The sequence below is a fragment of the Salmo salar genome, chromosome 18, assembly GCF_965601325.2.
Source record: "Salmo salar chromosome 18, fSalSal1, whole genome shotgun sequence".
In the NCBI taxonomy this organism is placed as follows: domain Eukaryota; kingdom Metazoa; phylum Chordata; class Actinopteri; order Salmoniformes; family Salmonidae; genus Salmo; species Salmo salar.
The window spans coordinates 99,505,532-99,577,620 of record NC_138308.1 but is presented as its reverse complement, the minus strand read 5'-3'; the positions used below and the strand labels follow the sequence as shown (position 1 = coordinate 99,577,620).

General features: G+C 41.2%; 1 protein-coding gene across 2 annotated transcripts; it reads left to right on the top strand.

Annotated features, from left to right (window-relative positions):
• The first annotated feature begins 25,776 nt into the window (after positions 1–25,776).
• On the top strand, positions 25,777–59,093 carry LOC123732553 (Fc receptor-like protein 5). Of its 2 annotated transcripts, none has more exons than XM_082965411.1 (5): positions 25,777–25,923; positions 27,411–27,455; positions 54,007–54,282; positions 54,781–55,023; positions 58,762–59,093. In XM_082965411.1, exons 1-5 carry the CDS (start codon positions 25,899–25,901, stop codon positions 59,076–59,078), a joined length of 906 nt encoding a protein of 301 aa, XP_082821537.1. In that variant the 5' UTR covers positions 25,777–25,898; the 3' UTR covers positions 59,079–59,093. The 2 variants fall into 2 exon arrangements, with proteins under 2 accessions (XP_082821537.1, XP_082821538.1); XM_082965412.1 differs by having other exon boundaries at positions 25,779–25,923; positions 58,777–59,093.
• The last annotated feature ends 12,996 nt before the right edge of the window (positions 59,094–72,089 follow it).

Below are 72,089 nucleotides of genomic sequence, written 5' to 3'. Positions count from 1 at the left end.
CTATTATAGAACAGGTGGAGATCCATTATGGAACCTTCTTTACTAAGAGAATAAGGACTGGAGACTGACATGAAGTCACAATGAATGAAGAGACCAGGAAGACATGTTACTATAATAGAACAGGTGATGAATACAGAGAAATGTTACTATTATAGAACAGGTGATGAATATAGAGAAATGTTACTATTATAGAACAGGTGATGAATATAGATAAATGTTACTATTATAGAACAGGTGATGAATATAGAGAAATGTTACTATTATAGAACAGGTGATGAATATAGAGAAATGTTACTTTTATAGAACAGGTGATGAATATAGATAAATGTACTCACCTCCACCTTGTCCGAGGCTACAGTATACCAGTGTACTGAACAGCACTGAAACACACAGAGAGAACTATCACTATGGTACATGATGTAAACACTGAAACACACAGAGAGAACTATCACTATGGTACATGATGTAAACACTGAGCTGGACCACAGATATTCATTTCATTAATAGTCTGTTGACACAATTGTGCATCAGTCTAATTAACATAATACAAACATCCCCATCAAAGTCCTTCAGTTGAAGAGAGATCTGTTTTTAAATGGGCTGCGTCTCAATACACCACATCTCCTATGCCGGACTTCCGCATCTGCTGTGGAAAGTATGTTTTGCTCTACGATTCTCAAGGGATTCATCTGAAGTCAGTATCGCAACTTCTATCTGTACCGTCTGAACTGTTTGGGCTACAAACTGATATGACCCCAATGTGGAAAGGGGAGACTCTCAGCTACAAACAAATATGACCCCGCTATGGAAAGAGGAGTGTAACGCCCTGGCCATAGAGAGGATTTTTTGTTCTCTATTTTTGGTTAGGCCAGGGTGTGACATGGGTGGGCGTTCTATGTTCCGTTTTCTATGTTGTGTATTTCTTTGTTTCGGCCGTGTATGGCTCTCAATCAGGAACAGCTGTAGTTCGTTGTTGCTGATTGAGAGTCATACATAGGCAGCCTGTTTTTCCTTTGGGGTTTGTGGGTGAATATTTTCCTGTTTAGTTTTGTATCGTATCCTGACAGAACTGTTGCTGGTCGTTTTTTGGTTTATTTTTGTATAGTGTTCATTCGATCCATTAAATGAATTTAACATGAACACATCCTCCGCTGCACCTTGGTCTCATTTTGACGACGGCTGTTACAAGGAGACTCTCAGCTACAAATTCTCACGAATACGATGGTGCTCTACAAACTCCAAAAGTCTCAAGGGACTCGACTGAAGTTAACACATACAAATGAATGGAAGTATGGAGATATATATATATATATATAGATATTAACCTGTTATGGCTAGGGGGCAGTATTTTCACAGCCGGATAAAAAACGTACCCGATTTAATCGGATTATTACTCCTGCCCAGAAACTAGAATATGCATATAATTATTAGCTTTGGATAGAAAACACTCCAAAGTTTCTAAAACTGTTTGAATGGTGTCTGTGAGTATAACAGAACTCATTTGGCAGGCCAAAACCTGAGAAGATTCCATGCAGGAAGTGCCCTGTCTGACAATTTCTTGCCCTTCTTGATTATCTCTATCCATTACAGAGGATCTCTGCTGTTACGTGACACTTCCTACGGCTCCCATGGGCTCTCAGAAGGTGGCAAAAAGCTGAATCGTGGCTTTGCAGGCTCTGGCTGAAAAAAAGTAGCGCATTTGGGTAGTGGCTGGTCACAGTACTGTGAGACTCAGGCTCGTGCCCGCGTCGACCCCATGCTTTGTTTTCTTTTGTCTGTTTACCTAAACACAGATTCCCGGTCGGAATATTATCGCTTTTTTACGAGAAAAATTGCATAAAAATTGATTTTAAACAGCGGTTGACATGCTTCGAAGTACGTTAATGGAATATTTAGAAATCTTTTGTCTCGAATTGCGCCATGCTCGTGACCCTTATTTACACTTCGGATAGTGTCTTGAACGCACAAACAAAATGCTGCTATTTGGATATAACGATGGATTATTGTGGACCAAACCAACATTTGTTATTGAAGTAGAAGTCCTGGGAGTGCATTCTGACGAATACAGCAAAGGTAATAACATTTTTCTAATAATAAATCTGACTTTGGTGAAGGCTAAACTTGCTGGGTGTCTAAATAGCTAGCCCTGTGATGCCGGGCTATGTACTCAAAATATTGCAAAATGTGCTTTCAAAGAAAAGCTATTTTAAAATCGGACACCGCAATTGCATAAAGGAGTTCTGTATCTATAATTCTTAAAATAATTGTTATGTTTTTTGTGAACGTTTATCGTGAGTAATTTAGTAAATTCACCGGAAGTTTGCGGTGGGTATGCTAGTTCTGAACGTCACATGCTAATGTAAAAAGCTGGTTTTTGATATAAATATGAACTTGATTGAACAAAACATGCATGTATTGTATAACATAATGTCCTAGGAGTGTCATCTGATGAAGATCATCAAAGGTTAGTGCTGCATTTAGCTGTGGTTTTGTTTTTTGTGACATTATATGCTAGCTTGAAAAATGGGTGTCTGATTATTTCTGGCTGGGTACTCTGCTGACATAATCTAATGTTTTTGCTTTCGCTGTAAAGCCTTTTTGAAATCGGACAGTGTGGTTAGATAAAGGAGAGTCTTGTCTTTAAAATGCTGTGAAATAGTCATATGTTTGAAAAATTGAAGTTTTCGGATTTTAGAGGAGTTTGTATTTCGCGCCATGCCCATCATTGGATATTGGAGCAGGTGTTCCGCTAGTGGAACGTCTAGATGTAAGAGGTTAAAACTACATCTTTATTTTTTATTTTCTTATTTCACCTTTATTTAACCAGGTAAGCTAGTTGAGAACAAGTTCTCATTTACAACTGTGACCTGGCCAAGATAAAGCAAAGCAGTGCGACACAAACAACAACACAGAGTTACACATGGAATAAGCAAATGTACAGTCAACGTACAGTCAATAACTCAATAGAAAAAAGTATATATACAGTGTGTGCAATTGAGGTAAGATAAGGAGGTAAGGCAATAAATAGGCCATAGTGGTGAAATAATTACAATTTAGCAATTAAACACTGGAGTGACAGAGACTGGAGTGATAGATGTGCAGAACATGAATATGCAAGTAGATATACTGGGGTGCAAAGGAGCAAAAAAATAAAAAATAACAGTATGGGGATGAGGTAGTTGGACGGGCTATTTACAGATGGGCTATGTGCAGTGATCTGTGAGCTGCTCTGACAGCTGGTGCTTAACCTCTCTAGGGTAGGGGGCAGTATTTGCACGGCCGGATAAAAACGTACCCGATTTAATCTGGTTATTACTACTGCCCAGAAACTAGAATATGCATATCATTATTGGCTTTGGATAGAAAACACCCTAACGTTTCTAAAACTGTTTGAATGGTGTCTGTGAGTATAACAGAACTCATATGGCAGGCAAAAACCTGAGAAGATTCCTTACAGGAAGTGCCCTCTCTGACCATTTCATGGGCTTCTACACTCTCTGTATTGAAAACTGAGGATCTCTGCTGTAATGTGACACTTCCTACGGCTCCCATAGGCTCTCAGAAGGCGGCAAAACGTTGAATTATGCCTTTGCAGGCCCTGGCTGAAAAACAGTAGGGCTTTTGGTAAGTGGTCGATCAGAGAACAATGAGACTGGGGCGCGCGTGCACAAGCCGACTCCATGTTTACATTTTCACTCTTTGAATGAAAACAACGACTCCCGGTCGGAATATTATCGCTTTTTTACGAGAAAAATCGCATAAAAATTGATTTTAAACAGCGGTTGACATGCTTCGAAGTACGGTAATGGAATATTTAAAAAGAATTCTGTCACGAAATGCGTCGGGCGCGTCACCCTTCGTCACCCTTCGTGTAGTGTCTTGAACATGTCCTAGGTGTGTCATCTGATGAAGATCATCAAAGGTTAGTGCTGCATTTAGCTGTGGTTTGGGTTTATGTGACATTATATGCTAGCTTGAAAAATGGGTGTCTGATTATTTCTGGCTGGGTACTCTGCTGACATAATCTAATGTTTTGCTTTCGTTGTAAAGCCTTTTTGAAATCGGACAGTGTGGTTAGATTAACGAGAGTCTTGTCTTTAAAATGGTGTAAAATAGTCATATGTTTGAGAAACTGAAGTAATAGCATTTCTAAGGTATTTGAATATCGCGCCACGGGATTCCACTGGCTGTTGAGTAGGTGGGACGATTTCGTCCCACATACCCTAGAGAGGTTAATAAAGTTAGCGAGGGAGATATGAGTCTCCAGCTTCAGTGATTTTTGCAATTCATTCCAGTCATTGGCAGCAGAGAACTGGAAGGAAAGGCGGCCAAAGGAGGAATTGGCCTTGGGGGTGACCAGTGAAATATATCTGCTGGAGCGCGTGTTACGTGTGGGTGCTGCTATGGTGACCAGTGAGCTGAGATAAGTCGGGGCTTTACCTAGCAAAGACTTATAGATGACCAGAAGCCAGTGGGGTTGGCGACGAATATGAATCGAGGGCCAGCCAACGAGAGCGTACAGGTCACAGTGGTGGGTAGTATATGGGGCTTTGGTGACAAAACAGATGGCACTGTGATAGACTGCATCCAATTTGTTGAGTAGAGTGTTGGAGGCTATTTTGTAAATGACATCACCGAAGTCAAGAATCGGTAGGATAGTCAGTTTTACGAGCTATGTTTGCCAGCATGAGTGAAGGATGCTTTGTTGTGAAAAAACAAGTCTATTCTAGATTTAATTTCAGATTGGAGATGCTTAATGTGAGTCTGGAAGGAGAGTTTACAGTCTAACCAGACACCTAGGTATTTGTAAATGTCCACATATTCTAAGTCAGAACCGCCCAGAGTAGTGATGCTGGGCGGGCGGGCAGGTGCTGGTAGCGATTGGTTGAAGAGCATGCATTTAGTTTTACTTGCATTTAAGTGCAGTTGGAGGCCACGGAAGGAGAGTTGTATGGCACTGAAGCTCATCTGGAGGTTAGCTAACACAGTGTCCAAAGAAGGGCCAGATGTATACAGAATGGTATCGTCTCCGTAGAGGTGGATCAGAGACTCACCAGCAGCAAGAGCGACATCATTGATGTATACAGAGAAAAGAGTCGGCCCAAGAATTTGACCCTGTGGCACCCCCATAGAGACTGCCAGAGGTTCGGACAACAGGCCCTCTGATTTGACACACTGAACTCTGTCTGAGAAGAAGTTGGTGAACCAGGCGAGGCAGTCATTTGAGAAACCAAGGCTGTTGAGTATAAGAATGTGGTAATTGACAGAGTCGAAAGCCTTGGCCAGGTTGATGAATACAGTTCCATCTTATCGATGGAGGTTATGATATCGTTTAGTTCCTTGAGTGTGGCTGAGGTGCGCCCATGACCAGCTCGGAAACCAGATTGTATAGCAGAGAAGGTAAGGTGGGATTTGAAATGGTCGGTGATCTGTTTGTTAACTTGGCTAGAAATAGATATATAGATATAGGTCTTTAGCAGTTTGTGTCTAGAGTGTCTCCCCCTTTGAAGAGGGGGATGAACACGGCAGCTTTCCAATCTTTGGGAATCTCAGACGATACGAAAGAGAGGTTGAAAAAGCTAGTAATAGGGGTTGCAAAAATTTCGGCTGATAATTTTAGAAAGAGAGGGTCCAGATTGTCTTCTCCTGCTCATTTGTAGGGGTCCAGATTTTGCAGCTCTTTCAAAACATCAGCTATCTGGATTTGGGTGAAGGAGAATAGGGGGAGGCTTGGGCGAGTTGCTGTGGGGGGTGTAGGGCTGTTGACAAGGATTGGGGTGGCCAGGTGGAAAGCATGGCCAGCCGTAGAAAAATGCTTATTGAAGTTCTCAATTATCATTGATTTATCAGTGGTAACAGTGTTTCCTAGCCTCAGTGCAGTGGGCAGCTGTGAGGAGGTGCTCTTATTCTCTGTGGACTTTACAGTGTCCAGAACATTTTGGAGTTTGTGCTGCAGAATGCAAATTTCTGTTTGAAAAAGCTAGCCTTTGCTTTCCTAACTGCCTGTGTAAATTGGTTCCTAACTTCCCTGAAAAGTTGCATATCACAGGGGCTATTCGATTCTAATGCAGAATACCACATGATGTTTTTGTGCTGGTCAAGGGCAGTCAAGTCTGGAGTGAACCACGGGCCCTATCTGTTCCTGGTTCTACACTTTTTCAGTGGGGCATGCTTATTTAAGATTGTGAGGAAAGCACTTTTAAAGAATAACCAGGCATCTTCTACTGATGGAATGAGGTCTGAAGGTAACACATGGTAACCCATACAAATGAATGGTAGTATAGAGATATATATAGATATTAAACCTTCATCTGAAGGTAACCCATACAAATGAAGTGAATATACAAATATATTTCATTATCTTTCTTATATCTCATAGATACGAGACACTATCCAAAACCTTATTCCTTAAACCTTAAATGAAAAAAAAGGACTGTCTTTCTTGCCATTTCTGAATGTGTTTAATGTTTAATGTGATTAAATGCACAGGCGTACTAGTAGTAGTACAAGTCATATTAAATATTTTATCAAATTCTATATATTTAAAAAAAGTATACATACTGTTTGACCATAATGACCATCGTTATGTTTGGAGGAAAAAGGGGGAGGCTTGCAAGCCGAATAACACCATCCCAACCGTGAAGCACGGGGGGTGGCAGCATCATGTTGTGGGGGTGCTTTGCTGCACCAGTGTGCACTTCACAAAATAGATGGCATCATGAGGAATGAAAAATGATGTGGATATATTGAAGCAACATCTCAAGACATCAGTCAGGAAGTTAAAGCTTGGTTGCAAAAGGCTTTTCCAAATGGACAATGACCCCAAGCATACTTCCAAAGTTGTGGCAAAATAGCTTAAGGACAACAAAGTCAAGGTATTGGGGTGGCCATTACCAAGCCCTGACCTCAATCCTATAGAAAATGTCTGGGTAGAATTAAAAAGTGTGTACGAGCAAGGAGGCCTACAACCCTGACTCAGTTACAACAGCTCTGTCAGGAGGAATGGGCCAAAATTCACCCAACTTATTGTGGGAAGCTTGTGGAAGGCTACCCGCAATGTTTGACTACCAAATACTAATTGAGTTTATATAAACTTCTGACCCACTGGAAATGTGATGAAAGAAATAAAAGCTGAAATAAATCATTCTCTCTACGATTATTCTGACATTTCACATTCCTAAAATGAAGTCGTGATCCTAACTGACCTAAGACAGAGAATTTTTACTAGGATTAAATGTCAGGAGTAGAGAAAAACTGAGTTTATATGTATTTGACTAAGGTGTATGTAAACTTCCGACTTATTGATAATAGACAAAATAGATATTAAACCATATTGATATTAAACTATATAGATATTTAACTATATAGATATTTAACTATACAGGTATTAAACTATACAGGTATTAAACTAAATAGATATTAAATATTTAGATATTAAACTATTTAGATATTAAACTATTTAGATATTTAACTATATAGATATTAAACTATATAGATATTAAACTAAACAGATATTAAACTATTTAGATATTAAACTGTTTAGATATTAACATTTACAGATATTAAACTATACAGATATTTACATATACAGATATTAACATATACAGATATTAAACTATACAGATATTAACATATACATATATTAAACTATACATATATTAAACTATATAGATCTGAAACTATATAGATATGAAACTATATAGATATTAAACCATACAGATATGAATCTATATAGACATTAAACTATATAGAATTTAAACTATATAAATAAAAAACTAGACAGATATAAAACTATACAGATATTATACCAAATAGATATTAAACTACATAGATATTAAACATTTACATTATCATATACATTTAAGTCATTTAGCAGACGCTCTTATCCAGAGCGACTTACAAATTGGTGCATTCACCTTATGATATCCAGTGGAACAACCACTTTACAATAGTGCATCTAAATCTTTTAAGGGGGGGGGGGGGGTTAGAAGGATTACTTTATCCTATCCTAGGTATTCCTTAAAGAGGTGGGGTTTCAGGTGTCTCTGGAAGGTGGTGATTGACTCCGCTGTCCTGGCGTCGTGAGGGAGCTTGTTCCACCATTGGGGTGCCAGAGCAGCGAACAGTTTTGACTCGGCTGAGCGGGAACTGTGCTTCCTCAGAGGTAGGGGGGCCAGCAGGCCAGAGGTGGATGAACGCAGTGCCCTTGTTTGGGTGTAGGGCCTGATCAGAGCCTGAAGGTATGGAGGTGCCGTTCCCTTCACAGCTCCGTAGGCAATCACCATGGTCTTGTAGCGGATGCGAGCATCAACTGGAAGCCAGTGGAGAGAGCGGAGGAGCGGGGTGACGTGAGAGAACTTGGGAAGGTTGAACACCAGACGGGCTGCGGCGTTCTGGATGAGTTGTAGGGGTTTAATAGCACAGGCAGGGAGCCCAGCCAACAGCGAGTTGCAGTAATCCAGGCGGGAGATGACAAGTGCCTGGATTAGGACCTGCGCCGCTTCCTGTGTGAGGCAGGGTCGTACTCTGCGAATGTTGTAGAGCATGAACCTACAGGATCGGGTCACCGCCTTGATGTTAGTGGAGAACGACAGGGTGTTGTCCAGGATCACGCCAAGGTTCTTAGCACTCTGGGAGGAGGACACAAGGGAGTTGTCAACCGTGAGGGCGAGATCATGGAACGGGCAGTCCTTCCCCGGGAGGAAGAGCAGCTCCGTCTTGCCGAGGTTCAGCTTGAGGTGGTGATCCGTCATCCACACTGATATGTCTGACAGACATGCAGAGATGCGATTCGCCGCCTGGTTATCAGAAGGGGGAAAGGAGAAGATTAATTGTGTGTCGTCTGCATAGCAATGATAGGAGAGACCATGTGAGGATATGACAGAGCCAAGTGACTTGGTGTATAGCGAGAATAGGAGAGGGCCTAGAACAGAGCCCTGGGGGACACCAGTGGTGAGAGCGCATGGTGCGGAGACAGATTCTCGCCACGCCACCTGGTAGGAGCGACCTGTCAGGTAGGACGCAATCCAAGCGTGGGCCGCGCCGGAGATGCCCAACTCGGAGAGGGTGGAGAGGAGGATCTGATGGTTCACAGTATCAAAGGCAGCAGATAGGTCTAGAAGGATGAGAGCAGAGGAGAGAGAGTTAGCTTTAGCAGTGCGGAGAGCCTCCGTGACACAGAGAAGAGCAGTCTCAGTTGAATGCCCAGTCTTGAAACCTGACTGATTAGGATCAAGAAGGTCATTCTGAGAGCGATAGCAGGAGAGCTGGCCAAGGACAGCACGTTCAAGAGTTTTGGAGAGAAAAGAAAGAAGGGATACTGGTCTGTAGTTGTTGACATCGGAGGGATCGAGTGTAGGTTTTTTCAGAAGGGGTGCAACTCTCGCTCTCTTGAAGACGGAAGGGACGTAGCCAGCGGTCAAGGATGAGTTGATGAGCGAGGTGAGGTAGGGGAGAAGGTCTCCGGAAATGGTCTGGAGAAGAGAGGAGGGGATAGGGTCAAGTGGGCAGGTTGTTGGGCGGCCGGCCGTCACAAGACGCGAGATTTCATCTGGAGAGAGAGGGGAGAAAGAGGTCAAAGCACAGGGTAGGGCAGTGTGAGCAGGACCAGCGGTGTCGTTTGACTTAGCAAACGAGGATCGGATATCGTCAACCTTCTTTTCAAAATGGTTGACGAAGTCATCCGCAGAGAGGGAGGGGGGGGAGGATTCAGGAGGGAGGAGAAGGTAGCAAAGAGCTTCCTAGGGTTAGAGGCAGATGCTTGCAATTTAGAGTGGTAGAAAGTGGCTTTAGCAGCAGAGACAGAAGAGGAGAATGTAGAGAGGAGGGAGTGAAAGGATGCCAGGTCCGCAGGGAGGCGAGTTTTCCTCCATTTCCGCTCGGCTGCACGGAGCCCTGTTCTGTGAGCTCGTAGTGAGTCGTCGAGCCACGGAGCAGGAGGGGAGGACCGAGCCGGCCTGGAGGATAGGGGACAAACAGATAAAACAGATATTAAACCATACAGATATTAAACTATACAGATATTAAACTATATTCATATTTAAACCACACAGATATTAAAACATATATATATTAAACCACACAGAAATTGAACCATACAGATATTAAACTAAATTCATATTAAACCACGCAGATATTAAAACATATAGATATTAAACCACACAGATATTAAACCATACTGTCACGTCCTGACCAGTAATAGGGGTTATTTGTTATTATAGTTTGGTCAGGACGTGGCAGGGGGGTTGTTTGTTTCATGGGGTTTGGGCTATGTTTTTAGGTAGAGGGGTGTTTGGTTTATGTGGTTCGGGGTTTGTTAGTCTATGTTCTATGTTAGTGTATTTCTATGTTCTGTCTGGTCTATTGTAGTTCTATGTTTAGTTAATTGGGGTTGGACCTTCAATTGGAGGCAGCTGGTTATCGTTGCCTCTGATTGAAGGGCCTATAATTAGGAGTTTGTTTGTTTTGGGGGATTGTGGGAGATTGTTTTTTTTTTCACTGCTGTGTATAGCTTGCGAAACTGTCGTTCTTTGTTTATTGTTTTTCGTGTTCACCTATAAATAAAATAATGATGAGCAACCCGCTGCGCCTTGGTCTCTAACCTACGACAACCGTGACACATACAGATATTAAAATATATAGATATTGAACTATACAGATATTAAACAATATAGATATTAAACCATGTATATATTAAACTACATCGATATTAAACAATGCAGAAATTGAACCAAATAGATATTAAACCATATAGATATTAAACTATATAGATATTAAACTACATAGATATTCAACCATACATATATGAAACTATACAGATATTATCCACACAGATTTTAACCTATACAGATATTAAACCACATAGATATGAAACCATATAGATATTAAACCACACAAATATTTAACCATGCAGATAATAAATTAAACAGATATTAAACTATACAGATATTAATGTTCTCATTTACAACTGCGACCTGGCCAAGATAAAGCAAAGCAGTGCGACATAAACAACAATACAGAATTACACATGTAGAAGAGTAGGGAGGTAGGCAACAAATAGGCCATAGAGGAGAAATAATTACAATTTAGCATTAACACTGGAGTGATAGATGTGCAAATGATGATGTTCAAGTAAACCATATAGATATTTAACCATATAGATATTAAACCATACAGATATTAAACTATATAGATATTAAACTATACAGATATTAATCTATACAGATATTAAACTATATAGATATCAAACTATATAGATATTAAACTATATAGATATTAAACTATATAGATACTAAACTATACAGATATTAAAATTCATAGATATTAAACTATACAGATTTAAAATACATAGATTTTAAACTATACAGATATTAAACCACATAGATATTACGCCATACAGATAATTACAGATATGTTCTATCTCTCCTGCTGCGACACGCAAACACACAGAGAGAAAGAGAGAGTACTTACAGAGTAGCCAGCAGAATGGTGTGAGTTCCATCCTGTCTTGATGTTGAGTGAGACTCTGTGATCTCCAGTTATAGACTTATAGACCCTCCTCCTCCTCCTCCTTCCTGTTCTGAAGAACACACACAAGGCCCTGCTGACGACGTGATGAAACAGTGGAAGAGACAGTAGACTGTCTTGTCTATACTACCTCTACCACTGTATATTTATATAGATCTGAGAGCATTGACTAGATTAAAAATAAAAATAAATTAAATAAAAATACAGGACAAAACACACATCACGACAAGAGAGACAACACTACATAAAGAGAGACCTAAGACAACAACATAACAAGGCAGAAAACCATAGCAATACAACATGACAACAACATGGTAGCAACACAACAAACATGGTACAAACAATTATTGGGCATAGCACAAAGGGCAAGAAGGTAGAGGCAACAATATATCATGCAAAACAGCCACAAATGTCAGTAAAACTGCCCATGATTGAGTCTTTGAATGAAGAATCAGTCACTACCTTAGACCTGAGAGGTTTGAAATTTAACCCCTACTATCACTCACTACTGTAGATCTGAGAGGATTGACCTCTTAACCCTACTATCAGTCACTACTGTAGATCTGAGAGGATTGACCTCAAACCCCTACTATCAGCCACTACTGTAGATCTGAGAGGATTGACCTCTTAACCCTACTAAACTCAGCAAAAAAAGAAACTTCATTTTTTTCAAGACCCAGTCTTTCAAAGATAATTCATATAAACCCAAATGACTTCACAGATCTTCATTGTAAAGGGTTTTAACACTGTTTCCCATGCTTGTTCAATGAACCATAAACAATTATTGAACATGCACCTGTGGACCAGTTGTTAAGACACTAACAGCTTACAGACGGTAGGCAATTAAGGTCACAGTTCTGAAAACTTAGGACACTAAAGAGGCCTTTCTACTGACTCTGAGAAACACCAAAATAATGTTGCCCAGGGTCCCTGGTCATCTGTGTGAACGTGCCTTAGGCATGCTGCAAGGAGGCATGAGGACTGCAGATGTGGCCAGGGCGATAAATTGCAATGTCCGTACTGTGACACGCCTAAAACAGTGCTACAGGGAGACAGGAAGAACAGCTGATCGTCCTCGCAGTAGCAGACCACATGTAACAACACCTGCACAGGATCGGTACATCCGAACATCACACCTGCGGGACAGGTACAGGATGGCAACAACAACTGCCAGAGTTACACCAGGAACGCACAATCCCTCCATCAGTGCTCAGACTGTCCGCAATAGGCTGAGAGAGGCTGGACTGAGGGCTTGTAGGCCTGTTGTAAGGCAGGTCCTCACCAGACATCACAGTCAACAACATCGCCTATGGGCACAAACCCACTGTCGCTGGACCAGACGGGACTGGCCAAATGTGCTCTTCACTGACGAGTCGCAGTTGTCTTTCACCAGGGGTGATGGTCGGATTTGCATTTATCGTCGAAGGAATGAGCGTTACACCAAGGCCTCTACTCTGGAGCGGGATCGATTTGGAGGTGGAGGGTCCGTCATGGTCTGGGGCGGTGTGTCAAAGCTCATCCTGACATGACCCTCCAGCATGACAATGCCACCAGCCATACTGTTCGTTCTGTGCGTGATTTCCTGCAAGACAGGAATGTCAGTGTTCTGCCATGGCCAGCGAGGAGCACGGATCTCAAACCCATTGAGCACGTCTGGGACCTGTTGGATCGGAGGTTGAGGGCTAGGGCCATTCCCCCCAGAAATGTTCGGGAACTTGCAGGTGCCTTGGTGGAAGAGTGGGGTAACATATTTTTTTATACATTTTTTTATTTCACCTTTATTTAACCGGGTAGGCCAGTTGAGAACAAGTTCTCATTTACAACTGCGACATGGCCAAGATAAAGTAAAGCAGTGCGACACAAACAACAATACAGAGTTGCACATGGAATAAACAAGCGTACAGTCAATAACACAATAGAAAAAAATAAAGTCTGTATACAGTGTGTGCAAATGGCGTGAGGAGGTAAGGCGAAAAATAGGCCGTAGTAGTGAAGTAATTACAATTTTGCAAATTAACACTGGAGTGATAGATGAGCAGATGATGCAAGTAGAAATACTGTGGTGCAAAACAGCAGAAAAGTAAATAAAAACAATATGGGGATGAGGATTGGGTGGGCTATTTACAAATGGGCTATGTACAGCTGCAGCGATCGGTTAGCTGCTCAGATAGCTGATGTTTAAAGTTAGTGAGGGAAATATAAGTCTCCAGCTTCAGGGATTTTTGCAATTCGTTCCAGTCATTGGCACCAGAGAACTGGAAGGAAAGGCAGCCAAAGGAGGTATTTGCTTTGGGGATGACCAGTGAGATATACCTGCTGGAGCGCGTGCTACAGGTGGGTGTTGTTATCGTGACCAGTGAGCTGAGATAAGGCGGAGCTTTACCTAGCAAAGACTTATAGTTGACCTGGAGCAAGTGGGTCTGGCGACGAATATGTAGCGAGGGCCAGCCGACTAGAGCATACAGGTCGCAGTGGTGGGTGGTGTAAGGGGCTTAGGTGACAAAACGGATGGCACTGTGACAGACAGCTTCCAATACTCTACTCAGCAAACTTGATCTATTTTTGTAAATGACATCGCCGAAGTCGAGTTTTGGTAGGATAGTCAGTTTTACGAGGGTATGTTTGGCGGCGTGAGTGAAGGAGGCTTTGTTGCGAAGTAGGAAGCCGATTCTAGATTTAATTTTGGATTGGAGATATTTAATATGAGTCTGGAAGGAGAGTTTACATTCTAGCCAGATACCTAGGTATTTGTAGTTGTCCACATATTCTATGTCAGAACCATCCAGAGTAGTGATGCTAGTCGGGGGGGTAGGTGCGGGCAGCAAACGTTTGAAAAGCATGCATTTGGTTTTACTAGCATTTAAGAGCAGTTGGAGGCCATGGAAGGAGTGTTGTATGGCATTGAAGCTCGTTTGGAGATTAGTTAACACAGTGTCCAAAGAAGGGCCAGAAGTATACAGAATGGTGTCGTCTGCGTAGAGGTGGATCAAAGAATCACCAGCAGCAAGAGCGACATCGTTGATATATAGAGAGAAAAGAGTTGGCCCAAGAATTGAACCCTGTGGTACCCCCATAGAGACTGCCAGAGGTCCGGACAACAGGCCCTCCGATTTGACAAACTGAACTCTATCTGAGAAGTAGTTGGTGAACCAGGCGAGGCAGTCATTTGAGAAACCAAGGCTGTTGAGTCTGCTGATAAAAATACGGTGATTGACAGAGTTGAAAGCCTTGGCCAGGTCGATGAAGACGGCTGCCCAGTACTGTCTTTTATCGATGGCGGTTATGATATCGTTTAGTACCTTGATCGTGGCTGAGGTGCACCCGTGACCAGCTCGGAAACCGGATTGCACCGTTCTTTTTGTCCAGGTCGGGAAGGGCAGTGTTGAGTGCGATTGAGATTGCGTCATCTGTGGATCTGTTGGGGCGGTATGCAAATTGGAGTGGGTCTAGGTTTTCTGGGATAATGGTGTTGATGTGAGCCATTACCAGCCTTTCAAAGCACTTCATGGCTACGGACGTGAGTGCTACGGGTCTGTAGTCATTTTGGCAGGATACCTTCGCTTCCTTGGGCACAGGGGCTATGGTGGTCTGCTTGAAACATGTAGATATTACAGACTCGGTCAGGGAGAGGTTGAATATGTCAGTGAATACGCTTGCCAGTTGGTCCGTGCATGCTTTGAGTACACGTCCTGGTAATCCGTCTGGCCCTGCGGCTTTGTGTATGTTGACCGGTTTAAAGGTCTTGCTCACATCGGCTACCAAGAGAGTTATCACACAGTCATCCAGAACAGCTGGTGCTCTTGTGTATGCTTCAGTGTTGCTTGCCTCCAAAGCGAGCATAAAAGGTATTAGGCTCGCATCACTGGGCAGCTCACATCTGGGTTTCCCTTTGTAGTCCGTAATAGTTTTCAAGCCCTGCCACATCCAATGAGCGTCTCAGCCAATGTAGTAGGATTCAACCTTATCCTGTATTGACGCTTTGCTTATTTGATATTTCGTCTGAGGGCATAACGGGATATCTTATAAGTGTCCGGATTAGTGTCCCGCTCCTTGAAAGCGGCAGCTCTAGCCTTTAGCTCGATGCTGCCTGTAATCAATGGCTTCTGGTAGGGATATGTACATATTGTCACTGTGGGGACGACGTTGTCGGTGCACTTATTGATGAAGCCGATGACTGAGGTGGTATACTCCTCAATACCACTGGATGAATCTGTGCTAGCAAAACAGTCCTGTAGCATAGCATCTGCGTCATTTGCCCACTTCCGTATTGAGCGAATCACTGGTAGTTCCTGCTTTAGTTTTCATATGTAAGCAGGAATCAGGAGGTTAGAATTATTGTCAGATTTGCCTAATGGAGAGCGGGGGAGAGCTTTGTCTGCATCTCTGTGTGTGGAGTAAATGTGGTATAGAGTTTTTTTTCCATCTGTTTGCACTGTGTCATGGATCCCTCCGGTACTGCTGCTCATTCCATGCACCAGCTCCGGAGGTCTACGTCACCGGCCTCTAGGTGTCCCTGTCTCATTACCTGGTTCCCATTCCCCTGATTAGTGTAAGACAGTCAATGTTGGAATCCAGGGTTTTACCTTGGCTGTGAGACAATCCATGTTGGAATCCAGGGTTTTACCTTGGCTGTGAGACAGAGCGCTATCCTCTACCTCAACTCTACTACATCGTCTGTGTCTGTAGATGAATCTGTCTTTGTTTTTTGTCGGGTTATAGTTATTTTGTGAGGTAGATGGACCTTTCCACGATGGAGTTGTTGTTCCTCCACAGCATAAAGTTGTTGGTACGTGTCAATTTCCCTCAGGATTTCCTTGGTATCCAGGTAGGCTCAGAACTGCAAGAAGTTATTGAAACGTAATGAAACATTTTTTGGGGGGGCTAATCCTGTTTTTGTTGGATTGGTTATTTTCATCAGAAGAAAATAGTTCCAGCATCTACTGACATTACTAGACTACCCCTTGATGTAGCTGTAATACCACAGTAAACCACAGGGGGTGTTGATATCTCCCCTGACATTAATAGACTTCCCCTTGATGTAGCTGTAATACCACAGTAAACCACAGGGGGTGTTGATATCTCACCTGACATTAATAGACTTCCCCTTGATGTAGCTGTAGTACCACAGTAAACCACAGGGGGTGTTGATATCTCTCCTGACATTAATAGACTACCCCTTGATGTAGCTGTAATAGCACAATAAACCACAGGGGGTGTTGATATCTCCGCTGACATTATTATTAGACTATTTAGACCCTCTCTCTCTCTCCTCCCTCGCTCTCTCCCTCCCTCTCTCTCTCTCTCTCTCTAATTTAAACATATGTTTACATTGCCAAAGCAAGTGAAATAGATAACAAACAATAAAAAATGAACAGTAAACATTACACTCAAAAGTTTCAAAATAAAAATACATTTCAAATGTCATATTATGTCTATATACAGTGTTTTAATGATATACAAATGGATAAGGTACAAAAGGGAAAATAAATAAGCATAAATATGGGTTGTATTTACAATGGTGTTAGTTCTTCACTGGTTTCCCTTTTCTTGTGGCAACAGGTCACACATCTTGCTGCTGTGATGGCACACTGTGGTATTTCACCCAGTAGATATGGGAGTTTATCAAAACTGGATTTGTTTTTGTATTCTTTGTGGGTCTGTGTAATCTGAGGGAAATATATGTCTCTAATATGGTCACACATTTGGCAGGAGGCTAAGAATTGCAGCTCAGTTTCCACCTCATTTTGTGGGCAGTGTGCACATAGCCTGACTTCTCTTGAGAGCCAGGTCTGCCTACGGTGGCCTTTCTCAATAGCAAGGCTATGCTCACTGATTGGTTGGTGAGCAGACCCCAGACCTCACAGTCAGTTCTATAACTGATTCAAGTATTTTTAGCCAGATCCTAATTGGTATGTTGAATTTTATGTTCCTTTTGATGGCATAGAAGCCCCTTCTTGCCTTGTCTCTCAGATCAGTCACAGCTTTGTGGAAGTTAAAATCAAATCAAATTGTATTGGTCACATACATTGGTTAGCAGATGCTATTGCGAGTGTAGCGAAATACTTATGCTTCTAGATCCGACAGTGCAGCAATATCTAACAGGTAATATCTAACAATTTCACAACAAAACCTAATATCTAACAATTTCCACAACAAAACCTAATACACAAGACAGCCTGAACCGTGGAATGGGATGAGAATATATAAATATGAAATATAGTGTCAGAGCGGCTAAGATGCAATAGATAGTATACAATAGATAGTGTAGGATGCAGTATACAGTCTATGTAGGAGATGAGTAATGCGAGATATTTAAACATTCTAAAGTGGCATTATTAGTGGCTAGTGTTCCATTTATTAAAGTGGTATCAAGTCTGCAGGCAGTCGCCTTTCTGTGCTAGTGGTGGCTGTTTAAAAAGAATGGTACCGACACATCCCCGAGAGAAACTTCTCCCAACCATCCAGGAACAGTTTGGTGATGAACAATGCCTTTTCCAGCATGATGGAGCACCGTGCCATAAGGCAAAAGTGATAACTAAGTGGCTCGGTGAACAAAACATTGATATGTTGGATCCATGGCCAGGAAACTCCCTAGACCTTAATCCCATTGAGAATTGAGAACTTGTGGTCAATCCTCAAGAGGCGGGTGGACAAACAAAACCCCACAAATTCTGACAAACTCCAAGCATTGATTATGCAAGAAAGGGCTGCCATCAGTCAGGATGTGCTCCAGAAGTTAATTGACAGCATGCAAGGGCGGATTGCAGAGGTCTTGAAAAAGAAGGTCAACACTGCAAATATTGACTCTTTGCATCAACTTTATGTAATTGTCAATAAAAGCCTTTGACACTAATGAAATGCTTGTAATTATACTTCAGTATTCCATAGTATTATTTGACAAAAATATCTAAAGACACTGAAGCAGCAAACTTTGGGATAATTAATATTTGTGTCATTCTCAAAACTTTTGGCCACGACTGTAGTACAATTCAATCTTAGCCCTGTATTGACGCTTTGCCTGTTTGACGGTTCATCGCAGGGCATAGCGGGATTTCTTGTAACCTTCCGGGTTAGAGTCCCGCACCTTGAAAGCTGCAGCTCTACCCTTTAGCTCAGTGCGAATGTTGCCTGTAATCCATGGCTTCTGGATGGGGTATGTACGTACAGTCACTGTGGGGACGACGTCCTCGATGCACTTATTGATAAGCCAGTGACTGATGTGGTGTACTCCTCAATGCCATCAGAAGAATCCCAGAACATGTTCCAGTCTGTGTTAGCAAAACAGTCCTCTAGAATTTCTTTCCCTCTGGTTGCACATTTAACATGTTGATAGAAATTTGGTGGAACTAATTTAAGTTTCCCTGCATTAAAGTCTCCGGCCACTAGGAGCGGGTGAGTGGTTTCCGGGGTGAGTGGTTTCCTGTTTGCTTATTTCCTTATACAGCTGACTGAGTGCGGTCTTAGTGCCAGCATCCGTCTGTGGTGGTAAATAAACAGCCACGAAAAGTATAGCTAAAAACTCTCTAGGCAAGTAGTGTGGCCTGCAATTTATCACAAGATACTCTACTTCAGGCGAGCAAAATCTAGAGACTTCCTTAGATTTCATGCACCAGCTGTTGTTTACAAATATGCACAGACCGCCATCCCTCTCTTTTTACCGGAGTGTGCTGTTCTATCTTGCCGGTGCAGCGTGTATCCCGCTAGCTGAATATCCATGTCATCATTCAGCCACGATTCCGTGAAACGTAGGATATTACAGTTTTTGATGTCCCGTTGGTAGGATATTCGTGATCGTACCTCGTCTAATTTATTGTCCAATGATTGCACGTTGGCGAGTAATTTTGACGGTAACGGCAGCTTTCCCACTCGCCTTCTCTGGATCCTCACGAGGCATCCCGCTCTGTGTCCTCTGTACCTGCATCTCTTCCTCTTGCAAATAACTGGGATGTTGGCCTTGTCGGGTGTTTGGAGAATGTCCTGTGCATCCTGCTTGTTGAAGAAAATATCTTGTCTAATCCGAGGTGAGTGATCACTGTCCTGATATCCAGAAGCTCTTTTTTGCTGTAAGATACGTTTGCAGAAACATTATGTACAAAATAAGTTACAAATAACGTGAGAAAAAACACATAATAACACAATTGGTTAAAACTGCTGCCATTTCTTCCGGTGCCATTTTCAACCATGTATTGCACTTGCTTCTGATGAGCACTGCGGTACTGGACCGATGCCGATCTCTGATTGCAATACATCAGGGCTAAAGTAAAGAGCCTTTACAATGCCTGCGCCCGATGGTTGATTTTGGGGAGCATTTTGCTGTTTTTCCTCTAATGGCATAGTTAGGGTTTGTATCGCTGCTGAGGTCAGTGGTCGTTATTTTATGGGTTCACTAATTAGCGGGGGACTGGGAACCCCTCTGATAGCTTGCACATTCTTTAAAAAAACGATTTTAATCTATTTAAAGACGTTAATGAACCATCAGATCAGTAATGTGGGAGTTGGACGTGAATGAACTTGCAAAAGCTAAATTTAATTGATTAATCAATGTTAATAATTAATCATTCCTGTATATATCACATCCTGACCAGTTAAAGGTGTTGTTTGTTATTGTAGTTTGGTCAGGGTGTGTTTGTTCCGTGTGTAGCTTTGTGCCTCACAGGACTGTTTCTCGTCGTTGTTACTGTTTAAGTGTTTATTTTGGTTTTCTTCTAAATAAAGAAGATGAGCATCACATTCCCATTGCGTTTTGGTCCACTCCTTACGACGAACGTGACAGTCAATGTTAATAATTAATCATACCTGTATAGGCTATTTGGGAATTAAACTTTAATTAACCACAAAGCAATATTGTGACTAGGTTAATGCGGAAAAGTTTAAATTGTCTCATTTGTTGTAACCAATCAATTTGGATATTATTCAAAAAGATCCACCTAAAAAGGGAAGTCTGACAATTTTAACTTCTTAGTTAACTTCTCAGGGCTACGTGGGACGCTAGCGTCCCATCTGCGGGACACAGCCAGTGAAATATCAGGGCGGCAAATTCAAAAACAACAAAATGTCATAATGCAACTTTCTCAAACATACAACTATTTTACACCATTTTAAAGAAACACTTCTCCTTGATGTAACCACATTATCCGATTTCAAAAAGGCTTTACAGCGAAAGCAAAACATTCGATTATGTTAGGAGAGTACATAGACAAAAATAATCAAACAGCCATTTTCCAAGCAAGGACAAAACACAGCTAAATGAAGCACTAACCTTTGACGATCTTCATCAGATGACACTCCTAGGACATTATGTCACACAATACATGTATGTTTTGTTCGATAAAGTTCATATTTATATCCAAAAACAGCATTTTACATTGGCGCGTGATGTTCAGAAAATGTATTCCCACCAAAACTTCCGGTGAATGTGCACATCAATTTACAAAAATACTCATCATAAACGTTGACAAACTATATAACAATTATTTAAAGAATTATAGATAGACTACTCCTGGATGCAACCGCTGTGTCAGATTTTAAAATAGCTTTACGGAGAAAGCACATTTTTCAATATTCTGAGTACATAGCTCAGCCATCACAGCAAGCTATACAGACACCCGCCAAGTTCGGGGCCACCTAAACTCAGAATTAGTATTAGAAATATTCTCTTACCTTTGCTGATCTTCATCAGAATGCACTCCCAGGACTGCTACTTCCACAAGAAATGTTGTTTTTGTTCGAAATAATCCATATTTATGTCCAAATACCTCCGTTTTGTTTGTGCGTTCAGAGCACTAGCCAAAGGCATAACGCGCGAGCGCGGTACCAGAGACGAAAAGTCAAAATGTTCCATTACCGTACTTAGAAGCATGTCAAACGCTGTTTAAAATCAATCTTTAAGGTATATTTTACATAAAATTGCGATGATATTCCGATAATATTCCAAACAGACAATAGCGTATTCATTCAAGGAGAAAAAGAAGGAACCGCACGCTCGCGGGACCGCGCATATCCAATCCCTTTGTTGCCAGGCAGTCCACTCAGTAACTGAACTCCTATTATCTGCCCAGTGACAGGAGAATGCTGAAACAACTTTCTGAAGGCTTTTGACAGCCAATGGAAGCCTTAGGAAGTGCAACGTAACCCCACAGATACTGTAGTTTCGAAAAGGACTAGAAAGAAGAAGTACAATTCTCAGATCCTCCACTTCCTGGTTGACTTTTTCTCCGTTTTTTGCCTGCCATATGAGTCGTGTTATACTCATAGACACCATTCAAACAGTTTTAGAAACTTCAGAGTGTTTTCTATCCACATCTATGAATAATGTGCATATTCTAGTTTCTGGGCAAGAGTAGTAAACTGTTTAAATTGGTTACGTTTTTCATCCGGCCGTGAAAATACTGCCCCCTACACCCCAACAGGTTAAAGTATATGATACCACGATATCCAATCAGGTTAGAAATTGTTGGATATGATACAAGTAATCACTTGTTATATTGGGTGTCACATGCTATAGAAATAATTATGTTTAAAAAATGGACTGACGATTCTTTATGAACAATTCCTTGTGAACAAAGGAAAAATGGCTGCTCTCCCTTTGTTAGCTTTAGCATCTTGTGCTAATCCTACTTTTTACCAAACTTCTGACTTCTGAGTAAGCTAGGATCCCCAACAAGGGAACGGTTTTACTAATAACGTCTTACGTTCAAACCCTTTCGGCGAAATTTTTCATAATGTTTTACCGTGTGATTATTTAGTTAGTTAGTAAATAATTAAGCCAATTTGTGTATCGCTGAATCGTCATGGAAACTAGAGTTCGTGCAGATTGTCACGGTTGTCGTCTGTGAAGGAGGACCAAAACGCAGCAGGTAAGTGCAGGCTCATCTTGACGTTTATTAATTTTCAAAATGAATACCAAAATAACAAAACACTAAAACGAACGAACAACAACAAACAGTCTGGCAAAGCATAGGCTCAACACAGAACAATCTCCCACAAAATACAAGACAAACACACCCAACTAATATAGGACTTCCAATCAAAGGCAACACCAAACAGCTGCCTTCAATTGGAAGTCCAACCCCATTTAACTCTACATAGAAACACACTTACTAGACTACACATAGAAATACATAAACATAGACCATAAACCAAAAACCCGGAAATACTAAATCAAACACCCTTTTACCAAAACACCACCCCGGACCACATAAAACAAATACCCTCTGCCACGTCCTGACCAAACTACAATACTAATTAACCCTTATTACTGGCCAGGACGTGACACAGATTTATAGGATATTACGACGTTCAGAATGAGACTGAGATAATTAACTAGATGATAAAGATATTTTCTGATAATGATGATTAATATTGATTACTTCATTTGGGAACTGGTAACTCATTAAACAAACTTTTTTTTGTGGTGCCCCAAGATTGCTAGTGAGTTAATTGTTACATAATTGTTACATTTAACCATCGTAATAATTAAACATAGTTAATTGATTTGATAAAATAATAATTTGATAAAATAATCATCATCGCATTAATGGTACCAACGTCATATGCGTGCGAGGAATCTAAGATAGAACGATGCCTTAATGTTGAATTCAGCCATATGAAATTGTAAAGCAGATTACATTATGCACCCAGATTATGTAAAACACCATATGAGTTGTAAACAGGAATTGTTGGTTGTGTTTTGAACAATACATAGAGGTTGCCTCCGTGTTGTTTCTCTGATATAGTCTGATATGTTGTTTCTCTGATATATGTAGGGTACTGAATGCTACAAGCCAGGCATAGGGGCCGGCCGGTTTAGGAATAGAAGCTTCGGGCCAAATATAATATTTCTTCTGTCTCTCACACCTCAGGGGTGAATAGACAAGGTCATTATTAATTTCTTGAGCAGGCCGATTGAAATTTGAGTGGATATTAGCTTGATTAATTATCTCTCGCTCCAGTAGCGCAAAATCTGTGTATTTACATGTTTCCACGTCTATCCAAATCTACTAATAATATGCATATTCAAGTTTCTGGGACAGAGTAGTAACATGTTTAAATTGGGTACGTTTTTCATCCGTCCGTGAAAATACTGCCCCCTATACCACAACAGGTTAAAACCTCTCTGGGATCGTTCGGGACGCTAGCGTCCCACCTCGCCAACAGCCAGTGAAATTGCAGGGCGCCAAATTCAAACAACAGAAATCTCATAATTAAAATTCCTCAAACATACAAGAATTATACACCATTTTAAAGATAAACTTCTTGTTAATCCAGCCACAGTGTCCGATTTCAAAAAGGCTTTATGGCGAAAGCACACCATGCGATTATGTTCGGTCAGCGCCTAGTCACAGAAAACCATAAAGCCATTTTCCAACCAAGGAGAGGTGTCACAAAAGTCAGAAATAGTGTTAAAATGAATCACTTACCTTTGATGATCTTCATCTGATGGCACTTCCAGGTCTCCATGTTAGACAATAAATGTTTTTTTTGTTCGATAAAGTTCATCTTCATGTCCAAATACCTCTTTTTTGTTCGCTCGTTTAGTCCAGTAATCCAAATGCACAAAGCACGGGCACAAAGTCCAGACCAAAAGTCAAAAAAAGTTCCATTAAAGTTCGTAGAAACATGTCAAACAATGTTTCTAATCATTCTTTAGGATGTTTTTATCATAAATTTTCAATAATATTCCAATTCCGTTGTCATTAGAAAGGAAAGAGAACGGCCGTCGCGGTCACGGCCACGTGCGAGACTAAACTAAAGGCTTTCAGCCTGACCACTTGTTGAAACAGCTCTTATCCTCTCCTTTCATAATAGAAGCCTGAAACAACTTCTAAAGACTGTTAACATCTACTGGAAGCCTTAGGAAGTGCAATCTGACCCCATAGACACAGGATATTGGATAGGCAATCACTTAAAAAAAACTACAAACCTCAGATTTCCCACTTCCTGGTTGGATTTTTCTCCGTTTTTTGCCTGCCATATGAGTTCTGTTATACTCACAGACATTTTTTTAACAGTTTTGGAAACTTTAGAGTGTTTTCTATCCAAATCTACTTTATTATTGCATATTAATTATATGCATATTCTAGCTTCTGGGCCTGAGTAACAGGCAGTTTACTCTGGGCATGCTTTTCATCCAAACTTCCCAAACGTCCCAATGCTGCTCCCTATCCCAATGAAGTTAAGCCCTCCCGACCAATTCCCACATTCTTTGCGTTGGGAATATTGTCTCAATGTCCAACCTTTTGATGTTGCAGTACTGCAAAATCTCTCTCTGTTGTAATGAAGGGATTTTTAACTTCATTTTCTGCAGAGTGGGAGAGAGAGTTCCTGCAAGGTATTTACGACCGTCATAAAACTGGCCAACTTCACCCCTCTTCCCCTCTGCAGGAGAGAGAGGGCGCTGTAGAGCTGACACACTGTAACCTGATCCTTCGGTCTGACACGCTCGGGGTGGCCGTAACTTCTCAAGAGAGAGCTTATCCTGCTGATTATGTGAAAGTTCAGCTGAAACTGTTTGGGGTTGTCCTGTAACATTACTGTTCCTGACTTATACAGATTGACATTGGTTGACTCAGAGTCCTTGTTGTCTAATATCCTGACTTTCCACCCATCGCTAACACCCCCTCTTAACAGAGGGCTAGTGTGTTAATATAGCATTGCGCCATGCCAGGGGATGGTCTGCGTGGAAGATTAACTTGCCTATGTTCCCATTTTTATAATAGTCAGAAAAAAGTGTTTTGATTTACATAAGGAACTTGTTCTTGTACTCTTATCTTCTCATTATTTACATCCATTACTGTATTGTAATGATCTCTGCACAGAGGGAGGGAGCTTCAAAGGCCTCTGCATTTGGGTGGATATTTTTGGGCTCAAGGGCCTTGACACCTCTCACTTCACACCTTTTCTATATCTATTTATCTATCTATCTATCTCTGTCTTTCTCTCTCTTTCTCTCTATTTCTCTCTCTCTCTCTGTATCTATCTATCTAGGTTATATTGTGGAGGGTAGTATCCTGCCTGTCTGTCTGTCTGTCTGTCTGTCTGTCTGTCTGTCTGTCTGTCTGTCTGTCTGTCTGTCTGTCTGTCTGTCTGTCTGTCTGTCTGTCTGTCTGTCTCTCTCTCTCTTTTCTCCCTCTCTCTCTCTGTCTCTCTGTCTCTCTCTCTCTCTCTTCTCTCTCTGTCTCTCCGCTCGCTGTGTCTCTCTTCTCTCTGTGCCTCTCTTCTCTCTCGAACCACTTCTCTGTCACACACATCTTTCACACCTCTCAGTCCTTCTCAAGAGGAAGTATAGATGGGTAGAGAGGAAAGGTGGGTGGGGGGATGGACAGGCTACAAGTCACTAGAGTTTAGATACAGTTAGTGATCGACACGTTGAGATGGAACGCACCTGTCTTCTACTCTGTGAGTTGAATATTATCTAAATTATCTAATATATATACGGTTCAATGTCTAGATATAATTGTAATATCTGTATGCTTTATATATATGTATCTGTACATTTACATTTTAGTCATTTAGCAGACGCTCTTATCCAGAGCGACTTACAGTAGTGAATGCATTTTTTTTTTCTCCCCGTACTGGTCCCCCATGGGAAGCAAACCCACAACCCTGGCATTGCAAACACCATGCTCTACCAACTGAGCCACACGGGACCATTGTATTGTGTAATAGCTATATACAGTAGTTTAAAATTTGTATGGTTTAAAAATATATAGTTTAATATCGATATGGTTTAATATGTGTATAGTTTAATACCTATATAGTTTAATATCTATATGATTTAAAATCTATACAGTTTAATATCTATATCGTTTAATATATATGTTGTTTAATATCTATATAGTTTAATATCTATATAGTTTAATATCTCCTCTAAAAAGGGGGTTCTACTATACATATAGAATTGTTTTAGATTAAGCTATTTCATTTTTTCATTTTGTATTTCAGGACCCCTGTCTTTTAAAAAATATCTTTATATTTCATTAAAAAAAATATTTCATAAAGTATTTAATTTGGCCTGTACTACTACTACTACTACTACTACTACACCTGTGCATTGAATAACACATTCAGAAATGGCAAAAAAGATGGATGGATCATGAGGAATACGATTTTGAAGAGTTTCTCCTATATCTACGAGATATTAGAAAGTTCAGGAAATATATATTTTAGTTTTTTGGACACATATTTAACCCCTTATTTGTTTTGGCACAAAACTACCTCCATACTTCCATTCATTTGTATGGGTTACCATGGGTTACCTTCAGACGAGTGCCGTCACACTTGTGGGGTTCGTAGAGCACCGTCGTGTTTCTGAGTCTCCCCTTTCCATAGTGGGGTCATATTAGTTTGTAGCTGAGAGTCTCCTCTTTCCATAGTGGGGTCATATTAGTTTGTAGCTGAGTCTCCTCTTTCCATAGTGGGGTCATATTAGTTTGTATCTGAGAGTCTCCTCTTTCCATAGTGGGGTCATATTAGTTTGTATCTGAGAGTCTCCCCTTTCCATAGCGGGGTCATATTAGTTTGTAGCTGAGTCTCCTCTTTCCATAGTGGGGTCATATTAGTTTGTAGCTGAGAGTCTCCCCTTTCCATAGTGGGGTCATATTAGTTTGTATCTGAGAGTCTCCTCTTTCCATAGTGGGGTCATATTAGTTTGTAGCTGAGAGTCTCCTCTTTCCATAGTGGGGTCTATTAGTTTGTAGCCCAAACGGTTCAACAGAAGTTGGCACATCAGCTGTACTGACTTCAGATGAGTCCTTGAGACTTGTGGGGGTCGTGGAGTCTCCCCTTTCCGTAGAGCAAAAGGCACTTTCCACCGCAGATGCAGAACGCCAACATAGACATGCTGTGGATTGAGACGGAGTGATAGTTCTCTCTGTGTGTTTCAGTGCTGTTGAGTACACTGGTATACTCTACCCTCGGACAAAGTGGAGGTGAGTACATTTCTCTATATTCATCACCTGTTCTATAATAGTAACATTTCTCTTTATTTCTTAATTAATTAATTATAGCTACGAAATTGAGGACATTGTAATTAATATGATGAATGAACTAACAGTTATTCGCTCTAGATAAGAGTGTCTGCTAAATAACTAAAATGTCAAATGTATAAATATGTGTCTGTGTTGTGTGTTTCCGTGGCTTGTGGTTTGGCAGGCCGGATGGTTTACTGCTTTGGCTTTCTGCAGTCTCTAGCTCTGTATGCCATTACTGGCTGGCTGGATGGTTTACTGTGACCCTGCAGTCTCTAGCTCTGTATGCCACTACTGGCTGGCTGGATGGTTTTCTGTGACCCTGCAGTCTCTAGCTCTGTATGCCACTACTGGATGGCTGGATGGTTTACTGTGACCCTGCAGTCTCTAGCTCTGTATGCCACTACTGGATGGCTGGATGGTTTACTGTGACCCTGCAGTCTCTAGCTCTGTATCCCACTACTGGCTGGATGGTTTTCTGTGACCCTGCAGTCTCTATCTCTGTATCCCACTACTGGCTGGATGGTTTACTGTGACCCTGCAGTCTCTAGCTCTGTATCCCACTACTGGCTGGATGGTTTACTGTGACCCTGCAGTCTCTAGCTCTGTATCCCACTACTGGCTGGATGGATGGTTTACTGTGACCCTGCAGTCTCTATCTCTGTATCCCACTACTGGCTGGATGGTTTACTGTGACCCTGCAGTCTCTATCTCTGTATCCCACTGCTGGCTGGCCGGATGGTTTTCTGTGACCCTGCAGTCTCTATCTCTGTATCCCACTACTGGCTGGATGGTTTTCTGTGACCCTGCAGTCTCTAGCTCTGTATGCCACTACTGGTGGCTGGATGGTTTACTGTGACCCTGCAGTCTCTAGCTCTGTATCCCACTACTGGCTGGATGGTTTACTGTGACCCTGCAGTCTCTAGCTCTGTATCCCACTACTGGCTGGATGGTTTACTGTGACCCTGCAGTCTCTAGCTCTGTATCCCACTACTGGCTGGATGGTTTTCTGTGACCCTGCAGTCTCTAGCTCTGTATGCCACTACTGGCTGGATGGTTTACTGTGACCCTGCAGTCTCTAGCTCTGTATCCCACTACTGGCTGGATGGTTTACTGTGACCCTGCAGTCTCTAGCTCTGTATGCCACTACTGGCTGGATGGTTTTCTGTGACCCTGCAGTCTCTAGCTCTGTATCCCACTACTGGCTGGCTGGATGGTTTAGGAGCGGCGGCTCTTTAACTTTAACTTTCTTTGCTTTGGTTCCGTCCAGCCCCTTTCCCCCAAAATTACCGTGTGAAGGAATAAATTCCCTGTAAACGGTGCTAATCTCTGCCTCTGTCATCCTTACCCACACCTACAATGCCATACCCCTTTAACTCCACCGGAAGTTGAGATGTAGCCGGGTGTTGCGTTCCCTCTTCCAAGAGGCGTGCGTAACAGTATTACAGGATGCAAATTTTGGTTTGAAAAAGCTAGCCTTTGCTTTTCTAACTGACTGTGTATATTGGTTCCTAACTTCCATGAAAAGTTGCATATCGCGGGGTCTATTCGATGCTAATGCAGTACGCCACAGGATGTTTTTGTTGTGGTCAAGGGCAGTCAAGTCGAGTGAACCAAGGGCTATATCTGTTCTTAGTTCTACATTTTGTGAATGGGTAATGCTTATTTAAGATGGTGAGGTGATGGTGATTGCTGAAATCCTGGTTGAAGACAGCAGAGGTGTATTTAGAGGGCAAGTTGGTAAGGATGATATCTATGAGGGTGCCCATGTTTACGGATTTAGGGTTGTACCTGGTAGGTTCCTTGACCTAGTGGCATCATCAGTTATATTACTGTATTCATCAGTTATATTACTGTATTCATCACTACTGTTCTATTTTTACCCAGTTGCATCATCAGTTATATTACTGTATTCATCAGCTACTGCTCTACTGTATTCACCCAGTGCTATCATCAGTTATATTACTGTATTCATCAGTTATATTACTGTATTCATCAGTTATATTACTGTATTCATCAGTTATATTACTGTATTCATCACAACTGTTCTATTTTCACTCAGTGGCATTCATCAGTTATATTACTGTATTCATCACTATTGCTCTATTTTCACCCAGTGGCATCATCAGTTATATTACTGTATTCATCAGTTATATTACTGTATTCATCACTACTGCTCTATTTTCACCCAGTGGCATCATCAGTTATATTACTGTATTCATCAGTTACATTACTGTATTCATCAGTTGTATTACTCTATTCATCAGTTATATTACTGTATTCATCTAATACTGTTCTATTTTCTACCCAGTGGCATCATCAGTTATATTACCTTATTCATAGACACCATGTAACAGACACAAGCTAGTTGGTTCTCTTTAATGTCACCTTCCTGAGGTCTAGTCAACTGCTTCTGATTGATTGATTAATTGATTGTTTTGATTGACTGATTTATTGATTGATGAAGATTTGAATTGGCTACACAAAGCTTTAGCTCAGCTGGCTAACACAGTATTTTGCTGTGCAGGAGACCTGGGCTTGAACCCAGTGTCTCATATTGAATCTGGTGTAGACTGGTAGAACATATCAAAGGCATACGCATTTGGTTGGCTACCTGCAGATTAGCTAACTAACTCAGATGTGATACAGACTCTCGAATATAGTATAGCTGTCAGACTGACCCTCTCTATTGTCGTGTCTTTAGCTTATCATTAAAAGTGAAGACTGTTATTTTATCAAATCAATTCTCTGTAATTATAATTACATGATTAAACTAATCATGTAAATGTAATTAACTAGGAAGTTGGGGTGCCACGGAAAATCTTCAGATTACAAAGTTATAATTTTTCAAATATAACTTTTGGATATTTTAATATCTGATCAAATAGTCTTCTATTAATGAATTATTCTTTACCTCACGTCAGTCTCATTTCAAACGTCGTAGAATTGTTGGTTATCTGCACGAACCCAGCCTAAACTATGAAACATCCATACACCAATTGGCTTAATCATTTATTTACTAACTAACTAAATTATCACAGAAATGCACCAACAAACAAACAGTAGATATTGGTTACTAACAATGATAGGGAAGATCCCCTAGTGGGCTAAACCGATATGACGGCTTGGTATACAAAGAAAAGGGAGCGGGAAAGACAAAATGGCTTCACTACACACAGTGGATAATTATATTCATTGAAATGCTAATCCTTTGCACTTGAACGCTCACTCATTCGGGAATAATTACGATCAATATATTGACGCCCATATGTTGTTGTCTTCTCTGTTGAAATCACCGGTCCGTCTGCTGGAGAGTCAGTTCATCAGAGTCTCTGGTTACTTCCCCAGAAGTCACAATGACTTTCATGATGGTGGCTTTATCAGCAGCTCCTGATAATATCTGTTATAATGGATACGTCAGGCATCCATTGTTCTTAAAATAGGTCATTGGTCATGAATCTGCAGGTAGCTAACCAACCAGGTTCAATGTTAGCTAGCTAACATTAGGCCATAGCTAGCCCAGTAAATGGCTCTGAGATATCTTATTAATAAGATCATACACGTAATGTTAGCTAGCGAGCCAGCCAGCTAATGTTAGCTAGTTAACAGTACACATTATTAACTTGAAATGAAACCATTTTCTGTAAAAATTTGAAACGTGAAATATGTGAAAATGTAGCTAGCAAGACTATCTTACATACATCATTCATGTCGGATGCCATGGTTGCCCTTAGTTTGAAGATGTAATCCAGACAGGTGTTTTCTCCATCTCCTTAACTATCATTTCACTGATTTCAAAACTCAGTCCTTCAGAAAGTGGAGAGAAACACTTGTCCAGTTTTACTACACAATAATTTTTTTTATAAAGTCACGTTGGACAGGATTACATACTGACCAGCTCAAATAGACAAAGCGTGCTATATGGCAGACCAATCCCTCAGCATGTCAAGCCCACTCATTATCTCAGCCAATCATTGATAGCAAGAAAGTTGCTCCCTTTTTTATGTGGCTTAACCAACTAGGCTTGTAATTTACAATTTTTTCATATTTACAGATGGCAAGTTTGTTATTATGTCACATGAAAGTTTTCAAGTTCCAAAAAAAGAGTTATTTAGATTTTTTTTTAAAGTTTATGTTCAAACGGCTCTCCAGTGAAGTAGTGACCCGCGACATACGTCTAGTTTCCTGAAACGGGTCACAAATAGTTAAGTACAAAATGGAAAATAAATATCATGAACATGGGTTGTATATATATATAATGGTGTTTATTCTTCACTGGTTTCCTTGTGGCAACAGGTCACAAATCTTGCTGCTGTGATTATGTTATTTCACCCAATAGATATGGGAGTTGATCAAAATGTGATTTGTTTTCGAATTCTTTGTGGATCTGTGTAATCTGAGGGAAATATGTGTCTCGAATATGGTCATACATTTGGCAGGAGGTTAGGAAGTGCAGCTCAGTTTCCATCTCATTTTGTGCCTATGGCGGCCTCTCTCAATAGGAAGGCTATGCTCACTGAGTCTGTACATAGTCAAAGCTTTCCTTCATTTGGGGTCAGTCACAGTGGTCAGGTATTCTGCCACTGTGTACTCTCTGTTTAGTCCCAGATAGCATTCCAATGTTATTCTTTCCAGTGTGTCAAAATAGTTATCTTTTTGCTTTCATAATTTAGTTGGGTCAAAATGTGTTGCTGGCCTGGGGCTCTGTGGGGTCTGTTTGTGTTTGTGAACAGAGCTCAGGCCTGAAGAAACATTCTGCTCTGCATGTTTTTGCAGAAATCTACATGCATGGTCTCAATTGGGTGTTTGTCCCATTTTGTAAAATTCTTGGTTGGTGAGAGGATCCCAGACCTCACAACCATAGAGGGCTTCGATAAATCTTCTTAAGGCTAGCGGGACCGAAGTCGACAACATCCAGTGAAATTGGAGGGCACGCAATTCAAATAAATAATCGTAATATTAAACTTTCATGAAAATACAAGTGTCTTTAATCATTCAAAAGCTTAAAATCTTGTTAATCGAACTGCGTTGTCCGATTTACAATAGGCTTTACAGCAAAAGCATAGCATGCAATTTTCTGAGGACAGTGCCCCACATCAACATATTTCTCAACCAGCACAGGCGTCACAAAATCACAAATAGCGATAAAATAAATCACTTACTTTTGAAGATCTTCCTCTGTTTGCAATCCCAAGGGTCCCAGCTAGTTTTGTTAGATTAAATCCTTCTTTATATCCCAAAAAGTCTGTTTAGTTGGTTCAATCAATTTCAGTAATCCACTCGTTCAACATGCAGACATTGGAATCCAAAAAAGCTACTTGTAAACTTCGTCCAAACAAGTCAAACGACGTTTCTATTTAATCCTCAGGTACTCTAAAATGTAAATAAACTATAATATTTCATACGGAAAGTAGTATGTTCAATAGGAAAGGAAAAATAGTAAGCGAGCCAAAAGACTGATATTCTTCCTTGACTCTCCTCACCAAAACTCCAAATACTTCTTTGTTTTTCAAGAAACAAGCCTGAAACCTTGAATTAAGACTGTTAATTAACATCTAGTGCCATAGGAATTGCAATCTGGGAGCCGTATTTACATATAGCCAATAGGTTTACATTGGAAGAGCCTGGGACCTCAAGAAAAAATGGTTGGATTTTCTTTGGATTTTCACCTGCCATATTAATTCTGTTATACTTACAGATATTATTTAAACCGTTTTAGAAACTTCAAAGTGTAGTCCAAACCATTTATATGCATATCTTAGCTTCTGGGCCTGAGTAACAGGTAGTTTACTTTGGGCACATCAGTCAAGTGGAAATTCTGAAAAAAGGACCCTAGCCTGAAGAAGTTCGATAAATGATTGAAGTATTTTGAGCCAGATCCTAATTGGGATGTCAAGTTGTATGTTTTTTGACGGCATAGAAGCCCCTTCTTGCCTTGTCTCTCAGTTCATTCACAGCTTTGCGGAAGTTACTTGTGGTGTTGATGTTTAGGCCGAGGTTTTTTGTGTGCTCTAGGGCAACAGTTTCATGATAGAATTTGTATTTGTTGTCTTGGCTACTGGACATTTCTTGGAACGGCATTATTTTTGTCTTACTGAGATTCACTGTCAGGACACAAATCTGTGCAAATCTGTGCAAATCTGTGCAAAAGATCTAGGTGCTGCTGTAGGTCCAGAACAGGGGACAGAAGCACCAGATAATCTGCAAACAGAAGACATTTTATTTCCCAGTCCAGTAGGGTGCTGCAGACTGTTCTAGTGGCCTCAACAATTAATTTATATTTATATGTTGAAGAGGGTGGGGCTCAAGCTGCATCCCTGTCACACCCCCCAGGCCTGAAGAAACAAATCGTGTATTTATTGCCAATTTAAACTGCTCACTTGTTGTTTGTGTACATTGATTTTATAATGTCATACGCTTTCACCCCAACACCACTTTCCATCAATATGTGAGTCAAAAGCTTAGAAAAAGTAGAACCATACAGGGTTTTTCGGTTTTTCCCCGTAGGGGAAACCTTTTTGGTGCTGGGTAGAAACCTTTATGTAGCCTTGAACCCTCTTTGAAGGATTCTACCAAGAACCATTTTATCTTTGGAGGGTGGTTCCTAGAACCCTTTATGAAGGGTGCTACAAAGAACCCTTTATCTTTGGAGGGTTCTTCTTAGAACCTTCTATGAACAGTTCCACAAGCCTTATTAGCCAAATAGGCTGATTGGCTCAAACAAAGCTGGTTGAGAGAATGCCAAGAGTCTGCAAAGCTGTCATCAAGGCAAAGGGTGGCTATTTGAAGAATCCCCAATATAACATCTATTTTGATTTAACACTTTTTGGGTTATTACATGATTCCATATATCTTATTTCATAGTTTTGATGTCTTCACTATTATTCTACAATATAGAAAATAATTGAAATAAAGAAAAACCCTTGAATGAGTAGGTGTATCCAAACCTTTGACTGGTACTGTATGTGTATATATCCTAGATATAGGACAGACACTTCAAAACCTTATGTATTTTTTGACTGTGTTTTTTTTCTCCATTTATGAATGTGTTATTCAATGTGTTTCTATGGGCTAAAGTAGCAAAGGCCAAATTCAATATTTTATCCCCAAAAATGTTGATATATATTTTGATACCTAAAGGGGTCTTAGAATACAAAATCAAATTGCTAAATTATCCATGGTATGACCATCTTAAAACAATTCCATTCCCCCCCTTAAGGACCCTTGGTCGAACACTATCCCTCCTCAAAGAACCCTTTTGGAACCCTTTTTTCTAAGAGTGTAGATTATGATTTTGATGTGACCTGATAAGGGTGACAGTGGGCTGACTGTGAATGTTCTGAGAGACTCTGGGTTGAGGTCAGTGATAAAGTTGTCTACAGTACTACTACCAAGGGATGAGCTGTAGGTGCACCTACCATAAGAGTCCCCTTGAAGCCTACCATTGACTGTACAGACCCAGCGTGCGACAGGAGTTGTGACCCGTTTTTGTTGGTTATGTTGTCGTAGTTGTGCCTAGGGGGGCATATGGGGGAGGGAATGCTGTCACCTCCAGGTAGGTGTTTGTCCCCCTGTGTGCTGAGGGTGTCAGGTTCTTGTCCAGTTCTGGGGTTTAGGTCGCCACAGACTAGTACATGTCCCTGGGCCTGGAAATGGTCGATCTCCCCCTCTAGGATGGAGAAGCTATCATTATTAAAGAAAAGGTAATATGGAAAGGTCAGGAGGTGTAGGAGGTAAAGCCTTCAACAAACACAATTGTACATCTAAGTGCTGGTGATAGCATTATAAGTTCAGGGGTGTGTCAGAAATATTTGGGGATTCTAGTGGGGGGATATAGCACACACACGGATGTTTTTTCTCTGTTGAGGTCATTACTTTTTGAATTTCTGGCCAAATGTAAAATGTTCCTGTTTTGATAAATTTTTGAGATTGAGTTAAGTCTGATCTACAGCAAATTAGCATACCACCTGAGTCCTTCCCTGTTTCACACCTGGTAGTTTGGTGGATGGGACTACCAGCTCTCTCTAACCTACAGTAGAGGGCAACCAGTGGGTCCATCTCCTCTATACCTTATTCTTGTAGAATAATAATGTCTGCATTACTGATTTATGTGGTGAAGTCTGGGTTCTATTTAAAAGGCAGAGGACCTCAGACCTTGTATTTTCCAGGATGAGGGGGGACATAGGCAGTGGTGTAAAGTACTTAAGTAGTTTGTTTTGGGGGTATCTGTACTTTACTTTACTATTTATAATTATAACTTTTTTTATTTTTTATAACTTTTACTTTTACTTCACTAAATTCCTAAAGAAAATATTGTACTTTTTACTCCATACTTTTTCCCTCACAACCAGAAGTACTTGTTACATTTTGAATGCTTAGCTGGACAGGAAATGGTCAAATTCAAGCACTTATCAAGAAGACACATGGTCATCCCTACTGCCTCTGGTCTGGTGGACTCACTAAATAAAATGTATCTTTTGTAAATTATGTCTGAGTGTTGGAGTCCCTACTGCCCCTGGCTATCCATACATTTAAAAACAAGACAATAGTGCTGTCTGGTTTGCTTAATATAAGGAATTTTTAATTATTTCAACTTTTACTTTTAATACTTAAGTATATTTTAGCAATTACATTTACTTTTGATACTTAAGTATACAGTCGTGGACAAAAGTTTTGAGAATGACACAAATATTAATTTCCACAAAGTTTGCTGCTTCAGTGTCTTTAGATATTTTTGTCAGATGTTACTATGGAATCCTGAAGTATAATTACAAGCATTTCATAAAGTGTCAACGGCTTTTTCTTGACAATTACATGAAGTTGATGCAATGAGTCAATATTTGCAATGTTGACCCTTCTTTTTCAAGACCTCTGCAATCTGCCCTGGCATGCTGTCAATTAACTTCTGGGCCACATCCTGACTGATGGCAGCCCATTCTTGCATAATCAATGCTTGGAGTTTGTCAGAATTTGTGGGTTTTTGTTCGTCCACCCTCTTGAGGGTGGACCACAAGTTCTCAATGGGATTAGGGTCTGGGCGCCCTGAAGCCTTCTTCACAACAATTGAACCGCTCTCCTTGAAGTTCTTGATGATCTGATAAATGGTTGATTTAGGTGCAATCTTACTGGCAGCAGTATCCTTGCCTGTGAAGCCCTTTTTGTGCAAAGCAATGAGGACGGCACGTGTTTCCTTGCAGGTAACCATGGTTGACAGAGGAAGAACAATGATTCCAAGCACCACCCTCCTTTTGAAGCTTCCAGTCTGTTATTCGAACTCAATCAGCATGACAGAGTGATCTCCAACCTTGTCCTCGTCAACACTCACACCCGTGTTAACGAGAGAATCACTGACGTTGTCATGTCCTGACCCTGGTAAGGGGTCATTTTTCCTTAATAGAGTGGTCAGGGCATGACAGGTGGTTGTTTTGGGTGGTTTTGGGTTTTCTGTTTCTATGTGGGTTTTTCTAGATTTCTATTTCTATGTTTTGTTTTCTATGTTTTGGCCGGGTATGGTTTCCAATTAGAGGCAGGGTGTCTATCCTTGTCTCTGATTGGAAGCCATACTTAGGCAGCCTGTTTTTCATGTGTGGGTGTGGGTAGTTGTTTTCCGTTTTGTATAGTGTCCTGACGGAACTGTTTGGCTGTCATTTAGTTGTTTTTTTGATTAAGTGTTTCATTAATAAATTAATATGAGCTGCGCCTTGGTCCCCTTTATACGACCCCTGTGACACTCAGCTTCCCTCAGCCCATCCCACCTATCTCTGCTGGCCACCCACTTCGGATTTCTACCCACCATATATCTTTTAACTATACTGTGATGTTTAACATACAATTTCAATATATCTAATTGAATAGAATCTACAAATTGGGAGTTGAAGATAAATACTTTTACTAAGAGTATTAGTATATTAGTAATTGACTGACCCGGTCTCTCCAGATCTCCTAACAGTACTATTTCTAGGGTCAATTTTAGATCAATGCTATGCATTTTCAGCCATTCTGAACCTGAGAGCAGAAACAGGCTACCTTTTTAAACATTTATTTCACCTTTATTTAACCAGGTAGGCCAGTTGAGAACAGGTTCTCATTTACAACTGCGACCTGGCCAAGATAAAGCAAAGCAGTGAGAGAAAAACAACAACCCAGAGTTACACATGGGATAAACAAACAGTCAAAAACACAATAGAAAAATCTGTATACAGTGTGTGCAAATGAAGTAAGGTATTACCTGAGGGCAATACCAAGATAAATGGTATATTGATTCCGTATCCTCACAACAAAATCTGCAGAGCTTCGATGATTGAATGCCCCAAATATTCAACATTTCGTTGGTGGCAAGAATTCTATATAATAATTTTTGCTGAAAATCACAGTCTTGAGTCTTGCGTCATTTTATATATCAACTCATACACCCTGTACCATGGAATCGGTACATCAAAAATCTCTTCCGAACTATTTTGCAATCTGTATGGCACAGCTGTCAACATCCTGGTCCTCAAATGATACTTTCCTATTTAGGCTGTTTTTATTCCTCCGCCAGTTTTGATCCTTTATATTGGGCAGACAGACCAGTTCCCTACCTCCTCCCGCTGCCACCCGCCTCCTCCATTTTTGGGGTAATGCTGTAATCTATTGGTTGTAATTGAACAGACATTCCCGTACAATTCTGATAACTCCATGAAGGACATAACTCCAACATTCCAATTTACAATATCATTTAAAAACAAAATACCCTTTTCAAAAATCATTCCCATAAATAAAGGTATTCTACCAACCAGCACATTTGAGTTCAGCCATAATATATGTTGTAATATTTGTTTATCTTTTCAGGGGCATGAAATTGAAAATGTAGCTCTCCAATGCTTGTTTGAAAAAGAAAGATACATTTTTCCAAGTATCATTTTCAATTAATCAAAAATGAGACATGGCAATCTGCACAAAGGCAAAAAGGCAGTTAAGCTTTTAGAGAGAGGTTTAGTGCTTTTATATTTAATAATCTCAACCCACTCAATTCATATTCATTATATAGATAGGCACGCTTTATCGTGTCTGGTTTAGCATCCCAGATGAAGTGAATCATTTTTTGCTCATATGATTTGAAAAACAAATCATCAGCAGTAGGCAGCGCCATAAATAAGTGAGTAAACTGAGATATGACTAAAGAGTTAATCAGGGCAAAGTAAGTGAGTAAACTGAGACATGACTAAAGAGTCAATCAGGGCAATTGTTCCATGAATAGACATTTACCTCTCTCTTGCAGGATCTTGTCTATTTTTACAAGTTTTCTATTGAAATTCATTGTGGAGAGGATGAGACGGAAAAGAGAACATCTGCTTAAAATATTTAGCTTCCTCTTTTGAAGTATAATTAGGAGAATCAGAGATGACTCCATCTTCAGAAATTAGTTTCAGGAAGGCTTTGGTGCATTTTTCTCCATTTTCCATTCAGTTTGCTTTATTTTTGTAATATATTACATTAGATTACTCTTGAATAAGTTCCTCCAGTTCTTTAGGTTTTTCCTCTAAATTATTTTGTATTTTTTTGTATTTTGTATCTCTGTAGTATCGTTTTTATTGCTATTGTGACGTTGTATTAGTTAATGTGACGACTGTTGCTCATCGAATGATTAAAGGTTTCTAATTGCGTGATTAAATGAATCAAGCAATTATTAACTCATTAACCTGGAGCACCATGGGAAAAATAGTTTTATTGAGTTTCCATTTCCCAATTTAACTCAAAGAATATCAGAATATCGATTTTACAACAGTCGCTAATTAATCAATTTCCTCTAGTCTCATTTCTGAACGTGGCATAATCCGGGAATCTGCACGGACCCGGGTCCCACCAATGAGTTCGTACCACACCAATCTTAGTTGATTATTTATTTACTAGAAAGCTAAAATGATGATAAAAGATACACATACACAAAACACAGTCTAGGCTATTGATTAGGACTTAGTATAACGGGCCAACACACTATGGCGCGTGTTACCCAAAATGGGGATTTAAAAGAGAGAGAAAAAGAGAAAGTACACGAGAGAAATATACATTTGGGTGCATTTGTCAGCTATGCTTATTTTAACCCCTAGCCTTGCCCCGAACTGCCGCTCTTATGGGTCAGAATATAATGATGTAATTACGTGTTGGAGGTCTCAGATGGGAAGCTCCGTCCTCACGATGTCAGTGTCCTTTTGGCTTAGTTGTCTGATTCCTCGCCCTTGCTCTGGAAGGGGTCTTCTGAGGACAGACAGCTCTGTAGCTCAGAGCTCACAGCGTAGAATGAAACAGTGTAGATACCACGATTCAATGGAGAGTGGAGGTTAGGTGGTCCGGCTTGAATTCACCCGCTTAGACACAGCTACTCATCGTAGCATGGGTAGAAAAAAGATTTCTTTGTCTTCAACCTTGTGTTGCATTTTGGGTTCGTTGACTTTTTAGACCTTGGCTGCAGCTCGGGTCACTTAGTCTAATATGTTCATTCTTAACTCACATGTCTTATACCCTCGGGTCAGAAGTGGGCGTAACCACCTTTAGGGCAATTCTCTGGGCGTACGAAGTTAAGAGGCCGGAGGTCTAGATTTTACTCAAATCCAATTTTAGACAATTAACTTCACATTTCATCTTTACCAAAACATTCTCTTTGATTTGGACATTTTCCACACAACGTACAATGTATAAACATCAAGCATATACTGGGAAAACTCTTAAAGTTACAATGTTTTCGTAATAACGTATCTATTAACCTTTAATAACAAAACAAAAGTGACATACATTTTCATATTCCATCTATCGTCATGACCACCATTGTGGCTGATGGAAACCATTGTTCCTTTGATGAAAGAGAGAAAGAGACGACTAGCTTGATTAAGTTCATGTACATCTCACTAGGTCAGGGTTTTTTAGAGTCCAAACATCCACTATTTCTAATGTGTCCATAATATTTGTGATTTCCTTAAGGGCACGGTGATGATAGTTTGTAGAGTGATTTCCTTTACAGTCCATTGAGGTACTTAACACTGTTATAGTCTCCCACCACAATGATTTGATTATTTCTTGCCTGTAAGTTCAATAAATTGGTATAAATATTTTTGAAGAAGAACGGATCATCCTGATATGGACCATATAGATTAATGAGCCAAGTCTCTTTTTCATATTCAAAAGGATCCACCTTCCTTGTGAATCCTTCCTGACTATTTGCACATTCAGATCGACATTTTTGTTAATTAATATCATCACAACTTTTGAGTTCCTTCGTCCATGACAGAAAATTATTTCACTACCCCATTCCTTTTTCCACGCAAACTTCATCTAAGGGTGTAGAACGAGTTTCCTGTAAACAACTTCATCTAAGGATGTAGAACGAGTTTCCTGTAAACAACTTCATCTAAGGATGTAGAACGAGTTTCCTGTAAACAACTTCATCTAAGGATGTAGAACGATTTTCCTGTAAACAACTTCATCTAGGGATGTAGAACGAGTTTCCTGTAAAAAGTATATGTTATATTCCTTTTCTTTAGTCATGTAAAAACTGATCTTCTTTTCTTATAATCAGATAAAACGTTCCAATTATATCTGGCTATACTTACTTATTTCACTCTTACTATAACTAGATATATATTCTCAGTCTAAATGTACCGTAATTAGAGCTTGTAAAGTTCCTGCCATGGTATTATGACTGTCAAAAATAGAGATTTTAAATGTCTGATGTTTAGAATTCAAGAAACAGGTTCTAGCAGTATTTGTTTTATTCCCTTGGCTGTTTGCCTGTGAGCCAATGAAACAGATGATAGAACATTCAGTATATTATATGTGTGTAGTAGATCTTAGTAGGTTGAGGTGTGTGATATTGGATGTGATTTAGTGACAGTGACTATGATGTTTGAGTGTCTATGAGTGTAACATGAAGTGAGTATAGCCTTCATATTCAGGATGATAACTGTAATCCATATCATATCACCATCATAGATGCATCATAATTACATTAAACATAATTTTCATAGAAAAACACATTCCATCATTTCCATAGTAATTGCCGTTTCACATGATTATGAAAGAGACCTGGTCTTACTATAGAGACGGCTTCACTGCAGAGCTTCACTACATTCCAAGATGGCGTAGCAGTCAGACGTCTTTGTCTTGTCTCATCCCATGTATATATCTTTTTATATCTTTTTCTTCGCATTCTTTTTAATAGTTTTCCTAAACCTCAACTTCAAAATACTCTCCTGCAACCCGCCTCACCCAATGTGGTGTGGATCTGTTTTTTTCTAAAGTATTTCTCTTTACCTCCGAACTGGAATCCCGCAACTGAAGCTAGCTAGCTAACTAGCTACCAGCTACAACGCGTTTCAAACCAGAGCATACCGGACCTATTTTTCTCTCCATATCCCCGGATTCCTACCGCAAACTCCGAACCCTTTCATCTCGATCATGGCAGCTAGCTAACCGCAACCCGGGTTGACTACTCCTGGCTAACGTTTCCATCCCGGAGTAAGCACCAACTAGCCTGGGGCTAGCCCATGCTAGACCCATCTCCCAGCTAGGGTTCCTGGGCTACTCCTGAAGCCCACTCCTCGGCTATATCCGGATATCTACTGCCAGTATGGGGCACGGAACCCACCGATCCTTCACGACTGGAATACCGACACAATCTGCCCGAGGATCCCAACAGACCCCTCAGGCGCGACGTCCCCTGAAGGCCCATTCTGCTAACCGTGGCCTGCTAGCTATCTATAGCATATTGGACTGTTAGCTGATCCACCGGCCAGTTTCTTGGACCACGATACCCATTTTGCCAATTGGACTTGGACCCCACTGCTACTTGGAAACCTACTAATTCCACGACCGGTCTATCGACGTCACCGCACGAGGAGGCAAAAACAGACTTTTCCCCCATCGCGACGTCCCTCTAAGTCCCTTATGCTAGCCCCGGCCTGTTAACTGCTAGCTAGCTAGCCCCGGCCTGCTAACTGCTAGCTAGCTAGCCCCGGCCTGCTAACTGTCTGAATCGCCGTGTCCCCAGCCAGCCCAACCACAGAACGCCACGGGATGTTTTTGTGCTGGCCAAGGGCAGATAGGTCTGGAGTGAACCAAGGGCTATATCTATTCCTGGTTCTACATTTTTTTAATGGGGCATGCTTATTTAAGATGGTGAGGAAGGCACTTTTGAAGAACAACCAGGCATCCTCTACTGTCGGGATGAGGTCAATGCCATTCCCGGATACCCCTGCCAGGTCGATTAGAAAGGCCTGCTCGCAGAAGTGTTTTAGTGAGCGTTTGACAGTGATGAGGGGTGGTCGTTTGATCGCAGACCCATTACAGATGCAGGCAATGAGGAAGTGATCGCTGAGATCTTGGTTGAAAACTGCAGAGGTGTATTTGGAGGGCGAGTTAGTTAGGATGATATCTATGAGGGTGCCCGTGTTTACAGATTTGGGGTTATATCTGGTAGGTTCATTGATAAGTTGTGTGAGATTGAGGGCGTCAAGCTTAGATTGTAGGATGGCCGGGGTGTTAAGCATGTCCCAGTTTAGGTCACCTAGCAGCACGAGCTCAGATGATAGATGGGGGGCAATCAATTCACATATGGTGTCGAGGGCACAGCTGGGGGCAGAGGGTGGTCTATAGCAAGCGGCAACGGTGAGAGACTTGTTTCTGGAAAGGTGAATTTTTAGAAGTAGAAGCTCAAATTGTTTGGGTACAGACTTGGATAGTAATATAGAACTCTGCATGCTATCTTTGCAGTAGATTGCAACACCGCCCCCTTGGCAGTTCTATCTTGTCGGAAAAAGTTATCATTAGGGATGGAAATTTCAAGGTTTTTGGTGGTCTTCCCAAGCCAGGATTCAGACACGGCTAGGACATCCGGATTGGTGGAGTGTGCTGGGGCAGTGAATAAAACAAACTTAGGGAGTAGGCTTCTAATGTTAACATGCATGAAACCAAGGCTTTTACGGTTGCAGAAGTCAACAAATGAGAGAGCCTGGGGGATGGGAGTGGAGCTAGACACTGCAGGGCCTGGATTAACCTCTTCATCACCAGAGGAGGAATAGGATAAGGGTACGGCTAAAGGCTAACAGAACTGGACGTCTAGTACGTTCAGAACAGAGAGTAAAAGGAGCAGATTTCTGGGCACGGTAGAATATATTCAAGGCATGATGTACAGACAAAGGTAAGGTAGGATGTGAGTACATTGGGGGTAAACCTGTGCATATAGTGATAATGAAAGAGATATTGTCTCTAGAAATAGCATTTAAACCAGGTGATGTCACTGTGTGTGTGGGAGGTGGAACTAAATTGTTAGCCGAGGCGTGTTGAGCAGTGCTAGAGGCTCTACAGTGAAATTCATCTTCTGCACATCTACCATTCCAGTGTTTAATTGCTAATTATTTTGCCACCATGGCCTATTTATTGCCTTACCCCTCTTATCCTACCTCATTTGCACATGCTGTATATAGATTTTTCTACTGTATTTTTGATTGTATGTTTGTTTATTCCATGTGTAACCCTGTGTTGTTGTTTGTGTCGAACTGCTTTGCTTTATCTTGGCCAGGTCGCAGTTGCAAATGAGAACTTGTTCTCAACTGGCCTACCTGTTTAAATAAAGGTGAAATAAATACATAAATTACTATGGAGACGGCTTCACTACAGAGCTTCACTACATTACTATGGAGACGGCTTCACAACATTACAATGGAGACTGCTTCACTACAGAGCTTCACTACATTACTATGGAGACGGCTTCACTACAGAGCTTCACTACATTACTATGGAGACGGCTTCACTACAGAGCTTCACTACATTACTATGGAGACGGCTTCACAACATTACAATGGAGACTGCTTCACTACAGAGCTTCACTACATTACTATGGAGACGGCTTCACTACAGAGCTTCACTACATTACTATGGAGACGGCTTCACTACAGAGCTTCACTACATTACTATGGAGACGGCTTCACTACAGAGCTTCACTACATTACTATGGAGACGGCTTCACTACAGAGCTTCACTACATTACTATGGAGACGGCTTCACACAGGCCACTCTACAGGAGCGGCTCCCCGGAGACTGCTTCACTACAGAGCTTCACTACATTACTATGGAGACGGCTTCACTACAGAGCTTCACTACATTACTATGGAGACGGCTTCAATACAGAGCTTCACTTCATTACTATAAAGACAGCTTCACTAGAGTACAAATGTTTCCCGTACAATATGTTATTTTTCCCCAATGTCCCTGTTCTGATATCTTCCCAGTGCTTGTTGTAAACATAGATAAACATGTAGAAGAAAACATGGAAAAGATAGACAAACAAAAAACAATACATTTTAGAAAAGTTCTCGACAACAGAGAGAGGGGAGAGGGAGAGAAGAGAGAGAGATCAAGTGTGTATGTGTATGTATGTCCGTATGTGTAAGCGAGCATGTAATTGTGTGTGTGTGTTCTCATATCAACTTCATAGTGTTCAGATATATTTACAGTCCCCATTATTTATTCCGTAACCTGATGTCCCGTAGAATTTAGTACAGCCATGGTGTTATGGAACTGTCTCAGAAGAGCTGTCCATCTATAAAGAGTTTGTCCACAATGAGAAAGGCACGCTTACCTCTCTCCCTCTGTTGTCTCTACAGGATACAGTCTCTTACCTCTCTCCCTGTGTTGTCTCTGTACAGGATACAGTCTCTTGCCTCTCTCCCTTTGTTGTCTCTGTACAGGAAACAGTCTCGTACTTCTCTCCCTCTGTTGTCTCTGTACAGGAAACAGTCTCGTACCTCTCTCCCTCTGTTGTCTCTGTACAGGAAACAGTCTCTTACCTCTCTGTTGTCTCTGAACAGGATACAGTCTCTTACCCCTCTGTTGTCTCTGTACAGGATACAGTCTCTTACCTCTCTGTTGTCTCTGTACAGGAAACAGTCTCTTACCTCTCTGTTGTCTCTGTACAGGAAACAGTCTCTTACCTCTCTGTTGTCTCTGTACAGGAAACAGTCTCTTACCTCTCTGTTGTCTCTGAACAGGATACAGTCTCTTACCTCTCTGTTGTCTCGGTACAGGATACAGTCTCTTACCCCTCTTTTGTCCTTGAACAGGATACTGTCTCTTACCCCTCTGTTGTCTCTGTACAGGATACAGTCTCTTACCTCTCTCCCTCTGTTGTCTCTGTACAGGATACAGTCTCTTACCTCTCTCCCTCTGTTGTCTCTGTACAGGATACAGTCTCTTACCCCTCTGTTGTCTCTGTACAGGATACAGTCTCTTACCTCTCTCCCTCTGTTGTCTCTGTACAGGATACAGTCTCTTACCCCTCTGTTGTCTCTGTACAGGATACAGTCTCTGTTCCAGACTATAAAGGTTGACACTGGCTGACTCAGAGTCCTCGTTGTCTAATATCCTGAGTTTCCACCCATCGCTAACACCCCACCTCTAGGGGCGGCAGGTAGCCTAGTGGTTAAAGCGTTGGTCCAGTAACCAAAAGGCTGCTAGATCAAATCGCGAGCTGACAAGGTAAAAATCTCTTGTTCTGCCCTGAACAAGGCAGTTAACCCACTGTTCCTAGGCCGTCATTGTAAATAAGAATGTGTTCTTAACTGACTTGCCTGGTTACATAAAGGTTAAATTAAAAAAAAAAAAAAAAAAAAAAACTTGACAGAGGGGTAGTGTGTTAATATAGCACTCTTAGAAAAAAGGTGTTGGCAAGAACCTAAAATGGTTATTTTGCTGTCCCCATATGAGAACCTTGTGAAGAACCATTTTTGGTTCCAGGCAGAAACTCTTTGGTTCTAGGTAGAACCCTTTTGGGAACCATGTAGAACCCTCTGTGGAAAGGATTCTATGTGGAACCAAAAACGGTTCTCCCTAAAACCAAAAAGGGTTCTCCATAGCGCAATGTTAAGAGTATAGCACTGTGCCATGCCAGGGGATGGGCTGTGTGAAAGATTAAGTTGCTTACATTCCCATTTTTGTAGCAGTCAATCAATCAATCAATCAATCAAATGTATTTATGAAGCCCTTTTACATCAGCTGATGTCACAAAGTGCTATACAGAAATCCAGCCTAAAACCCCCAACAGCAAGCAATGCAGATGTAGAAGCACAGTGGTTAGGAAAAGCTCCCTAAAAAGGCAGGAAACTAGGAAGAAACCTAGAGAGTAACCTAGCTCTGAGGGGTGGCCAGTCCTCTTCTGGCTGTGCCGGGTGAAGATTACAACAGTACATGGCCAAGATGTTCAAACGTTCATAGATGACCAGCAGGGTTAAATAATAATAATCACAGAAAAACGTGTCTCTGGATTGTCCAAGGAAGTTATTTTTGTACTCTTGGCAGTAAGAATCCTTGGCAGTAAGAATTCTTAGTTAGTAAGAATCCTTGGTAGTAGAATCCTTGGTAGTAGAATCCTTGGTAGTAGAATCCTTGTTAGTAAGAATTCTTGGTAGTAGAATCCTTGGTAGTAGAATCCTTGGTAGTAGAATCCTTGGTAGTAGAATCTTTGTTAGTAAGAATTCTTGGTAGTAGAATCCTTGGTAGTAGAATCCTTGTTAGTAAGAATTCTTGGTAGTAGAATCCTTGGTAGTAGAATCCTTGGTAGTAGAATTCTTGGTAGTAGAATCCTTGGTAGTAAGAATCCTTGGTAGTAGAATCCTTGGTAGTAGAATCCTTGGTAGTAGAATCCTTGGCAGTAAGAATCCTTGGTAGTAGAATCCTTGGTAGTTAGAATCCTTGGTAGTAGAATCCTTGGTAGTTAGAATCCTTGGTAGTAGAATCCTTGGTAGTAGAATCCTTGGTAGTTAGAATCCTTGGTAGTAGAATCCTTGGTAGTAGAATCCTTGGTAGTAGAATCCTTGGTAGTAGAATCCTTGGCAGTAAGAATCCTTGGTAGTAGAATCCTTGGTAGTTAGAATCCTTGGTAGTAGAATCCTTGTTAGTAGAATCCTTGGTAGTAGAATCCTTGGCAGTAAGAATCCTTGGTAGTAGAATCCTTGGTAGTAGAATCCTTGGTAGTAGAATCCTTGGTAGTAGAATCCTTGGCAGTAAGAATCCTTGGTAGTAGAATCCTTGGTAGTAGAATCCTTGGTATTATAATCCTTGGTAGTAGAATCCTTGGTAGTAGAATCCTTGGTAGTAGAATCATTGGTAGTAGAATCCTTGGCAGTAAGAATCCTTGGTAGTAGAATCCTTGGCAGTAAGAAACCTTAGCAGTAGAGTCATTGGTAGTAGAATCCTTGGTAGTAGAATCCTTGGTAGAAATAATCCTTGGTAGTAGAATCCTTGGTAGTAGAATCCTTGGTAGTAAGAATCCTTGGTAGTAAGAATCCTTAGTTGTAGAATCCTTGGTAGTGGAATCCTTAGTTGTAGAATCCATGGTAGTAAGAATCCTTAGTTGTTGATTCATTGGTAGTAAGAATCCTTAGTTGTAGAATCCTTGGTAGTAGAATCCTTGGTAGTTAGAATTCTTGGTAGTAGAATCCTTGGCAGTAAGAATCCTTGGTAGTAGAATCCTTGGTAGTAGAATCCTTGGTAGTTAGAATCCTTGGTAGTAGAATCCTTGGCAGAAAGAATCCTTGGTAGTAGAATCCTTGGTAGTAGAATCCTTGGTAGTTAGAATCCTTGGTAGTAGAATCCTTGGCAGTAAGAATCCTTGGTAGTAGAATCCTTGGTAGTAGAATCCTTGGTAGTTAGAATCCTTGGTAGTAGAATCCTTGGCAGTAAGAATCCTTGGTAGTAAGAATCCTTGGTAGTAAGAATCCTTGGTAGTAAGAATCCTTGGCAGTAGAATCCTTAGCAGTAGAATCGTTGTTAGTAGAATCCTTGGTAGTAGAATCCTTGGTAGTAGAATCCTTGGTAGTAGAATCCTTGGTAGTAGAATCCTTGGCAGTAAGAATCCTTGGTAGTAGAATCCTTGGTAGTTAGAATCCTTGGTAGTAGAATCCTTGGTAGTTAGAATCCTTGGTAGTAGAATCCTTGGTAGTAGAATCCTTGGTAGTAGAATCCTTGGTAGTTAGAATCCTTGCTTAGTAGAATCCTTGGTAGTAGAATCCTTGGTAGTAGAATCCTTGGTAGTAGAATCCTTGGCAGTAAGAATCCTTGGTAGTAGAATCCTTGGTAGTTAGAATCCTTGGTAGTAGAATCCTTGTTAGTAGAATCCTTGGTAGTAGAATCCTTGGTAGTAGAATCCTTGGTAGTAGAATCCTTGGTAGTAGAATCATTGGTAGTAGAATCCTTGGCAGTAAGAATCCTTGGTAGTAGAATCCTTGGCAGTAAGAAACCTTAGCAGTAGAGTCATTGGTAGTAGAATCCTTGGTAGTTAGAATCCTTGGTAGTAGAATCCTTGGCAGTAAGAATCCTTGGTAGTAAGAATCCTTGGTAGTAAGAATCCTTGGTAGTAAGAATCCTTGGCAGTAGAATCCTTAGCAGTAGAATCGTTGTTAGTAGAATCCTTGGTAGTAGAATCCTTGGTAGTAGAATCCTTGGTAGTAGAATCCTTGGTAGTAGAATCCTTGGTAGTAGAATCCTTGGCAGTAAGAATCCTTGGTAGTAGAATCCTTGGTAGTTAGAATCCTTGGTAGTAGAATCCTTGTTAGTAGAATCCTTGGTAGTAGAATCCTTGGCAGTAAGAATCCTTGGTAGTAGAATCCTTGGTAGTAGAATCCTTGGTAGTAGAATCCTTGGTAGTAGAATCCTTGGCAGTAAGAATCCTTGGTAGTAGAATCCTTGGTAGTTAGAATCCTTGGTAGTAGAATCCTTGGTAGTTAGAATCCTTGGTAGTAGAATCCTTGGTAGTAGAATCCTTGGTAGTAGAATCCTTGGTAGTTAGAATCCTTGCTTAGTAGAATCCTTGGTAGTAGAATCCTTGGTAGTAGAATCCTTGGTAGTAGAATCCTTGGCAGTAAGAATCCTTGGTAGTAGAATCCTTGGTAGTTAGAATCCTTGGTAGTAGAATCCTTGTTAGTAGAATCCTTGGTAGTAGAATCCTTGGTAGTAGAATCCTTGGTAGTAGAATCCTTGGTAGTAGAATCATTGGTAGTAGAATCCTTGGCAGTAAGAATCCTTGGTAGTAGAATCCTTGGCAGTAAGAAACCTTAGCAGTAGAGTCATTGGTAGTAGAATCCTTGGTAGTTAGAATCCTTGGTAGTAGAATCCTTGGCAGTAAGAATCCTTGGTAGTAAGAATCCTTGGTAGTAAGAATCCTTGGTAGTAAGAATCCTTGGCAGTAGAATCCTTAGCAGTAGAATCGTTGTTAGTAGAATCCTTGGTAGTAGAATCCTTGGTAGTAGAATCCTTGGTAGTAGAATCCTTGGTAGTAGAATCCTTGGCAGTAAGAATCCTTGGTAGTAGAATCCTTGGTAGTTAGAATCCTTGGTAGTAGAATCCTTGGTAGTTAGAATCCTTGGTAGTAGAATCCTTGGTAGTAGAATCCTTGGTAGTAGAATCCTTGGTAGTAGAATCCTTGGCAGTAAGAATCCTTGGTAGTAGAATCCTTGGTAGTTAGAATCCTTGGTAGTAGAATCCTTGTTAGTAGAATCCTTGGTAGTAGAATCCTTGGCAGTAAGAATCCTTGGTAGTAGAATCCTTGGTAGTAGAATCCTTGGTAGTAGAATCCTTGGTAGTAGAATCCTTGGCAGTAAGAATCCTTGATAGTAGAATCCTTGGTAGTAGAATCCTTGGTAGTAGAATCCTTGGTAGTAGAATCCTTGGTATTATAATCCTTGGTAGTAGAATCCTTGGTAGTAGAATCCTTGGTAGTAGAATCCTTGGTAGTAGAATCATTGGTAGTAGAATCCTTGGCAGTAAGAATCCTTGGTAGTAGTATCCTTGGCAGTAAGAAACCTTAGCAGTAGAGTCATTGGTAGTAGAATCCTTGGTAGTAGAATCCTTGGTAGAAATAATCCTTGGTAGTGGAATTCTTGGTAGTAAGAATCCTTAGTTGTAGAATCCATGGTAGTAGAATCCTTGGTAGTAAGAATCCTTGGTAGTAAGAATCCTTAGTTGTAGAATCCTTGGTAGTGGAATCCTTAGTTGTAGAATCCATGGTAGTAAGAATCCTTAGTTGTAGATTCATTGGTAGTAAGAATCCTTAGTTGTAGAATCCTTGGTAGTAGAATCCTTGGTAGTTAGAATTCTTGGTAGTAGAATCCTTGGCAGTAAGAATCCTTGGTAGTAGAATCCTTGGTAGTAGAATCCTTGGCAGTAAGAATCCTTGGTAGTAGAATCCTTGGTAGTAGAATCCTTGGTAGTTAGAATCCTTGGTAGTAGAATCCTTGGCAGTAAGAATCCTTGGTAGTAGAATCCTTGGTAGTAGAATCCTTGGTAGTTAGAATCCTTGGTAGTAGAATCCTTGGCAGTAAGAATCCTTGGTAGTAAGAATCCTTGGTAGTAAGAATCCTTGGTAGTAAGAATCCTTGGTAGTAGAATCCTTGGTAGTTAGAATCCTTGGTAGTAGAATCCTTGGTAGTAGAATCCTTGGTAGTAGAAGCCTTGGTAGTTAGAATCCTTGGTAGTAGAATCCTTGGTAGTAGAATCCTTGGTAGTAAGAATCCTTGGTAGTAGAATCCTTGGTAGTAGAATCCTTGGTAGTAGAATCCTTGGTAGTAGAATCCTTGGTAGTAGAATCCTTGGTAGTAAGAATCCTTGGTAGTAGAATCCTTGGTAGTAGAATCCTTGGTAGTTAGAATCCTTGGTAGTAAGAATCCTTGGTAGTAGAATCCTTGGTAGTAGAATCCTTGGTAGTAGAATCCTTGGTAGTAGAATCCTTGGTATTAAGAATCCTTGGTAGTAGAATCCTTGGTAGTTAGAATCCTTGGTAGTAAGAATCCTTGGTAGTAGAATCCTTGGTAGTAGAATCCTTGGCAGTAGAATCCTTGGCAGTAAGAATCCTTGGCAGTAGAATCCATAGCAGTAGAATCGTTGTTAGTAGAATCCTTGGTAGTAGAATCCTTGGTAGAAATAATCCTTGGTAGTGGAATTCTTGGTAGTAAGTATCCTTAGTTGTAGAATCCATGGTAGTAAGAATCCTTGGTAGTAGAATCCTTAGATGTAGAATCCATGGTAGTAAGAATCCTTAGTTGTAGATTCATTGGTAGTAAGAATCCTTAGTTGTAGAATCCTTGGCAGTAGAATCCATGGTAGTAGAATCCTTGGCAGTAAGAATCCTTGGTAGTAGAATCCTTGGTAGTAGAATCCTTGGCAGTAAGAATCCTTGGTAGTAGAATCCTTGGTAGTAGAATCCTTGGTAGTAGAATCCTTGGTAGTAGAATCCTTGGCAGTAAGAATCCTTGGCAGTAAGAATCCTTGGTAGTAGAATCCTTGGCAGTAAGAATCCTTGGCATTAAGAGTCCTTGGCAGTAAGAATCCTTGGTAGTAGAATCCTTGGTAGTAGAATCCTTGGCAGTAAGAATCCTTGGTAGTAGAATCCTTGGTAGTAGAGTCCATGGCAGTATAATCCTTGGCAGTAGAATCCTTGGTAGTAGAATCCTTGGCAGTAGAATCCATGGTAGTAGAATCCTTGGTAGTAGAATCCTTGGCTGTAAGAATCCTTGGTAGTAGAATCCTTGGTAGTAGAATCCTTGGTAGTAGAATCCTTGGTAGTAGAATCCTTGGTAGTTAGAATCCTTGGTAGTAGAATCCTTGGTAGTAGAATCCTTGGTAGTAGAATCCTTGATAGTAGAATCCTTGGCAGAAAGAATTCTTGGTAGTAGAATCCTTGGTAGTAGAATCCTTGGTAGTAGAATCCTTGGTAGTAGAATCCTTGGCAGTAAGAATCCTTGGTAGTAGAATCCTTGGTAGTTAGAATCCTTGGTAGTAGAATCCTTGGTAGTTAGAATCCTTGGTAGTAGAATCCTTGGCAGTAAGAATCCTTGGTAGTAGAATCCTTGGTAGTAGAATCCTTGGTAGTAGAATCCTTGGCAGTAAGAATCCTTGGTAGTAGAATCCTTGGTAGTTAGAATCCTTGGTAGTAGAATCCTTGGTAGTAGAATCCTTGGTAGTAGAATCCTTGGCAGTAAGAATCCTTGGTAGTAGAATCCTTGGTAGTAGAATCCCTTGGTAGTAGAATCCTTGGTATTATAATCCTTGGTAGTAGAATCCTTGGTAGTAGAATCCTTGGTAGTAGAATCCTTGGTAGTAGAATCATTGGTAGTAGAATCCTTGGCAGTAAGAATCCTTGGTAGTAGAATCCTTGGCAGTAAGAAACCTTAGCAGTACAGTCATTGGTTGTAGAATCCTTGGTAGTAAGAATCCTTGGTAGTAGAATCCTTGGCAGTAAGAATCCTTGGTAGTAGAATCCTTGGCAGTAAGAAACCTTAGCAGTAGAGTCATTGGTAGTAGAATCCTTGGTAGTAGAATCCTTGGTAGAAATAATCCTTGGTAGTGGAATTCTTGGTAGTAAGAATCCTTAGTTGTAGAATCCATGGTAGTAGAATCCTTGGTAGTAAGAATCCTTGGTAGTAAGAATCCTTAGTTGTAGAATCCTTGGTAGTGGAATCCTTAGTTGTAGAATCCATGGTAGTAAGAATCCTTAGTTGTAGATTCATTGGTAGTAAGAATCCTTAGTTGTAGAATCCTTGGTAGTAGAATCCTTGGTAGTAGAATCCTTGGTAGTTAGAATCCATGGTAGTAGAATCCTTGGTAGTAGAATCCTTGGTAGTAGAATCCTTGGTAGTAGAATCCTTGGTAGTAGAATCCTTGGCAGTAAGAATCCTTGGTAGTAGAATCCTTGGTAGTAGAATCCTTGGTAGTTAGAATCCTTGGTAGTAGAATCCTTGGCAGTAAGAATCCTTGGTAGTAGAATCCTTGGTAGTAGAATCCTTGGTAGTAGAATCCTTGGTAGTTAGAATCCTTGGTAGTAGAGTCCTTGGCAGTAAGAATCCTTGGTAGTAAGAATCCTTGGTAGTAGAATCCTTGGTAGTTAGAATCCTTGGTAGTAGAATCCTTGGTAGTAGAATCCTTGGTAGTTAGAATCCTTGGTAGTAGAATCCTTGGTAGTAGAATCCTTGGTAGTAGAATCCTTGGTAGTAGAATCCTTGGTAGTAAGAATCCTTGGTAGTAGAATCCTTGGTAGTAGAATCCTTGGTAGTTAGAATCCTTGGTAGTTAGAATCCTTGGTAGTAGAATCCTTGGTAGTAGAATCCTTGGTAGTAGAATCCTTGGTAGTAAGAATCCTTGGTAGTAGAATCCTTGGTAGTAGAATCCTTGGTAATAGAATCCTTGGTAGTAGAATCCTTGGTAGTAGAATCCTTGGTAGTAAGAATCCTTGGTAGTAGAATCCTTGGTAGTAGAATCCTTGGTAATAGAATCCTTGGTAGTAGAATCCTTGGTAGTAGGACTCCTTCCAGAATAATTTGTCCAAAATCTGGTTGTACTTTTGGACTTTTGATTTGGATTGAAGCTTATGTTGTGGAGTGTGGTTTACTGCATATGTCTTTGTCAAACAATCTAGGTTAATCTAACTCTAAATGCAGAAAGAGTCAGGAGCTTATATTCTCATGACCTTCTCTCTCTCTCTCTCTCTCTTCAGATATCTCTCTTCCAGCCTCTCTGAGTGTCAGTCCTGACAGATCTCAGTTCTTTGAATATGAGTCTGTTTCGCTGAGCTGTGAGGTTCAAGGGAACTCTACTGGATGGAGAGTGGTGAGGAACTCAGAGAGAGGAATCCTTTCAGAGTGTAATACTGACTGGGGAAAACAACAAGGGTCTTCATGCAATGTGTCACTAATACCATCAGACAGTGGAGTGTACTGGTGTGTGTCTGGGTCTGGAGAACACAGCAATGCTGTCAACATCACAGTACCTGGTATGTCCACAAACACCATCTACTAACATTATAGTGTTTAGTGGATCAGCTGGTTTCAGATAGCTGATGTTATGTTTATATATGATGTTTATATATTATATACAGCTGGTGCTGTGATCCTGGATAGACCTGTTTATATATGATGTTTATTTATTATATACAGCTGGAGCTGTGATCCTGGAGAGACCTGTTTATATATGATGTGTGTATATTATATACAGCTGGTGCTGTGATCCTGGAGAGACCTGTTTATATATCATATACAGCTGGAGCTGTGATCCTGTAGAGACCTGTTTATATATGATGTTTATTTATTATATACAGCTGGAGCTGTGATCCTGGAGAGACCTGTTTAAATATGATGTTTATATATTATATACAGCTGGTGCTGTGATCCTGGAGAGACCTGTTTATATATGATGTTTATATATTATATACAGCTGGAGCTGTGATCCTGGAGAGACCTGTTTATATATGATGTTTATATATTATATACAGCTGGTGCTATGATCCTGGAGAGCCCTGCCCTTCCTGTGACTGAGGGAGATTCTTTGACTCTGCGCTGCAGATATCCGGGAACTCCCTCTAACCTCACAGCTGATTTCTACAAAGATGGATCCCTCATCAGGACTGAGACTACAGGAGAGATGACCATCCCTGCAGTATCCAAGTCAGATGAAGGACTCTACAAGTGTACCAACTCTGAAGGAGAATCACCAGAGAGCTGGATGACTGTGACAGGTGAGAATATGAGAAGCCTTGACATTCAGATTATCTGGTTCTTCTTTACACTGTTAAAACCTGCATTATAAACTGGGGGGTTCCAGCCCTGAATGCTGATTGGCTGGAAGTAGTGTAATATCAGACCGTATACACAGGTTATTACAAAACATGTATTTTTACTGCTTTAATTATGTTGGTAACCTGATTATAATAGCAGTAAGGCACCTCAGGGGGTTTGTGGTATCTGGCCAATATATCACGGTGTCATGACGTTGGCCTCTTTGAGTACAGGGAGGACAGTTGACCCCCTCCCCCCTTGCACCATCCCCCAACCTACCTTCCCCCACCCAGTCCCTGTGTGAAGGAGTGGTAAAATTCCAGAGAAGAATCTCTGGCCACATGGCCCATAGAGAGACACAGGAAATTCTTCCAACTCACAGAATTGGGGAACCAAGCGACATTTGTGTTCTGGAGAAGGTATGGAAGATTGGTGAAGAATCCAGCTACGAACTGGTCCGCTTGGTACAATTTTGTGATACTCAGAAGAGACAATATAGCCATAATACCATAAAACTGTTTATATAATAGCCTCAGCGATGAGACTTGCATCATAATGGTTGTATAACATGTATTAATAAGGATAAAGCTATTTGTAATACATTGAGATGCTATGTACTGATGTTAATGTGATAGAATTGTATTTCTGTACCAAGCTTAACTCAGTCATCGGCACGCCCCCAGGGACACAGACAGGACTAGGCGTCATGTGACAAGCCTGTTCTATGTTCACTATAAAACCATACCCTGATTTACTTTCTAACAGACCAGGCCTCCACTCCATTGCGAGTTGGCCAATAGGTTTGACCATCCAATCCATCTACTGAAAGTGAACCATACCACGTAGTTAACCTGTTTGGGCTAGGGGGCAGTATTGAGAATTTTGGAAAAAATATGTGCCCATTTTTAACTGCCTCCTACACCAACTCAGAAGCTAGAATATGCATATTATTGTTCAGGTTTGGATAGAAAACACCCTGAAGTTTCTAAAACTGTTTGAATGGTGTCTGTGAGTATAACAGAACTCCTATGGCAGGCAAAAACCTGACAAGGTTTCATGCAGGAAGTGGCCTGTCTGACAAGGAGTCGTGCGTCTTGCATCTGTTTATTGAAAAGTAAGGATCTTAGCTGTAACGTGACAATTCCCAGGGCTCCAATAGGCTCTCAGGACGCGGGAAAATCATGAAGGTTGTCGAGGCAGCCTCAGGCTGAAACAGATTATCATCTTATTCAAGTGTCCCATTAGGTGACAATGGAGTGAGGCGCGTGCGCGATTAGCCCCCGTGGAGTATTTTAATTCGGCTGTTTAGTTTATTGCAGATTCCCGGTCGGAATATTATCGCTTTTCTACGAGATAAATGGCATAAAAATTGGTTTTAAACAGCGGTTGACATGCTTCGAAGTACGGTAATGGAATATTTAGAATTTTATTGTCACGAATTGCGCCATGCGCGCGACACTTCTTTACTATTTCGGATAGTGTCTGGAACGCACGAACAAAACGCCGCTATTCGGATATAACGATGGATTATTTTGGACCAAACCAACATTTGTTATTGAAGTAGCAGTCCTGGGTGTGCATTCTGACGAAGACAACAAAAGGTAATCAAACTTTTATAATAGTAAATATGATTATGGTGAGTGCTAAACTTGCCGGGTGTCTAAATAGCGAGCCCGTGATGCCTGGGCTATGTACTTAGAATATTGCAAAATGTGCTTTCACCAAAAAGCTATTTTGAAATCGGACATATCGAGTGCATAGAGGAGGTCTGTATCTATAATTCTTAAAATAATTGTTATGCTTTTTGTGAACGTTTATCGTGAGTAATTTAGTAAAATGTTAGCGAATTCCCCGGAAGTTTGCGGGGGGTATGCTCGTTCTGAACGTCACATGCTAATGTAAAAAGCTGGTTTTTGATATAAATATGAACTTGATTGAACAAAACATGCATGTATTGTATAACATAATGTCCTAGGGTTGTCATCTGATGAAGATCATCAAAGGTGAGTGCTGCATTTAGCTGTCTTCTGGGTTTTGGTGACATTATATGCTGGCTTGAAAAATGGGTGTCTGATTATTTCTGGCTTGGTACTCTGCTGACATAATCTAATGTTTTGCTTTCGTTGTAAAGCCTTTTTAAAATCGGACAGTGTGGTTAGATTAACGAGAGTCTTGTCTTTAAATAGCTGTAAAATAGTCATATGTTTGAGAAATTGAAGTAATAGGATTTTTAAGGTTTTGAAAATCGCGCCACAGGCTGCAAGTGGCTGTTACGTAGGTGGGACGAATTCGTCCCGCCTAGCCCAGAGAGGTTAACTTTTAGACTATTGATACCGACAGAATAAGAACAAGTCTTTGATATTAATTAATTGTCTGCAGCTAGAAATTATATCATTGAACGCGAAGACCGACGAAACATCCATTCTATAACGACATTAATGAATGTCGCTTTGAAAGATCCATTCTAACCGAGAGAGAGAGAGAGAGAGAACGCGGACAAAACTCTCCAACAGAACGACGCTCCAACAAGGATCCCGACGACACACTGAGCGTAAATATATATTGATTGCAATTGTTCCCGAATGAGTGAGCGTTCATGTGCAAAGGATTAGCATGTCAATTGTTAATATTAATGAACTCTGTGTGCCTCCTCAGCTGATCATTTTATGACCCATTGTTTAACAAGACACCAGCCAGGCCTGTTAGCCCACTAGGGCACATTACTCTACCAATTCTTTGTGACGATAATTACTGTTTGTATACTTTCTGTGAATTACTTAGTTTAGTAAATAAATGATTTTAAGACAATTGATGTATGGATGATTCGTAGTAAAGACTGGGTTCGTGCAGATAAAACATTTTACGACGTTTGGAATGAGACTGGACGTGAGGTAAAATACACCATTTAAACCAGAAGATAATCGGCCTATACTATAATAGAATATAATATATAATGTTATAATATAGGAAAGTTATATTAGGAAAATTATAACTTTGTAATCTGAATATTTTCCTTGGTGCCCCAATCTCCTAGTTAATTACAATTAAACGATTAATCAGTTTGATCGCGTGATAATAATTACAGGGAGTTAATTGATAAACATGTCTTCAGTTTAATGGTACCCCAAAGACACGACAACGGCTAAAGGCAGCATCCAGGCACTCTGTGTTGCATCGTGCTTAAGAAAAGCCCGTACCTGTGGTATATTGGTCATATACCACACCCCCTCGTGCCATATTGCTATTATAAACTGGGTGGTTCCGGCCCTGAATGCTGATTGGCTGGAAGCCATGGTATACTACGGGTATGACAAAACATGTATTTTTATGCTGAAAGATTCAGGAACTCATCTGCTCATGACTTTCTCTCTCTCTCTCTTTCTTTCTCATCTCTGTCGCTCTGTCTGTCTATCTCTCTTTATCAATCCACTTCTCTCTCTTTCTCTCTCTCTCTCTTTCTTTCTCATCTCTGTCGCTCTGTCTGTCTATCTCTCTTTATCAATCCACTTCTCTCTCTTTCAATCTCTCTCTCTTTTTATCTCTCCCTCTCTTTCTATCTCTCTCTCTCTTCTTTTCTCTCTCTCTTTCTCTCTCTACCAATCTCTCTCTCTCTATCCCCCCCTCTCTCTCTCTCTCTCTCTCTCTCTCTCTCTCGCTACCTCACCCTCAATCTCTCTCTCCCGCTCTCTCTCTCTCAGATCTCTCTCTCTCAGATCTCTCTCTTCCAGCCTCTCTGAGTGTCAGTCCTGACAGATCTCAGTTCTTTGAATATGAGTCTGTCTCTCTGAGCTGTGAGGTTCAGGGGAACTCTACTGGATGGAGAGTGGTGAGGAACTCAGAGAGAGGAATCCTTTCAGAGTGTAATACTGACTGGGGAAAACAACAAGGGTCTTCATGCAATGTGTCACTAATACCATCAGACAGTGGAGTGTACTGGTGTGTGTCTGGGTCTGGAGAACACAGCAATGCTGTCAACATCACAGTACATGGTATGTCCACAAACACCATCTACTAACATTATAGTGTTTAGTGGTTCATCTGGTTTCAGATAGCTGATGTTATGTTTATATATGATGTTTATATATTATATACAGCTGGTGCTGTGATCCTGGAGAGACCTGTTTATATATGATGTTTATATATTATATACAGCTGGTGCTGTGATCCTGGAGAGACCTGTTTATATATGATGTTTATATATTATATACAGCTGGTGCTGTGATCCTGGAGAGACCTGTTTATATATGATGTTTATATATTATATACAGCTGGAGCTGTGATCCTGGAGAGACCTGTTTATATATTATATACAGCTGGAGCTGTGATCCTGGAGAGACCTGTTTATATATGATGTTTATATATTATATACAGCTGGAGCTGTGATCCTGGAGAGACCTGTTTATATATGATGTTTATATATTATATACAGCTGGTGCTGATGATCCTGGAGAGCCCTGCCCTTCCTGTGACTGAGGGAGATTCTGTGACTCTGCGCTGCAGATATCAGGGAACTCCCTCTGACCTCACAACTGATTTCTACAAAGATGGATCCCTCATCAGGGCTGAGACTACAGGAGAGATGACCATCCCTGCAGTATCCAAGTCAGATGAAGGACTCTACAAGTGTACCAACTCTGAAGGAGAATCACCAGAGAGCTGGATGACTGTGACAGGTGAGAATATGAGAAACCTTGACATTCAGATTATTTGGTCCTTCTTTACACTGTTAAGTGGTGCTAAAACCTGCATTACAAACTGGGAAGTTCCAACCCTGAATGCTGATTGGCTGGAAGCAGTAGTATATTAGACAGTAATCATTTATCTAATGACTTTCTCTCTCCCTTTGGCCGGGGTAGGCCATCATTTACTGACTTGCCTAGTTAATAAAAATAAATATATCTCGCTCTCTCACTCTCTCTCTCTCTCTCCATTTCAATTAAATTCAAAGGTCTTTATTGTCATGGGAAACATATGTTAACCTGTTAGGGCTAGGGGGCAGCATTTGCACGTCTGGATAAAAAAAATGTACCCCATTTAATCTGGTTACTAATCCTACCCAGTAACTAGAATATGCATATACTTATTATATATGGATAGAAAACACTCTAAAGTTTCTAAAACTGTTTGAATGGTGTCTGTGAGTATAACAGAACTCATTTGGCAGGCAAAACCCTGAGACATTTTCTGACAGGAAGTGGATACCTGATGTGTTGTATTACCTTTAAACCTATCCCATTGAAAAACACAGGGGCTGAGGAATATTTTGGCACTTCCTATTGCTTCCACTAGATGTCACCAGCCTTTACAAAGTGTTTTGAGTCTTCTGGAGGGAGATCTGACCGAACAAGAGCCATGGAACGATGATGGCCCATTAGACACCTGGCGCGCGAGTTCATGTTGGGTACCCTCGTTCCAATACGTTATAAAAGAGTATGCATTCGTCCACCTTGAATATTATTCATGTTCTGGTTAAAAAAGGCCCTAATGATTTATGCTATACAACGTTTGACATGTTTGAACGAACGTAAATATATTTTTTCCCCTCGTTCATGACGAGAAGTCCGGCTGGCTTAGATCATGTGCTAACAAGACGGAGATTTTTGGACATAAATGATGAGCTTTTTTGAACAAAACTACATTCGTTATGGACCTGTGATACCTGGAAGTGACATCTGATGAAGAGAATCAAAGGTAATGGATTATTTACATAGTATTTTCGATTTTAGATCTCCCCAACATGACGTCTAGTCTGTATCGCAACGCGTATTTTTCTGGGCGCAGTGCTCAGATTATTGCAAAGTGTGATTTCCCAGTAAGGTTATTTTTAAATCTGGCAAGTTGATTGCGTTCAAGAGATGTAAATCTATAATTCTTTAAATGACAATATAATATTTTACCAATGTTTTCTAATTTTAATTATTTAATTTGTGACGCTGACTTGACTGCCGGTTATTGGAGGGAAACGATTTCCTCAACATCAATGCCATAGTAAAACGCTGTTTTTGGATATAAATATGAACTTGATAGAACTAAAAATGCATGCATTGTCTAACATAATGTCCTAGGAGTGTCATCTGATGGAGATTGTAAAAGGTTAGTGCATCATTTTAGCTGGTTTTATGGTTTTGGTTACCCTGTCTTCGAATTGACAAAACATTACACACAACTCTTGTAAATGTACTGTCCTAACATACTCTAAATTTATGCTTTCGCCGTAAAACCTTTTTGAAATCGTAAAACGTGGTTAGATTAAGGAGATGTTTATCTTTCACAGGGTGTAAAATAGTTGTGTGTTTGAAAAATTTGAATTTTGACATTTATTTGGATTCAAATTTGCCGCTCTTGAAATGCACCTGCTGTTGATGGAGTGCACCACGGGTGGCACGCTAGCGTCCCACCTAGCCCATAGAGGTTAACATTGCCAAAGCAAGTGAAATAGATAATAAACTAAATGAAATAAACAATAAAATGTAAACAGTAAACATTAAACTCACACAAGTTCCAAAAGAATAAATATATTTCAAATGTCATATGTATATATACAGTCTTGTAACGAAGTACAAATAGTTAAAGTACAAAATAAAAAATAATAAACATAAATATGTGTTGTATTTAGAATGTTTTTTTTTTTTTACTTCGCCCATTTCTTGCAGATGTGATGGCACACTGTGGTGTTCACCCAATAGATATGGGAGTTTATCAAAATTGGGTTTGTTTTCAAATTCGTTGTCGATTTGTGTAATCTTAGAGAAGTATGTGTCTCTAATATGGTCATATATTTGGCAGGAGGTTAGGAAGTGCAGCTCAGTTTCCATCTCATTTTGTTGGCAGTGTGAAGTCTGTACATAGTCAAAGGCACCAGCATCCTCCTCCTGAATCCTCCTCACGATGGCTGCAGAAGTTGGGGTCCTTGGGATATGTTGCCTCCTCTGGATTTGAGGTCTTACCAATGCGATGTCCAAGATGTTGAATATCACAAGTGGCCAGCATAGGGTTCTTCTTCTGCAGCTGTAGCCAGTCACCAGCTTGTCTAAATGTTCCACCCTTCCTTTTGAGGCATTGTAATCCATTGTGATTTCTGCTTTTCGATGTTCCTGGCCACAGATTTTCCCATCCCTATGCAGCGTACTCATGAGTACCACATTTTTTGCCTTTCTTTGGCACGTAGGACACTAGAGACGTATCAGCCGTGAACACAAACTTAGAGGAATTGCTAGACCTGTTCTGTGTATTCAACAGCTGAGGTGGGAGCTCTGGCTTGTTTTTTCCTACTGTTCCTACCATCGTCAGCTTCTTCTTGATGAGCTCCTGTCCCAGCTTGTGCGAAGTAAAAAAAATATGGCATGTGATGCCACAGAGTCTCTGTGTCACAAATTCTGTTGTCTCATGCGCCGAATACAACATGTAGACCTTACAGTGAAATGCTTACTGACAAGCCCTTAACCAACAATGCTGTTTTAAGTAGTCTGGTAGCCATTTGACTAGATGTTCAGGAGTCTCATGGGTTGGGGGTAGAAGATGTTAAGAAGCCTCTTGGACCAAGACTTGGCATTCCTGTACCGCTTGCCGTGCGCTCGGTTACCGCTTGCCATGTGGTAGCAGAGAGAACAGTCTATGACTAGGGTGGCTGGAGTCTTTGACAATTTTTAGGGCCTTCCTCTAACACCACCTGGTATAGAAGTCCTGGATGGCACTAAGCTTGGCCCCGGTGATGTACTGGGTGGTATGCATTACCCTCTGCAGTGCCTTGTGGTCAGAGGCTGAGCAGTTGCCATACCAGGCAATGATGCAACCCATTGATGGTGCAGCTGTAAAACCTTTTGAGGATCTGAGGACCCATGCCCTTTTCAGTCTCCTGAGGGGAATAGGTTTTGTCGTGCCCTCTTCACGACTGTCTTGGTGTGCTTGGACCATGTTAGTTTGTTGGTGATGTGGACACCAACGAACTTGAAGCTCTCAACCTGCTCCACTACAGCCCAGTCGATGAGAATGGGGGCGTGCCTGGTCCTCCTTTTCCTGTAGTACACAATCATCTCCTTTGTCTTGATCACGTTGAGGGAGAGGTTGTTGTCCTTGCACCACATGGTCAGGCCTACCACTGTTATGTATTTGGCAAACTTAATGATGGTGTTGGAGTCGTGCCTGGCCGTGCAGCTATGTATGATAAGGGAGTACAGGAGGGGACTGAGCACGCACCCCTGAGGGGCCCCTGTGTTGAGGATCAGTGTGGCGGATGTGTTATTACCTACCCTTACCACTTGGGGGCGGCCCGTCAGGAAGTCCAGGATCCAGTTGCAGAGGGAGGTGTTTAGACCCATGGTCCTTAGCTTAGTGATGAGCTTTGAGGACACTATGGTGTTGAAAACTGAGCTGTAGTCAATGAATGGCATTCTCACATAGGTGTTCCTTTTGTCCAGGTGGGAAAGGGCAGTGTTGAGTGCAATAGAGATTGCATCATCTGTGGATCTGTTGGTGCTGTTTGCAAATTGGAGTGGGTGTAGGGTTTCTGGGATAATGGTGTTGATGTGAGCCATTACCAACCTTTCAAAGCATTTTACGGCTACAGACGTGAGTGCTACGGGTCAGTAGTCATTTAGGTAGGTTACCTTAGTGTTCTTGGGCACAGGGACTATGGTGGTCTGCTTGAAACATGTTGGTAGTACAGACTCAGACAGGGAGAGTTGAAAATGTCAGTGAAGACACTTGCCAGTTGGTCAGCGCATGCTCGCAGTACACATCCTGGTAATCCGTCTTGCCCAGCAACCTTGTGTATGTTGACCTTTTTAAAGGTCTTACTCACATCGGCTGCGGAGAGCGTGATCACACAGTCGTCCGGAACAGCTGATGCTCTCATGCATGTTTCAGTGTTACTTGCCTCGAAGCGAGCATAGAAGTTATTTCGCTCGTCTGGTAGGCTCGTGTCACTGGGCAGCTCTCGGCTGTGCTTCCCTTTGTAGTCTGTAATATTTTGCAAGCCCTGCCACATCCAACGAGCGTCAGAGTACGATTCAATCTTATTCCTGTATTGACACTTTGCCTGTTTGATGGTTCGTCGGAGGGCATAGTGGAATTTCTTATAAGCTTCCGGGTTAGAGTCCCGCTCCTTGAAAGACCCTTTAGCTCAGTCCGAATGTTGCCTGTGTGTGGAGTAAAGGTGGTCTTTTTCCCACTTGTCCCACACTGACCTAATTGTAGCTAGCTTGTCTCTCTGCAGCCGAGCTGGTCTGGTGTCTCGGTTATGTCTCTCTGCAAAAATGATTTGTAAGGCCCTCTGAGCAGAGATAATTTTTGCCGTACTGAATGATTGTGGTAAAGCTATTTATTTGTTGTGTCCCTCCCCAAATTTGCACCTGGCAGTGTGCAGTGTGGAAGCGTGGGAAAATAAGAACGTTTTTTACAATGTATCGAAATAATGTACTGTAATAACATTGTGCACATTGTGTAGTTTCACACATTACAAAGGGTAAAGAGTGGGAGAAAAGTGGGAGACAGGCAGGAACACAGACAGCAAACCTTTTTGTTTAATTTTACTTGTTTTCACTTACACTTGTCAACACTTTTATTACATTCTGAACCTGAACACCACATATGTAATATAAATGTGTAGGGGGGTCCAGTGGACCTGAACACCACATATGTAATATTAATGTGTAGGGGGTGCACAGATTAAATTCATTTCATTGAATGTGTTATTTTAAGTCTTCACAGAAAATGAGCCAAGGGCAATGAGTGTGAGGTTGAAAAAAGAATTCCTTGTATAATTTTTATTTAACACAAGGGTTAAGTTCGGGTCAGTCACAGTGGTCAAATATTTTGTATTTATATATATATATATATATATTTCTGTGTACTCTCTGTTTAGGGCAAAATAGCATTCTAATTTGCTCTGTTTTTTTTGTTTGTTATTTCCAGTGTGATTTGGTCTAATTTTGTTGCTGTCTGGGGTCTGTTTGTTTTCTCCAGGTTCATCTCTCTGTAGGTGATGGCTTTGTTATGGAAGGTTTGGGAATCGCTTCCTTTTAGGTGGTTGTAGAATTTAACGGCTCTTTTCTGGATTTTGATAATTGCCGGGTATCGGTCTAATTCTGCTCTGCGTGCATTATTTGGTGTTTTACGTTGTACACGGAGGATATTTTTGCAGAATTCTGCATGCAGAGTCTCATTTTGGTGTTTGTCCCATTTTGTGAATTGTTGGTTGGTGAGCGGACCCCAGACCTCACAACCATAAAGGGCAATGGGTTCTATAGTATTTTTTTGCTAGATCCTAATTGGTATGTCAAATTTGATGTTCCTTTTGATGGCATAGAAGGCCCTTCTCGCTTTGTCTCTCAGATCGTTCACAGCTTTGTGGAAGTCACCTTTGGCGCTGATGTTTAGGCCGAGGTATGTATAGTTTTTTTGTGTGCTCTAGGGCAATGGTTCCCTAACTTGTATAGTCCCATACCCCTTTAAACATTCAACCTCCAGCTGCATTCCCCCTCTAGCACCAGGATCAAATGTTTTTTTTTGCCATCATTTTAAGCCTGCCACACACACACACTATATGATACATTTTTTAAACATAAGAATGAGTGGGAGTTTTTGTCACAACCTGGCTTGTGGGAAGTGACAAAGAGCTCTTATAGGACCAGGGCACAAATAATAATAATCAAAAATGTTGCTCTTTATTTAGCCATCTTACATATAAAACTTTATTTGTTCATCAAAAATTTTGAATAACTCACCACAGGTCACAGTTGTAAATGAGAACTTGTTCTCAACTAGCCTACCTGGTTAAATAAAGGTGAAATAATAAATAAAATAAAATAAATAAAATAAAAAGGTTCATGAGAAGGAAAAAACATTACCCAGATTGGGCAGTCGTGTGAGAAACCCGTCCTCATGCAAGCGGTCAGACAAGTGAAAATTATGGTCAGTAATGAAAACTTTAAGCTCGTCTCTCAATTAAAAAAAACTTGTCAATACTTTGCCCCTTGATAACCAGCGCACTTCTGTATGTTGTAAAAGCGTTACAAGGTCACTGCCCATATCATTGCATAGTGCAGAAAATACACGAGAGTTCAGGGCAGCGGCGTAGCCACGGGTAGGCCTGGGTCTTGGCCTACCCAGTTTGATCTCAGACCTACCCCCCAAAAAATCTACAAATTATTAAATGTAAATTTTATTCAATTTTTAAAAGAAACACATGTGAGATTTATAACAAAGAAATAGTCCGCTACAATCAAGTTGGCTTCCGACTATGGTTAAAAAAAATAAAAAATCATACCTCAACTACCTGGCAACGTCACGTGGCTAAGGTAGTGTTCACCTTTGTAGAGCATAAGCTAGCAAGCTCTACCACGCTAGCTTACTCAAATTGACTCACGAGCTAAGGTAATTTAGTAGTTCTAGCAAAACCAAATGTCGCTGTCATGGACGTCGTAAGGATAGGACCAAGGCGCAGCGGGTAAAGTGCTCATCTTCTTATTTTATTAAAGAAAACACTTAATCAAAATAAACAAACGACAAAAACAGTCCAGTAAGGTGCACACACTATACTAGAAATAACCACCCACAAAAAACAAGTGAAAACAAACCCCACTAAATATGGCCTCCAATTAGAGACAACAACAACCAGCTGTCTCTAATTGGAGGTCATTGCCAAAAACCCAACATAGAAATAGAAAACTAGATATACACATAGAAATAGAAAATATAGAACATGAACCAAAAACACCGAACCACACAAAACAAACACCCCCTGCCACGCCCTGACCAAACTACAATAACAAATAACCCCTTTTACTGGTCAGGACATGACAGTACCCCCCCCCCCCCCCCCACCAAAGGTGCAGACCCCGAATGCACCTCAAAAACAAAAACCCCACAAAAATAACCCCAAACTTAAAGGGAGGGAAGGGAGGATTGGCAACGCCAACAACGGACCCTGTGCTACACCCCCCCCCTCCTCCCAATCCTCCCACTACGGAGGTGGCTCTGGCTCTGGGCGTAGCTCCCGTTCCGTAGACTCTAGGCTGGGGAGCGTCGCTGGACCCTCCTGGCTGAGGAGCGTTGCTGGAGACTCCGGGCTGAGGAGCGTCGCTGGAGACTCCGGGCTGAGGAGCGTCTCTGTCGGTTCCGGACTGTAGGCCGTCTCTGTCGGTTCCGGACTGTAGGCCGTCTCTGTCGGTTTCGGACTGTAGGCCGTCGCCTGAAGCACTGGACGGGGAACTGTCGCCGGAAGCTCTGGACGGGGAACTGTCGCCGGAAGCTCTGGACGGGGAACTGTCGACGGAAGCTCTGGACGAGGAACTGTCACCGGAAGCTCTGGACTGGGACTGCGTACTGGAGGCCTGATGCATGGGGCTGGCTTAGGAGGTGCCAGAACAGTAACCCGCATCAGAGGGCTAGTGCGAGGAGCAGGAACAGGACGTACTGGGCTGGGCAGGTGCACTGGAGGCCTGATGCGTGGGGCTGGCTTTGGAGGCGCCAGAACAGTAACACGCACCACAGGGCTAGTGCGAGGAGCAGGAACAGGACATACCGGACTAGGCAGACGTACTGGAGGCCTGATGCGTGGGGCTGGCTTTGGAGGCGCCAGACTAGTAACACGCACCACAGGGCTAGTGCAGAGAGCAGGACCAGGACGTACTGGACTGGGCTGACGCACTGGAGGAAGAGTACGAGGAGTAGGAACAGGATACACTGGGCCATGAACCTTCACCGGCGGTCTGATGCTTGCAACTTGCATCACCGGTCCTGGCTCAATGCTGGCTCTAGCATGACACCTGTGAGGAGCTTTCACCAACCGCACCAGGCTGTAGCTGCGCACTGGCAACAATGTGTTTAGATAAAGGAGAGTCTTGTCTTTAAAATGGTGTAAAATAGTCATATGTTTGAAAAATGGACGTTTTTGGATTATTGAGGAGTTTGTAATTCGCGCCACGACCTATCATTGGATATTGGCAAGGCGTTCCGCTAGCGGCAGATCTTTAATCTAACCACATTGTCCGATTTCAAAAAGGCTTTACAGCGAAAGCAAAACATTAGATTATGTTAGGAGAGTATATAGCCAGAAACAACCACACAGCCATTTTTCAAGCAAGCATATATGTCACAAAAAAACAAAACACAGCTAAATGCAGCACTAACCTTTGATGATCTTCATCAGATGACACTCCTAGGACATTATGTTATACAATACATGCATGTTTTGTTCATTCAAGTTCATATTTATATAAAAAAAAAGCTTTTTACATTGGCGTGTGATGTTCAGAAATTGTATTCCCACTGAAAACGTCCGGTGAATTTACAAAATTACTCATGATGAACGTTGACAAAAGAAATAATAATTAATTTAAGAATTATAGATACAGAACTCCTTTATGCAATCGCGGTGTCAGATTTTAAAATAGCACATTTTGTAATATTCTGAGTACATAGCTTAGCCATCACGGCTAGCTATTCAGACACCCGCCAACTTCGGGCCACCTAAACTCAGAATTAGTATTAAAACTGGATTACCTTTGCTGTTCTTCGTCAGAATGCACTCCCAGGACTGCTACTTCAACAACAAATGTTGTTTTTGTTCCAAATAATCCATAGTTATGTGCAAATACCTTTTGTTCGTGCGTTCAGGTCACTATCCAAAGGGTAACGCGCGAGCGCATTTCGAGACCAAAAAATGTAAAAATGTTCCATTACCGTACTTAGAAGCATGTCAAACGCTATTTAAAATAAATTTTTATGGTATTTTTCTCGTAAAATAGTGATAATATTCCAACCGGACAATACTGTATTCATTCAAAGAGGAAAATAAAAAATGGCGAGGTCTCGTGAACGTGCATTTCCATTCCCTTTGTCACCAGGCAGACCACTCACAAAGAGAGTTACTATACTTTTCCCAGAGACAGAAGACGCCTCAATCCGCTTTCTGGCAGCTTTAGAGAGCCAATGGAAGCCTTAGAAAGTGCAACATAACCCCACGGATACTTTAGTTTCGGTAGACAAGCAAAAGGAGAAGTACAAAATCGCAGACAGGCCACTTCCTACTTGGAATCTTCTCAGGTTTTTGCCTGCCATATGAGTTCTGTTATACTCACAGACACCATTCAAACAGTTTTAGAAACTTTAGGGTTGATTTTAAACAGCGGTTGACATGCTTCGAAGTACGGTAATGGAATATTTATACATTTTTTGTCACGAAATGCGTCGTGCGCGTAACCCTTCATTACCCTTTCGGATAGTGTCTTGAACGCACAAACAAAACGCCGCTGTTTGGATATAACTATGGATTATTTGGGCCAAACCAACATTTGTTATTGAAGTAGAAGTCCTGGGAGTGCATTCTGATGAAGAACACCAAAGGTAATAACATTTTTCTTATAGTAAATCTGACTTTGTTGAGTGCTAAACTTGCTGGTTGTCTAAATAGCTAGCCCTGTGATGCCGGGCTATCTACTCAGAATATTGCAAAATGTGCTTTCACCGAAAAGCTATTTTAAAATCGGACATATCAAGTGCATAGAGGAGTTCTGTATCTATAATTCTTAAAATAATTGTTATGCTTTTTGTGAACGTTTATCGTGAGTAATTTAGTAAATGTTTAGTAAATTCACCGGAAGTTTGCGGGGGGTATGCTAGTTCTGAACGTCACATGCTAATTTCTAAAAAGCTGTTTTTTGATATAAATATGAACTTGATTGAACAAAATATGCATGTATTGTATAACGTAATGTCCTAGGTGTGTCATCTGATGAAGATCAAAGGTTAGTGCTGCATTTAGCTGTGGTTTGGGTTTATGTGACATTATATGCTAGCTTGAAAAATGGGTGTCTGATTATTTCTGGCTGGGTACTCTGCTGACATAATCTAATGTTTTGCTTTCGTTGTAAAGCCTTTTTGAAATCGGACAGTGTGGTTAGATTAACGAGAGTCTTGTCTTTAAAATGGTGTAAAATAGTCATATGTTTGAGAAATTGAAGTAATAGCATTTCTAAGGTATTTGAATAACGCGCCACAGGATTCCACTGGCTGTTACGTAGGTGGGACGATTTCGTCCCGCCGACCCTAGAGAGGTTAAGAACACAGCCATGAATAAAAAATGGCACCAACACATCCTCCGAGAGCAACTTCTCCCCACCATCCAGGAACAGTTTGGTGAAGAACAATGGCTTTTCCTGCATGATGGAGCACCTTGCCATAAGGCAAAAGTGATAACTAAGTGGCTCGGGGAACAATACATCGATATTTTGGGTCCATGGCCAGGAAACTCCCCAGACCTTAATCCCATTGAGAACTTGTGGTCAATCCTCAAGAGGCGGGTGGACAAACAAAAACCCACACATTCTGACAAACTCCAAGCATTGATTATGCAAGAATGGGCTACCATCAGTCAGGATGTGGCCCAGAAGTTAATTGACAGCATGCCATGGCGGATTGCAAAGGTCTTGAAAAACACTATAAATATTGACTGCATCAACTTCATGTAATTGTCAATAAAAGTATTTGACACTTATGAAATGCTTGTAATTATATTCCATACTAACATCTGACAAAAATATCTAAAGACACTGAAGCAGCAAACTTTGTGGAAATTAATATTTGTGTCATTCTCAAAACTTTTGGCCATGACTGTATATATTGTACTCTATACCATCTACTGCATCTTGCCTATGCCACACGGCCATCGCTCATCCATATATTTATATGTACATATTCTTATTCATTCCTTTACACTTGTGTGTATAAGGTAGTTGTGAAATTCTTAGATTACTTGTTAGATATTACTGCATGGTCAGAACTAGAAGCACAAGCATTTCGCTACACTCACATTAACATCTGCTAACCATGTGTATGTGACCAACAAAATTTGATTTGATTTGCTGTGCCATGTGTTCCTCTCTCTCCTCCTCCACTGCTGTTAGCTGTTCCATGTTCCTCTCCTCCTCCTCCACTGCTGTTAGCTGTGCCATGTTCCTCTCCTCCTCCTCCACTGCTGTTAGCTGTGCCATGTGTTCCTCTCCATCCTCCTCCACTGCTGTTAGCTGTGCCATGTGTTCCTCAACACCCCCCCCCACTGCTGTTAGCTGTTCCATGTTCCTCTCCTCCTCCACTGCTGTTAGCTGTGCCATGTGTTCCTCTCCCTCCTCCTCCACTGCTGTTAGCTGTTCCATGTGTTCCTCTCTCCTCCTCCTTCACTGTTGTTAGCTGTCCCATGTGTTCCTCTCTCTCCTCCTTCACTGCTGTTAGCTCTGCCATGTGTTCCTCTCTCTCCTCCTTCACTGCTGTTAGCTGTCCCATGTGTTCCTCTCCCTCCTCCTTCACTGCTGTTAGCTGTTCCATGTGTTCCCCTTCCTCCTCCTTCACTGCTGTTAGCTGTCCCATGTGTTCCTCTCTCTCCTCCTCCACTGCTGTTAGCTGTGCCATGTGTTCCTCTCCCTCCTCTTTAAGTTCTCTCCCCTCAGTCTGTAAAGCAGCCAGCTCTCTCAGACAGCCCTCCATCTCCACCTTCTGCCCTCCGGGTCTTAATGGGGGGTGTTGTTGTGATGGTCTGTTTTGTGGGTTTGTTCTGTCTGTATTGTGTGGACTAACTCTCTGAGCTCCACCATGTCTCTCTCCAGCTCTGTGAATATATCCCTCTCAATGATGGAGGAACAGTGCGGTTGTGGGACCTGGGTGTGTTCAGTGCTGGGGGGGGGTGACTATCCTTGTCTGCAGGACAGTTTGAAGAGGTGTGATCAGACGGACTCGGGATGGGGGAGTCGTCACAGAGAGAGATATTTTCCTGCTGTGTTCTCTCTTTGATCCCGTAAAAGTTCTGCTGTAACTGCATGAGGATGTCCTGCACCATTACTGTCCCAGATTTGTACATGTTGACAGAGGTTGTTTCAATTTCCTCAATGTCTAATATTCTGAGTTTCCAACCTGGGCCAATACCCTCTCTCTTGACATGGGGGTAGCGTGCTCTTATAGCACTGTGCCATGCCAGGGGGTGGTCTGGTTAACTTCTGACATCTAGGCATTCCGCTAGCGGAACCCCTAGCCA

What these genes read in the sequence shown, in the direction of transcription:
- LOC123732553 (XM_082965411.1), top strand. Translation starts at nt 25,899, where the DNA reads ATGGAACGCACCTGTCTTCTACTCT. An exon ending in TACCCTCGGACAAAGTGGAG is followed by an intron (nt 27,456 to 54,006) that starts GTGAGTACATTT and finishes CTCTCTCTTCAG; the next exon opens with ATATCTCTCTTCCAGCCTCT. An exon ending in GAGCTGGATGACTGTGACAG is followed by an intron (nt 55,024 to 58,761) that starts GTGAGAATATGA and finishes TCTCTCTCTCAG; the next exon opens with ATCTCTCTCTCTCAGATCTC.